This window comes from Hylobates moloch, unplaced genomic scaffold (genome assembly GCF_009828535.3).
Source record: "Hylobates moloch isolate HMO894 unplaced genomic scaffold, HMol_V3 SCAFFOLD_22, whole genome shotgun sequence".
Lineage (NCBI taxonomy): Eukaryota > Metazoa > Chordata > Mammalia > Primates > Hylobatidae > Hylobates > Hylobates moloch.
Genome location: NW_026652297.1, coordinates 12,164,495 through 12,235,212, shown reverse-complemented (window position 1 = coordinate 12,235,212; position 70,718 = coordinate 12,164,495). Strand labels below are relative to the sequence as shown.

At 48.3% G+C, this 70,718-nt stretch overlaps 1 protein-coding gene across 8 annotated transcripts; it reads left to right on the top strand.

Annotated features, from left to right (window-relative positions):
* Window positions 1-12,073: 12,073 nt before the first annotated feature.
* On the top strand, window positions 12,074-70,342 carry MRAS (muscle RAS oncogene homolog). 8 transcript variants are annotated; one of them, XM_032143528.2, is made up of 7 exons: window positions 13,233-13,459; window positions 13,634-13,801; window positions 37,239-37,449; window positions 62,146-62,299; window positions 63,272-63,371; window positions 65,342-65,421; window positions 66,977-70,342. In XM_032143528.2, exons 3-7 carry the CDS (start codon window positions 37,257-37,259, stop codon window positions 67,074-67,076), a joined length of 627 nt encoding a protein of 208 aa, XP_031999419.1. In that variant the 5' UTR covers window positions 13,233-13,459; window positions 13,634-13,801; window positions 37,239-37,256; the 3' UTR covers window positions 67,077-70,342. The 8 variants fall into 8 exon arrangements, with proteins under 8 accessions (XP_031999423.1, XP_031999425.1, XP_031999418.1 ...); XM_032143532.2 differs by lacking the exons at window positions 13,233-13,459; window positions 13,634-13,801 and adding an exon at window positions 12,074-12,752; XM_032143534.2 differs by lacking the exons at window positions 13,233-13,459; window positions 13,634-13,801 and adding an exon at window positions 12,886-13,194 and having other exon boundaries at window positions 63,272-63,375; window positions 66,977-67,939.
* The last annotated feature ends 376 nt before the right edge of the window (window positions 70,343-70,718 follow it).

Here is a 70,718-nt window from a genome sequence, read left to right as displayed (position 1 = left end):
GAGCAAGCAAGCCCTGCATTTCAAACTCAGCATCCAGGCAATTTTTTTCTTTGACTTGGTATTACAATATCTCAAGTACTAAAACTCATGAAAACATGTGACCACAAATGAAGATCATTTTTCCATTGTTTTACAAACTGGGGCTCGGTTACTGAGAGGAGATGCTCAAGAAGCTGGCCCCAGGCTATGGGTGGCAGAATGTCATTGTGAGTATCTCCTGTTGAGAGGCCACATTGTTCATGTGGCAGGGAATGGCTCTTACCTAAGCTGCTGCTGCTTTTTTTTTTTTTTTTTTTTTGAGGTCTCACTCTGTCACCCAGGCTGGAGTGCGGTGGCCCAATCATCATTGCTCACTGAGCCTCAAACTCCAGGACCCAAGCAATCCTTTCACCACCTCAGCCTCCCAAGTAGCTGAGACTACAGGCAAATGACACCATTCCCAGCTAATTTTAAAATTTTTTGTAGAGACAGGGTCTCGCTGTGTTGTCCAGGCTAGTCTCAAACTCCTAGGCTCAAGCAGTCCTCCCACCTTGGCCTCCCAAAGTGCTGGTGAAACAGCTCCGTTGTCTGGGTATTTACCTGTGGTGCTTTGTCTCACGCCAAGAAAGAATTCAGGACACCGATACTCACGAGATGTAGGTTTAGGAGTGGAAAGTTTAATAGACAAAGAAGAGGAGAAAGAACTTCCTCATACGGAGAAAGCGGGTCACCCAAGAGGGGGTCTTTGGTTTGGGGCAGAATGCGATCAATTTTGTAAAGAGGCTTGAGGAGGCAGTGATTGATTTACATAGGGCCTAGGGGATTGGTTTGACCAGGTGTGCCATTTTACAGAGCCCACGAAAAGACTGGCACTTCCGCCATAGTCTTTTATTATGCAAATGCAGCTTCTACCTGGCGGTCACCATGACACCAGCACACTTGTTTTTACCTGGATGGTGCCGTGACACCTGCACATGTGGTGACAAGGAAAAGGGAGTGGGAACCACAATATTGGGTGGACCTGGCTCTTAGCCACCTGCGTTTACATATGCATATCTATGCTTGCAGCCTGACCTTCCAGGCTGTTTTTTGTTAGACATGGTTTGGGGGCTGCTTTTCATTAGAGGAAAATTCCACCAAGCCTTTCTAGCTGCCTAAAAATAATTTCTTAATAACTCCTATATTACTGGGATTATAGGTGTGAGCCACGATGCCTAGCCCAAGGTCAGCTTTTTATCAGCTTCCAGGAAATGTTATTAAAGGCTTTTCTTTTTCAGTGAAGAAAGATGTCTGATGCTTTAAAAATGATTTTTTACCCTCCACACTGTCATTTTTATCAAACGTAAGTTTCCAAAAAATGTGAGGTTTTTTTTGTTTTGTTTTGTTTTGTTTTTTGAGACAGAGTCTTGCTCTGTGGCCCAGGCTGGAGTGCAGTGGTGTGATCTTGGCTCACTGCCACCTCCAGTCCTGGGAGATTCTCCTGCCTCACCTTCCCAAGTAGCTGGGACTACAGGTGTATGCCACCACACCCAGCTAATTTTTGTATTTTTTTTAGTACAGATGGGGTTTCACTATGTTGGCCAGGCTGTCTTGAACTCTTGACCTCAAGTGATCCATCCACCTCGGCCTCCCAGAGTGCTGGGATTACAGGCGTGAGCCACCACGCCCAGCCTGAAAATGTAAGATTTTGAGTAAATGTAAGTTACTCAAAAGACCCAGCTCCCCAAAAATTGGAGAATTGACCGGAATAAATAGTTTCGTTATTTTAGTTCAGATGACCATAGATTTGCCATCCAAAAAGCTAGCTGCCTCCCACCCCCAGCCAGGTACAGTACTAGTTGTGTGGGCCAGAGACAACAGCAGTAACTCATTCTCCAGCAGTCACCCACCCTATACATGTCTTTTTGCTTCAGCATGCCCACAGAAGCAATACCAGCAAGTGCTCAGAAGTCTTAGTCCATTTTGTATTGCTTATACCTGAGGCCGAGTCATTGATAAAGAAAGGTGGTTTATTTGGCTCACAATTCTGTAGACTCTACAAGGAGAATGGTGCCAGCACCTGCTTCTAATGGGGGCCTGAGGCTGCTTCCACTCATGTCAGAAGGCAAAATGAAGCTGGTATGTGCAGATCACATGGTGAGAGGGAAAGCAAGAGAGAGCACAGAGGAGGTACTGGGCTCTTTCCAACAACCAATTCTCATGGGAACTAAGAGTGAAAATTCACTCATTCCCTTGAGGATGGCATTAGGCCATCCACAGGAATCTGCCCCTGTGATCCAAACACCTCTCACCTGGCCTCACCTTCAACATTGGGGATCAAATTTCAACATGAGACTTGGTGGAGCCAAACAAACCACATCCAAACCATAGCATCAGGACACTCCAAATTACCAAGTCTTTACGTCACTCACTGAATGTTAACTCTGGGATTTCATGAAAAAAACATGGGAATGATTGAGAGAAAAACAGGAGGTGCTTGATTTGGTTTGTATCTGCATGTAACAAAACCACTGACAAGAATAAAATTTCAAAACTTTTAATTCATTGAGTAAAAACAACACTGCAGGAAAATGAGCCAAGTAATAAATACCTGTGATTGGCCCCAAAGTCTCACACATGTGCCATACCTGGATGTGACAAGCTCAGGCTCTGGGAGGTCTGCCCTGGTCTGGACATGTGCAGTGTGCTTAAGACCATGGAGGAGGCGTGGGGGCTCTTTGCTCCACTGCAGCTCCTGCCTCTCCAGATTAGAAAAAATGACCAGTTTATTAGTACTCCAAACATAGTAGCCATAATTAGAATATGCGTCCACTTTAGTGGCTGGGCCTGGGTCCTCTTCCCTTTTCAGCTTTATTTCCCAGCATGAAGGGAGAAGTTGTACAATCCTAGAGAAGACTTGCTCCTGAGAACAAACTTGGGGGGAAAAACTGAGCCCAGTCATGAGTAGGATCTGGACAAAGATGTCTAAGAATTAGGACCTCAGCCCACATGCAGGTTTACCTGCGGCTTCAGGGGAATGAACATACTGTACTGGAAGTCTGCCCTGATCACTCCGTGTCCTTGGGCAGAGTTATGCATGGAGTCTATGCAAAGGCATTGTAGCAGACCCAATTTATTGGGCCCACCTGCTCCCCAGGGCTTGAGCCACTTATGCAATTGAGCCACAGCTGCTACTACCAACACCTCATCTCCTAACACCACCAGCTGTCCCAGCCTTCACTAGGATGAGATCCCAGCCCTGGCAGGGCCTCCATTGTTCTTGCTGAAGCAGGAGTCGCAGCAGGTCTGGCCACAAGCCTTGGCTGATCAGACCCATGAACCTCTGGGCATGCCCACCACCCCCTAAGGTGGGCGAAGCACCACCACATAGGATCTGGGTCCCTCTGTGGCTGCCTGGAGAAGCTGATGATACAACCTGGAAGTGGAATGAGTGCATCCTGGGAAGGACTTTGAGCCATGAGAGACAAGACAGGAAAGAGATAAACTCCTCTCCCTAATGAAACTACTACAGTGCTCAGTGGTTCCAGATGTCTTGCATTTTTTAATGAGGTTATGGTCAGCCTAGTTAGTGCACCATCTTTCATTTGCTTCCCCACCTTTCCTGCCTCACCTCCTTTTTCCTCTCACTTTTGCTGCTCTGGGATTGTACCTTCTTCCAATAAAGTGTTAGTAAATGCACTTTACACAGTCCGTTTTCTAAGGAACTCAGGCTAAGACAATCCCCTTTCCTACTCTTATTCTGCACTAATCCCCCACAGGAAAACCTTCTAATGTTTCTAATAAGTATTTCCTTGTTTGTATATATATTTGCAGAACATTTTTTGTTGTATGTGCATATATTTTTAATTTACATAGGGATTATTATGTTATACACTTTATTTCTCATTCTCTTTCTTTTTCAACCATCCCAGTGTTTTTAAGATCCATACATGTTGCTATGTGTGAACATTTGGTCCAGGTGCTGCCTGGTACTTCATGGCAAGCACTCACCACATCTTCCCTATCCACTCCCCAGTGATAAGCATCAGGATTGTTTCTTTTGTTTTTTTGTTTTTTTTTTTGAGATGGAGTCTCGCTCCGTCGCCCAGGCTGGAGTGCAGTGGCACGATCTTGGCTCACGGCAAGCTCCGCCTGCCGGGTTCACGCCATTCTCCTGCCTCAGCCTCACGATTAGCTGGAACTACAGGCGCCCGCCACCACACCCGGCTAATTTTCTTTGTATTTTTAGTAGAGATGGGGTTTCACTGTGTTAGCCGGGATGGTCTTGATCTCCTGACCTCGCGATCCGCCCACCTCGGCCTCCCAAAGTGCTGGGATTACAGGCACGAGCCACTACGCCCGGCCAGCATCAAGATTGTTTCTAAATCCACCACCTCAAACAATGCTACTCACTTGAACATTATTTGAAACTCTCAGCCATGCGCTGTGGCTCACACCCATAATCCCAGCACTTTGGGAGGCCGAGGCGGGTGGATAGCTTGAGGCTAGGAGTTCAAGACCAGCCTGGCTAACATGGTGAAAACCTGTCTCTACTAAAAATACAAAAATTAGCTAGGCGTTGTGGCATGTGCCTACTTGGGAGGCTGAGGCAGGAGAATCTCTTGAACCCGGGAGATGGAGGCTGCAGTGAGCTGAGATCACGCCACTGCACTCCAGCCTGGGTGACAGAAAAAAAAAAAAAAAAAAAAAAAAAAGCTCTCATTCCACCTGCTTTCCCAAATTAAGCTGTGGCCAGTTCCATTTCCTATCAGTAAATTCAGAAATTTCTCAGTTAATTACTGTTTCTCACCACCCATCCCCAACACACCCTTTCATTGGAGTTACCGTGCAGTTATAAGGGACTTACCTAATGCCAGTGCACAGTGGGTGGATTACCTGTCTACTCTGGCATCTGCAGGATGTACACGTATGGTGGTATCAGGCTGATATTACCTGCAGATAGTCTACATTTTTTCCAGGCTAACTGCAAGGTCCATAGGATCTTCTGGCTTTTTTTTTTTCTTTTCTTTTCTTTTGAGACGGAGTTTCACTTTGTCGCCCAGGCTGGAGTACAGTGGCGTGATCTCAGCTCACTGCAACCTCTGCCTCCCGGATTCAAGTGATTCTCCTGCCTCAGCCTCCCGAGTAGCTAGGATTACAGGTATGCGCCACCACACCCAGCTAATTTTTTTTTGTATTTTTAGTAGAGACGCTGTTTCACCATGTTGGCCAGGCTAGTCTCGAACTCCTGACCTTAGGTGATCCACTCTCTTTGGCCTCCCAAAGGGCTGGGATTACAGGCATGAACCACCATGCCCAGCCTTTTTTTTTTTTTTTTTTTTTTAATTTTTAAGAGCAGTTTTAAGTTCAGAGCAAAATTGAGAGGAAGGTGCAGAGATTTTCTATATACCTCCTACCCACATACATGCATAGCCTCCTGGATTATCAACATCTTCCTTCAGAGTGTTATATTTGAGTTTACACTGACACATCATTATCACCCAAAGTCAATAATTTATATTAAGGTTCACTCTTGGTATTGTACAGTTCTATGGGTTTTGACAAATGTATAATGACATGTACCTACCATTGTAGATTCACACAGAATGGCATCTGCATAGAACTGCAATGAACTTCTCCATCATCCATTACCATCTTCAGCAAGGTATGGATCTTAGCCTGGTGGTAGAATGTGAAGTTTCTTCCTTCCTTGGGTGCTCTGCCTCAGCCCTAGAGGCTGCCCCTTATATCTGCTATAATTGTATTCTTTAGAGTTTTCTTTTCCCTTTACTAGGTAATCCCCTCTTACACACAGTATTTTTTTATATTAAAATTTCCTTGTCCAAATTATTGTGTGGTTTCTGTATCCTGAGTAAACTCTGACCAATAATACATGGCTATACCAATTTATACTTCTACTTGCAATGTGTGAGAGTTCCAGTTCCTCCACAGTCAATTATTTTAAAGCCTTTGTCTACCAATCACAATATCTGGATGATCTGTGTGTCTTCTATTGTCTGTTTTTTTCTCTTGCTTATCAGTGATATTTTCATGCCTCTTCACAAGTCTACTTATTTTTTACTATATGTAGACATCATATGTAAGAGGCATAGAGACTCCAGATGACATAATTTGCCACACAGTGTTCCCTCTTTCTTCTGTTAAGCAGATGGGGGTAAGGAATGATCACATCAGTCCAGCGAAGGATTGAAGTGGGTTGGGACTGGGTTTTGGTTTTTGGAATCTATCTATCTCAAGTCTATCTCTGGTTCACCCCTATGCCTGACATGTGGATTTTGGGCGAGTGCCTTGCCAGGTTTCTGGATCCTCAGCCATGAAAGACTACGGAGATTCAGCTCTGCTTTTCAGAGGTTCCCAGTCCAGCTTCTAGACTCTGTCTCCATGGAGCTTCAAGATCTGGCCAATGTCTTGAGGTGGGAGTTGGCTCTGTGTTTGGGGAAGCCCCTTGCTTCTTGGGAAACTTTCGTTTTCTAAGCACTGTGGGACTGTAGAATATTTCAACCTTTCTTTTTTTTGAGACGGAGTCTCGCTCTGTCGCCCAGGCTGGAGTGCAGTGGCGCAATCTCGGCTCACTGCAAGCTCCGCCTCCCGGGTTCACGCCATTCTCCTGTCTCAGCCTCTCCGAGTAGCTGGGACTACAGGCGCCCGCCACCGCGCCTGGCTAATTTTTTTGTATTTTTAGTAGAGACAGGGTTTCACGGTGGTCTCGATCTCCTGACCTCGTGATCCGCCCGCCTCGGCCTCCCAAAGTGCTGGGATTACAAGCGTGAGCCACTGTGCCCGGCCAATCTTTTTTTTTTTTTTGAAACAGGGTCTTGCTCTGTCACCCAGGCTGGAGTGCAGTTGGTGCAATCAGAGCTCACTGCAGCCTTGACATCCCCAGCCCAAGTGATTCTTTCATGTCAGCCTCCCTAGTAGCTAGGACCACAGGTGCATACCAACACATCTGGCTAAGTTTTATTTTTTCTTTGTAGAGATGGAGTATCCCTGTGTTGCCCAGGTTTGTCTTAAACTCCTGGGCACAAGTGATCCTCCCACCTCAGCCTCCCAAAGTGCTGGGATTACAGGCATGGTCCACTGCATCCAGCCCTATTCTGCTTTTAGATGCATTCCTAGGTGCAGAACTCAGCAAATGTCAGGTGCAGAAAATTGGTTTTGTGTTTAAAGCTCCCATCTTCTAATTTGTCATTCTAGCATTTGTGGTCACTAAAAGCTTTGCTGGTTTCCCTTTCCTCCATTACAGGTCCTCCTGCTAGGCAAACTTGATCATCAGCAAGTGCCCCAAACTCACAAATGTCCTGGGGATGAGGGAACAGCTGGGGAGCCTCATCTCATTTTGTTGCAGTAGGAGTGTTAGCCTGCTAAATCCTACCTAGAAGAGGAAATCGCCTAGGCTTTTGAAACTGAAAACTTTTCTTTTTAAACTGTTTTCTCTAGCATGTGTTTCAATATTTCAGAGTTGACTTTTTTTTTCTTGACAAATTTCTGCTGCACTATCACTACCCTGAGGCTCTGGGTGTCAAAAAATGGAACAATGTTTTTCAAACTGTAGGTTACAATCCATTAATGGGGCACAAAATTGATTTAGTAGGTCATGCTAGCATTAAATTTTGTTTCATGTGTGTGTGTGTTTGTGTGTGTGTGTGTTCTGGTTTGCAGTGTAAAACCTATTTCTTCTTATGGATTGCAGCCCACAATGTTTAAAAGCTGCTGGATTTTAGTTTAACGGAGTAAGAGTTAAGGGGAGAAAAACAAACATTATCAGAAACCAACACATTAGCTGAGTATGGACAACTTTTGGAGAAGTTTAGCCGTTAATGGGAAGGAGATTGATTGGAAGCTTCTCTTCTAGCCCCAGATAGCAAGAGCGAGCCCGTGTGAGGAATGAACTATAAGTATCAGAGAAGAAAACCTTATGAGGCCTAGCTCCTAATGAAGCTGGAGGAGGTGGTAGGTGTGGAGGGCTGTGTTTTAGTCCATACCCCTCTGCTGTTATAACACAATAACATAGACAGAGTAATTTGCAAAGAAAAGAGATTTATTTGGCTCACAGTTCTGGAGGCTGGGGAGTTGAAGAGCATGGCACCGGCATCTGGTGAGGGCCCTCCCATGGCAGAAGGCAGGCAGAAGCTAGCATGAGACAGAGAGAAAATTGGACCAAACTTATCTTTTCTATTAGGAACCCACTCCCTGTGATACTAACCCATTCCCACAGCAATGGCATTAATCACCTCTGAAAGGCCCCACCTCTAGCAATTAATTTCAACATGAGTTTTGGAGGAGACATTCAAACCACAGCAGGGTAGCAGGGAGGGGTAAAGATGAGAGGCGATTGGGCCTGGATTGGTAAAGTCCATGAAAACTCTGAAAGCAGAGTGTAAGTTTTTGGCATTACATCCTGGGCAGCCCAGGGGAAGAAAGGCCTTGTACTTGGCACAGAAGAAGGGTCAGCTGAGGGATGAATAAGCATGGGTCGTGGGGGCAAGTTTCTTTTGCTAACTCATGGTTGGTGCTTCAGGGTCACCAAAAGATCTAATTCCAGCCACAGGCCCAGTGACTAGAATGAGCACTCATCTCCTATTCACCTCATCCCTGCTCTGCCAACACCAAACACACACTTGTCCATCAAGGCCACCTGGCATGGGAGAAGAGTATAGGCTTTGTGGTCAGAAGAGCCTGACTCTTAGTCTACCAGCTGTGTGGGATTGGGCTCACAGTTTCCTTATATCTAACACAGGGCTCAGATGACCTACGGCACAGGGTCAGACCCATCACTATGTCTGGTGTTAGGCACACTGTGAGTGCTCAGACACTCACAGCTTCTTTTACTCTTGGGGAATACGCTGAAGCTGGGAGGTCTTTTGTTTGTTTGTTTTTTTGTTTGTTTGTTTTTGAGACAGAGTTTCACCCTTGTTGCCCAGGCTGGAGTGCAATGGTGCGATCTCGGCCCACTGCAACCTCTGCCTCCTGGGTTCAAGCGATTCTCTTGCCTCAGCCTCCCGAGTAGATGGGATTACAGGCATGCGCCACCACGCTTGGCTAATTTTGTAATTTTAGTAGAGGTGGGGTTTCACCATGTTGGTCAGGCTGGTCTCAAACTCCTGACCTGAGGTGATCCACCTGCCTCGGCCTCCCAAAGTGCTGGGATTACAGGTGTGAGCCACCACATCTGGCCTGAAGCTGGGAGTTCTAGAGGAAGGCTGGGCCACAATGACCTGGTTGACTTCCAGCCCCAAGGTCCCAGGCCCCCATGTTTGCTGCTGAGCTAGGTACCAGTTTGGATTGGCTCCGAGGCATGGCACTCAGCAAGCCTCAGGGCAGAGAGGCAAGTGTAGGACATGTTGCAGTGGATGAAGTATGTTTGCTTTGTCCTGCTCTGGGTCAGCTCAGTGGCTCTGACTTTAGCCAGAAATTGGTTCCTGGCGCTGTGTCTGACCTTGGACCTCTGTGTATTAAATTTGCACCTGAGCCTTGCCTGGGTTTTTGGCTAGGAGTCTGGCCTTCTGCCATGCCTCAAACACACCTGATCAGCCAGGCACATCTTCCAGAGACTTTGGAAAGACTTCTGCTCAATCATGCTTCGGCATACAAGGTTTTCTCCTTCCCTTCTCAGCCTAGCTAATTTTTGTTTTTTTGAGATGGTGTTTCACTCTGTCCCCCAGGCTGGAGTGCAGTGGCACAATCTCAGCTCACTGCAATTTTCACCTCCTGGGTTCAAGCAATTCTGCCTCAGCCTGTCTAGTAGCTGGGACTACAGGCACCCGCCACCACACCTGGCTAATTTTTGGTTTTTTAGTACAGATGGGGTTTCACCATATTGGCCAGGTTGGTCTTGAACTCCTGACCTTGTGATCTGCCCACCTCAGCCTCCCAAAGTGTTGGGATTACAGGCGTGAGCCACCACGCCCGGTCCTAGCTAATTGTTATTTGTCCTTCCAGATGTGGCTCAGTCATCAGCTCTCACAGAAGTCCTTCCCTTGGCACTTGCCTCCTCTCCATATTGGATTAGGTGCCCTTCCTCTGGTCTCCCATAGGCCGTGTGCTTCTCTCTTCCACACCACTTGCTCCTCAGTTGGCACTCAGCTTGCTTGAAGGCAGGTCTCTGCCCCAGTGCCTGGTACTCAGTAGATGCTCTGGCAGTGTTTACTGGATGAATGAAGCTTTTCTGCTCAGTGGCTCCGTTCTCTAAGCCCCCATTTGCCAGCAACTGAGCCACAACTGTATTTCAAGTTTCAAAGAGCAGAGGAGGCAGCTCAAGTGGAACAGCCCATCCCCAATCACAATCTGCAAAATTTAATCTCACCATTAGGCAATCCTAGGTAGGCCAAGCACAGTGTCTCACACTTGTAATCCCAGCACTTTGGGAGCCCCAGGTAGGTGGATTGCCTGACTCCCAGGAGTTCGAGATCAGCCTCGGCAACATCTCTACAAAAAGTACAAAAAGTAGCCAGGCATGGTGGTGCACACCTATAGTCCCAGCTACTCAGGAGGCTGAGGTAAGAAGATGACTTGAGTCCAGGAGGTCGAGGCTGCAGTGAGCTATGATGCTATGATCATGCGACTGCATTACAGCCTGGGTGACAGAGTGAGACTCTGTCTCAAAAAAAAAAAAAAAAAAAAAAAAGGAGAATCCCAGGTACCTGGGTATGACTATTAGCTGTTTAAGTTCCATTTCTGAGAAGAGGTATTATTACAGATAAGTGTATAAAAGCAGTATAAAGACATCTCTTTGACTCTTGCGTAGATGTTGGCTCAGCTCAAGCTGAGGGCATGGTCAGGGTCTTGTGCCAGTCAGGGCCCAAGAGAGGACATCTCTTACATGGGGAGCCCACGAGGGGCTGACAGACCACCAGGATGTACAGATCCCTGCCCGCCTTCCCAAGTTCTGTGGTAAATAGAGGGGATCGAGGGAGTCAGGTTCCAGGGCAAACCCAGCCAGTCGAGGTAAACTACTGTCCCTCAAGCCTTCTCCCCAACCAGGTCTTTTACTCCCTGCTGCCAAGGAGAGATACTCTTGATGGCACCCAACCTGCTGTCCCCTTCCCGGGGGACACTTGGGGTCTACAAGGTCTTTTGGAGCAGCAAGTGGGAGTGGAGGCACAGGGGGTGCACAGCAGCTCCCGCCAAATGGCTGCATGGGTGGCTGGGATGCCAAAGGAAGCCTGTGTGGGATTGAGAGCCTCAGCATGGCAGGCAGAGCCAGCAGCACTGTGAGGCTCCCTTAGACCTGGGGCAAACCTGAGAAGGGAGTGGGTTCCCTGGACATGTAAAGCTGGTTCTAAGTTGTTGAGGTCCACACACAAAAAGAATGTCCTCAGAAATGATGCTGACAATCAAAACCACAATGAGATGCCATTTCGCCCCCAATAGGATGGCTAGAATAAAAAAAGACACACAATTACAAGTGTTTGCAAGGATGTGGAGATATTGGAACCCTCATATGTTGTTGGTGGGAATGTAAAATGGTGCAGCTGCTTTGGAAAACAGTTTGGCAGTTCCCCCAAAAGTTAAACATGGAATTAACATATGATCCAGGAATTCCACTCTTAGGTATATACCCAAGAGAAAGAAAAACATATGTTCATACAAAGACTTGTACATGAATATTCGTAGCAGCTTTATTCACAGTAGCCCCAAAGTAGAAACCTAAATATCCAGCAAGTGATGCAGGGATAAACAAAGGTATAGACATACAGTGAAATATTACTCAGTCATGAAAAGGAATGAAGTACTGCTACATGTTACAACATGAATAGATCATTAAACATTGTTTACTGAAAGAAGCTAGTCATAGTCACAAAAGGCCACATGTTGTATGATTCCATTTATAGAAAATGTCCTGAATAGGGAAATCCATAGAGATTGAAGGTAGATTAGTGGTTCCCAGAGGCGGGGGAAAGGGGTGAATGAGGAGTGACTGCTAATGGGTAGTTCTTTTTGTGGGGGGTGAGGGAGGGAAGTGGGAAGTGGTGAAAATGTTCTGGAATTAGCTCATGGTGATGGTTGCAAAACTTTGTGAATATGCTAAACACCACTGAATTGTACACTTTTTCTTTTTGAGACAGCGTCTCACTCTGTTGCATAGGCTAGAGTGCAGTAGCGCAGTCTCGGCTCACTACAACCTCTGCCTCCTGGGTTCACGTGATTTTCCTGCCTCAGCCTCCCGAGTAGCTGAAATTACAGGCACGTGCCGCCGTGCCGGGTTGATTTTTGTATTTTTAGTAGAGACAGGGTTTCACCATGTTGCCCAGGCTGGTCTTGAACTCTTGACCTCAGGCGATTCACCCGCCTCGGCCTCCCAAAGTGTTAGGATTACAGGCTTGAGCCACTGCTCCCGGCTTGAACTGTACACTTCAAAAGGTGGAATTTTATGGTGTTGAATTAGATCTTTATTTTTTTAACGGGGTGAAAATGACGCCGCTGGAGAGGAGTTAGCGGAACTGAAACAATGAAATGGTGCGCGAGTGTCGCCTGTCCCCGTCGCATCCATCCCAATGAAGTTTGGGCCCTGGAACGGTGCATCAAGAAGGCCTGGGGGAAGAGACGCTGGGGCAGGATCAGGAAGAAAGACGTCTCAGGATTCGAAGGGAATGCAGCTAAGGTGGCGGCGGAGGTTCGCCTAGGACTGGGGAGGCGTCCGTAGGCTCAGAAGTTGGCCCGGCCGGAGCGGAGATTTAAAGGTTGGAGCGCAGAGGCTCTTAAAGAGGCCGGGTCGAATTCCCACTCGGCGTCCACCTTAAAGCCAGCTCCCCGGCGTCACGGATCTGACCCGGGTAAGTGCTGGGCCGCGGGAGAGGCAGCGGCGCCGACCCCAGCCCCTGGCGCTGTAGCGCGCCCTGCCGGGCCCAGGGGACTCGGCGCGGGTGGGCTGGACTTCGCAGGCGCGCGTCCTGGGGGCCGGGGTGCACGCGGGGGCGACAGGGTCGAGGCACCCAGCCCGGGCTCCCCACTGGCGCGCCCGCCGCGGCGCTCTATTTTTAGCAGGCGCTGTGGCAATATAAGGAATGTGCGGCTCGCTAGGCGCTCGGGGCGCACGCTGGCGGCGCGGTCGCTTTAAGGAGGCGCCGGGGCGGGGACGGACCGGAGTGGCCGGCTGGCGGGGAGCCGTCAGTCCGGCGGCCGCGGGGCCCGGCGGGCGCGACGCTGCCTCCTCACCGGCGCAGGCTAGGAGGGGGCGGCTTGAGTGCCGGAGCCGAGCCGGGGCTGGAGCGCGCGGTGAGTGGTCGGGCGGCCTTGGAGGGGAGGGGGCCCGGCTGCGCCGCCTTTCGCCCCGGCCGTCGCTTTGTTCCGGGGCGGGAGGTGTGGCCGCCGTCCGGGCTCGGCCGCGCTCTCCGCTTGCGGGGTGCGCCCTGGGACCGGCTGTGCGTGGCTTTTTGCCCCCATCGCGTGCTCCCGCGTAACGGTGTGCGTTCGTGAAATCGGCCACGACCAAGACCCCAGTGGGGAGGGCCTGCGCGCCGCTCAGAGAGACCCTTTCATGGTAATTACAGTTCCTTGGCTGCCTGGGCGAGAACCCAGTGGGTAGATGGGCGGCAGGACGGGGCGGGGGGGAGGGGTGGGAGGGGGACTCTTTACCCCCCCGCCTTAAGATGGCGTTAACGAGGGGAGGGATCCGCCAGGGAGTTGACAAATTCATCTGAATAATAAAACACAGCCTGCTTCATAAACAACCCGTCACTGCCCCCGGAGGTTTGGGGAGCTGGAGCTGTGGTCACAACTAGGGCCTGGGCTCATACATTGAACTGACCTGGCTGGGGCGTCAGACACGGTGCCAGTCCTGCCCTGCGGGGAACACAAGAGCACAAAGTGACAAGCCAATGTGGTAAGTGCTGAGATCCGGTAAGCCCAGGGGTTGTGGAAGCCCCTAGGGGTCCCTACTCCAGAGTGGGAGGTGAGAGAAGGCCCCCTAGAGGAGATGATGTCTGGCTGGCCCCAGCGTATACACTGGACACCCAGTTAGACTCTGGCTGGAGCTGAGGTCTGTTCTGGCCTGGGGCAAAGCGGAGTCTGGAGAGGTGGACAAAGTCCATCAAGGCCACTGGGGCCTTGATCATAGAGCTCTGCCGTTGCCCCTACTCCCCAATGGCCCCTGATGGTGTGGAACCTCCCTGGCCTTGCTCCTCTAGGACTCACTCTGTCCTGGACCTGACCAGAGAGGGTGGCTGACAAGGCTCGGAATCGTGGCCTCCAGAGGTTTGTCTGGCAGCAGAAGTAAGATGGAGATATGACTTTAAGAGCTCTGAAACTCCACTGTAATAACAGCAACCAACAGGGCTTACAAAGACCAGGCACTTGAAGTGGATTTGCTCATCATTTGACAAGACACCTCTTGACAAGACACCTCCAGAAGGATTTTGTTTATTATAAAGGATAGAGGAACTGGGGTGAAAAAGAGCCAACAGCTTGCCCAAGATCATATCTGAAGTCCATGCTTTTGGCCACGTGGCTGTCCTGGGCTTGGGAAGGCCCTGGTGCAGCCTGTGTTAGAGTTTTGTAATATATTGTTTTATAATTATTCACTATAGACATTCACTGGTGGGTTGAAGTGTGAGGCAGTGAGCTGTGGGTGTTAATAACTGACTCGTGTCAGAAGCTTAGCAGTGAACAAAGCACTTTCTCAGATACAGTTCTTAGAGCTTCTCTTGCTTCTTTTCCCGGGGAAGAAACTTGAGCTGCTAACATTTTATAAACCTCCTAATTTCCTGTAAATCACATGTCCCTGCTGACTGGGGCTGAAAATGTTTCGGGCAATGGTTTTCACCCTTAGGTCTGTTCACCCTGCCCAGCAGCCAGTTAGCTTTTCTCTGTAGTTTATGGTGTAGTTTGTCCTTTTTCTGCCCGGGTGGGAGGCATGGGGCTTTCATGCTCTGGGGTTTTTGAGGTCTGCCAGCCTCTGGGGAGGGAGGTGTAGGGCAAGCCTCGTGTTCTGGTGGAAACTGACCCCCCAGATGTGACCTTGGCATTTCCTAAAGCTGGGGGCGGGACTGGGGGTAGGCGGTAGTCAAGGCCCTTTGGTGAAGCAAGCGATTGTCTCCAGTGTTGTCAGCTTCGCTCCTCCATAAGACAGTTGCTAATTTCCACCTCTGTTTTCACCTACATAAGACACTTTGTGACAGGTTTAACTTTTATGTTATTATTAGCTCTAGCCACTGGTATTTCACACTCAGTTCGTCTGAGCTACTTATAAAGTGACAAGTCCAGCCAGGGCAACACGGTGAAACTCCGTCTCTGCAAAAATTAGCTGGGCCTGGTGGCACGTGCCTGTAGTCTTAGCTACTTGGGAGGCTGAGACGGGAGGATTGCTTAAGCCCAGAAGGCAGAGGTTGCAGTAAGCCATGATCACGCCACTGCACTCCAGCCTGGGTGACAGAGCAAGACCTTGTCTCAAAAAAAAAAAAAAAAGTGACAAGTCAGTTACCTTGGGGTTGGTTTGGTTCCTGAGCTCTAGTGATCACCTGGAACCAAGAATGACTATTGCCCTCTGATAAATTAGGCTCCTGGGATGACTGGTCCTAACCTCAGTCAGAATCACATGTTGACCAGCCTCCTGGATCCAGTGAGTTCTCAGGGAATTGTGGCTTCCATAATATATTTCACATCTGATTTAACCATCGTAATCTGTTCTGCCAATGAAATGCCCCCAAACAGAGTGTGTCTCCCTGAAAGCAATTGAAAAACATACCTGCTCTTGAGCATTGTGTAGTTTGTACAAGCATACTCATGTGAACTGAATGGGAATGCATTCTTGTGCAATGCTGGAATGTTCTCAAGTGTCCAGAGGATGTACACTGAGTTCCAGAGGCTCTGTACCGGCCAGGCCCTGGGCAGGCATAGAAGGTACAGTCACCTTTATCTGGAGACAGGAAAAAGAAAGGAGCTGGAGGAGTTCCCTGAGACCTGGGACACCTGGCAGGTACCCATTGTCTAGGGACTGAGCAGAGAATTCAAGCTTTAAGAGGAATTTTCTTGCTGGACTCTGAGTCCCTGCCAGCCCTCATAAGTCTTAGATCATGCCTCTGAGCCCTGTAGTACTGAATCAATGGGGATGCTTTTGGCTGCAAGTAACAAAACCCAAATAACAGTAAGTAAGATTAAGCAGAGCTCAGATCTCCCAAAGATGCTCTCTGCTCTTGGAAGGTCTCTGTACACGGGAATGGGATAACAGTGCCACTTCCAGCAAGTTCCTGCATGGGACTGGTAGCCACAAAGGCTGAGTGTCTGGAGTTCGGAGTAATAGGTTTTGTCTTCTTGAGTCACAGCCTCTTCAATATGCTGATGAGAAGCCCAGGGAAGCCTAGATCTCTGATCTAAAGGCACGTGACTTCTCTAAAGTTCATGGCAGACCTATTCCGTAAGCCCATTGTGCAGCCAAGTCAGCATGCCATTCCAGTGCAGTGTGAGAGGGCAGAGATGGGGGCCAAGAGTACAAATAGAGTGGGACAGTTGTCATTGCCCAGCCTGTGAGTTGAAGTCTGTGCAGTCAGCCAGTGGGTCTGACAAAGAGGGCAGTGCTGGCGCTGCCTCATGCTTCAGCAGAGGTGATGAGGTTCAGGCTGAGGTGGAGACCACGTTGCACTTGCCACACATTCAATGGTGCCCCATCTCTTGTTCTCTAGGTAGCATTCCCGCTACCTGTGTGATGCAGTTGGTTCCACCTATTCCCAGAGACTCCACCCTGGCCCTCCTTGTCCTGGCCCCCACCACTGAGCCCCTAGGGCCGTTTAGCTGGCCAGCATGATGTAAGACAGCTTTCTGCAGGCATTCCTCTTGTAGGAGTCATGAAGCAGCAATGTGTATTTTGCTTCTTTTTGTTGCTGTTATATTAAAAAGTATTTTTTATATTCTAGTCCAATCCATATTATTTGATTTTTTTGGTTATATATTATATATAAAAATGTATTTTTTGTATTTTGCTTCTTAATGTCCCTATCATTGTCTTTAATATTCTTGGTAGCTTCACGAGGTGGGGACTGCTACATGACAATGTGGGTCATCACCGGTTGCTGAGGTGACTTTCTGAGTCTCAGAGGGGTATAGTCCTGGCATCAGGCTACCTTGACGGATAAAACAATATGATTTACATATGGGTTGTAGTGCTAGTAAGATTTTGGAGAGCACCAATAATGAATTCGGCTGTGCAGCTTGTAGTGGCCAAACAAAGGAGGGTGGGTGGAGAGTTGGGAGCTCTGGTTCTGGCCTCTGTGACCATCTATAGGGCCTTGTCTGGATCCTGTGCTGCCTGGGCCCAGGCTCCATCTGTGACTTCTCTGCCCAGCCGTCAGTGTCGTCATGGGGATTAGATAAAATATACACATGAAAATACGCTTGGGAGGCCAGAAAGGGCCGGAAGAATGAAGAGCATTACCAGTATTCAAGCAACCTTTGGAGGACAGAATCCTAGACCCAGAAGGAGCCCCCTGACTGTATTAATTCGAGTCACACCCCGTAGAGCACATTTCTCGTAGTGGTGAGGAAGATGATTTTAGGTGGGACCCAGCATCTTTCATTTTAATAGTTATATACTGGTTTATTTAAATGTATTATAAAAATACAGGCATCACAACAAACAGAGTTTTTTAATGGATATTTTGCTCAGATTAAGGCTAAAGAAGTATTTTAAGTAAAAAAAAGATAAAATTTTTTAAAGTATGGTAGTTTTCAGATTAAGCTAGTTATAGTACAATAGTAGACAAATATGGCCCAAATGGGAAAGTGAGCCCTTGAGGAAAGGCTGGGAAACTTTCCACAAGGGGAGTCCTTCCTTCCCTGACAGCCCATTAGGGGTGTGCCTTTGACTTCACCTGGACCCTTCTAGAGACACAGTGTCTCTGCCCTTTGAGTCAGTCCACTGCATTTGCGGATCCTCTCGTTGTTGGGAAGTTCTCTCCCTTCTTTCCTTAACCTGTCCCACATGAACCTTTGACAGTCCTGCTTTTCTCCAGCGTGAGCGGCTTTAGTTTCTTCAACTGCTCTTCAAATGTCGTGGTTTAAAAACAGCCCCTCTGTATGTCCATCCTTTCTTCCATCCATCCTTCCAGCCACCCACCTACCCGTCCATTCATTGATCCATCTCTCCATCCATCTTTCCTTCAGCAAAGACTTGTGGGCTGGACCCTGTACTGTATACTTTATATTCGCTATCTCTAAGCCTCACAAAAATTTTGTTAGATGCAGTTAACCTTTTATAGATATGGAAACCGAGGCTCAAGGAAGTTAAATAGGTCACCTGCAGTCATAACCTGAGAGAAGCAGAGTCAGGAAGGAATCTGGCCATGGTCTGTCTCTTCCTGAAGTGCGTGCTCCTTCCGTTAGACCGTGCTGTTCCCAGCACTGGATGACCAAAAATGTCATGATCCCTTCTCTCCTGGTGCTTAGGGGACCTATCCCGTGGAGGTGTGGCTCTACATAATCAGTGCAGTGGGCAAAGGCCTCATGAGGAGCAGGGATGGAGCAGCCTGTGCACAAAGATGTGATGAGGCAGCAGAGGTGTAGAAGACGCTGACTGGCAAAGAGAGGCAGCAAGTGCCTCGCTGGCAGGAGTCTTCCCTGACTGTCATTAATCTTACAGTCACAAATGAACCCCTAAATCATTTGCACATTTTATTTTTTTTTAATTTTGAAAAAGAAAAGTGTAAAGGATAGTATAACAAATACCATGTACCTATTACCCAAGATGAACGATGTGACCATTTTGTCTGCACTTGATCCTTTTCACAGTAGGGCTGGACTTAAAACCAGACCACTCATCCTTTGCCCTGGCCAGTTTGGGCCCATCCTCAGCCTGCAATGGGCTTTTGGGAGCCTTGCTCCTGAGTTTTCATGTATTGGCTCTCTCTTGGGGCTTCATGTCCTCAGTTAATGCCGATGGGCCTCCCTGGAAGTTGTTGACTAAAGAGCCTTTTGCTGCTTCTGACCACATTGGGGAGAAGCCACTCTGGGGAGAGTGTGTGTTTTTGGCTATGACCTTTTTCAGAGAAGTCCATCTACCCTCACAAACACCTGCCTTGACCGTTGTGGGTTTAGCCAGACTGCAGAGCATGGTTTAGTCATAGCTGCCTAAACTGAACCATAATATTGATGATAGGTTTGTATATTTGGAAGATAGAGAAAACATAATTCTCTTTTTATAATTATATGACAATGATAACAAAATGCTTTTTGTTGTTGTTAGCAGTGAGGTCTCACTCTGTTGCTTAGGTTGGAGTGCGGTGGAGCAATCATAGCTTATCACAGCCTCGAACTCCTGGGCCCAAGCCATCCTCCTGCCTCAGCCTCCTGAGTAGCTGAGACTATAGGCATGTGCCACCATGCCCATCTAATTAAAAAAAATTTTTTTTGTAGAGATGGGTTCTCCCTTTGTTGTTCAGGCTCATCTGGAACTCCTGGCGTCAAGTGATCCTCCCACCTCGACCTCCTAAAGTGCTGGGATTATAGGCATGAGCCCCCACACCTGGACACAAAATACATTATATACTCTAAAGTATAGGGTGACTTTAAGAGAAGGAAACTAAAAGTATGATGGCTTACTTTCTAATCCATAACTTCACAGTTTTGCCTTCCTGCAGCTTTCACAGAAAAAACCAGGTGCCTGGTACTGGGTCCTTCTCTCTGCCAAGCAAGAGTAAGGCGGCAGAGCCAGCCCTGCAGCTGCAGATAGAAGCTCTCCATAACGACAGGACGCAGCTTCTCACCCAACTGTTTGCAGCCTTCTCCTTTCCACCTGCTGATTGACTCCTGAGCTGAAGCCTGATGTTATCCTGTTGGTGTGTAGTTTGCCATGAGTTAGAACAGTGAGTAAAGCTCTGCTTTTTAAAGCTGTGCAGAAGGATTCAAAAACTTCTGGAAAGGCTTCCTTATCCAGGGCAGATTCTTGTCAGTCCTTATTGGGGACCAAGATTTCATCTGGTTTCGTAACAGATAGTGGGGACCTGTGGGGGACCCCAAGTCCTCTTCATTAAGTGCTGAGAATGTCTTGAAACATTTTCCTTCCCTGAGTTGCCCTTAAAGAATAACACCACCAGGCTGGATGCAGTGGCTCACACCTGTAATTCCAACACTTTGGGAGATTGAGGCAGGAGGATCACTTGTGGTCAGGAGTTCGAGACCAACCTGGCCAACATGGTGAAACCCTGTCTCAACTAAAAATATAAAACTTAGCTGGGCATAGTGGCGCGCGCCTGTAATCTGAGCTACCCCAGAGGCCAAGGCAGGAGAATCGCTTGAACCCGGGAGGCAGAGGTTTCAGAGAGCTGAGATCGCGCCACTGTGCTTCAGCCTGGCGACAGAGAGACTCTGTCTCAAAAGATAAAAATAAAAAATAGCACCACCAGATCCTTTTTCCTCATTCTGATGGAGATGCTGCAAAAGCCAGCAAAGGCTGGGTGCTGAGAGAGCTCAGAAGGCCCCGCTTTATTGGGGCTTATCTTGCATGAGAAGCCATACCAGTGAAGGCAGTTGAACATATTATACAACCAGTGCCTATGTGATTATGTGGAAATCCACATATGTGTTATACTTACAGGCATACCTTTTTAAAGACAAGTTTGTGTTTAAAAAGAAACTACTTGGCATACTGTATATTAGGCTGGCCCTGGTATACCAAGTACATAGATTAAATGTAAAAGTATTTGTGGGCATGTGGATCTGTGGGGAGACTGCTGGAGTGTAGTGGATTCAGGAGACTCCCCCACCCCTTTAGGAGCTGACCATTTATTGGGGGTATTGGCGGCAGATTCTTGCCTCTCAAAAGCATTATGTATTCATTTCAAAAGCAAAATTAATTTTAGTTCAGTTTAGCTTTTTTTCCTAATCCTTTAGAATTTCAACATGCCTTCTTGAAAATTCTCCCTTTTTAGATAACCCACAAATTCATTTCTTTATATTTTCACTCCACTGGAAATGGAGGCTCGAGGAGGAGACAGGCAAAGCCGTCTTTCTTGGCCAACACTGCTCTCACCAGTCTATCATGGTCTTCTTTCAGTGTCTGCGTTATTATAACCAGAGATGATAGAAGGAGGGTGGGATCACTGTCCTAAAGCCTTGGGGGCGTATATTTTTAAAAACTTCTATGAGCTATGCCTCCTTAGCCTTCCCTCTCCACCCACATTCCTCAGGTTGACGTTCCTGGGGCAGAGCTGGAAGGCCTAATCTGTCTCACGCTCCCGCTGAGGAAGTCCAGCCCGGGAGAGGCCAGGTGCCCTGGCACTCCCAAGCAATTAAGGCCAGCTGGCATCACAGCCTTCCCATCCACCCTCACTCACTGACCCCATCCCACCACCCCCACCCACCGCAGTGGACAGCTGCCTGAGTCCACTAATCTGGGGCTGGGTGGGTGTTTCCTGCATGTTTGAGATTTTAGAAGGAAATCAAAATAAAGAAACAAAGCCTTTGTTTTATTTATGGACTCCCAACTGGGGATGGCTGGAAGGATGGAAAGCTGGGAACAGGAGGAGCAGGTCACTTGGCACTTCAACAAAATAACCATTCTAATAGAGCATTTAACAGGGACTTTTTCTATTTAGGATTGGGGTGGGTAAATAGGAAAGACGGCAGGGCTGGGAGAGCCCCTTTGTGTGGAAGGAGAAGGTGGGGCCGCCTTTGCCCCAAGCAGGGCCTCTGGCAGTGCCTGGTGTTCAGGCAGGGAGGGGTCTGAGGCCACCCAGCTGGGCTGCAGAATTGGCAGCCTGGGGACTCGGACTTTCAGTCCTCCCTTCCTGAAGGAACCCTCTGCTCCAATTTCTGTCCCACTACTTGTCTGTGTGAATCTCCACCTCTATAGCCTCCTCTTCCATATCTGTAATGGGAGTGTCCCAGCCACACACTGGCCTTTCTTCTCTAGTCCAGTTACACTGGGTCAGGCTCTCACCTGACATGTGGAAATGAAGAGGTACATCCCCCAGTATTTCTTAATTCTTCCAAAGGATTTTCTCCTTGTAGAAATTCTCTGAGGGCATCATTTATTTTCTTTAAAAATTGCCCAAGTATTGATGACAACCCTCCCCATCTGCACTATTTCTGAAGATCTCAGGGTATGGGCCATGCCCACTGGCCGCCTGGCCTCCGCTCCACTTTGCCCCATGTGCACACGGTAAGGTTGGCTTCTTCATCCGCTAAGCCACTATTATTGTACATAACAGGCATCCACCAAGGGCTTTTAAGAAAGGGGGTTGTCTGCAGCCCAGATCAGGGCAGAAGTTAAAAATGAATGTCAGACACCCTCCCTTTGCTTGGTCACACCCTTGGAGAATGTCTCTGTGGCTGTCTCCTCAAACCTAGTTTACTGCTATTTTCCAGGGACCAATTTTCCTGGATACTTTCCCCCAGACCTTCTGAAAACTCCAAATTTTCATTACTTTTGATTGCAGAACAGGGATAACAATCTGTCTTAGACTAGGCTGTGGGCTGCCCTTGTCAGATGTAAAGGGGCCTGGGCATGGTGGCTCACACCTGTAATCCCAGCACTTTGGGAGGCTGAGGTGGGTGGATCACTTGAGGTCAGGAGTTCGAGACCAGCCTGGCCAACATGGTGAAACCCCATCTCTACTAAAAGAATACAAAAATTAGCGAGGCCTGGTGATGTGCGCCTGTAGTACCAGCTACTTGGAAGGCTGAGGCAGGAGAGTCGCTTGAATCCAGGAGGCAGAGGCTGCACTGAGCCAAGATTGCACCATTGCACTCCAGCCTTGGCAACAGAACAAGACTCTCTCTCAAAAAAAAAAAAAAAAACAAGATATAAAGGGGCCATTAAATAACTCGTCTAAAAAAGAATTAGGCACTCTAGACCTATACGTTTACCTACAGTAAGAACTAGCAGAAGCGCTGGGATTATTAAGCTATCGTTATTACCAGCCAGGTCAAGTCAGTCCTCTCCTAATGACCAGGGCAAAGCCAGGTGTTAATTTTTTCCCTTTCCTGTTAGAACATTTTGTAACATAAGGATTAGAGATGATGTAGATGGACAGTATTTATTGAGTACCTTCTCTGTGCCAGATATGTGCTGGGCACTGGAGAGACAGTGGAGAATAGAACAGAGGGTGGGCCCTGCCCACATGGAGGCCACGGTCTAGTGGGGAAGATGCATTACATGTTTACATCTTGTAAACAACTAACTAAGCAGTTAAGTGCCAGCGTACAATATGCTGTCAAGGCAGACAGCTGGGTGCTTTGGGAGACCCTGACAGTAATCTCATATAGTCTGGGGTGCAGTGGGGGTCAGGGAAGTATGTTTAAGGTGCTTAGCATGTGGTCAGGGCTTAATAAACGGTCATTATAATGACCATCCCTGGCCACAGGGCCCAACCTGGTTCCACCTCCAGCTGGTGGCTGCTACCACCCACCAACAATAGTTTTGCACAGAGAGGTTTTTCATTAGGCCAAAGTTATACAGCTAGCAGAGGGGCTTTGATTCATGACTTTTTATAAAAGTGCTGTATCTAGAAAGCAGAGGGGTGGGAAGCTTCCCTTGACCCCCCAGCCAATACTGACCTTTGGACAGGCCTTGCCTCGCAGGAATGGAGCAGCAGGCTGGTTACTGAGGAGAAAAAATGCAGCAGTCATTTAGGGCTTGGGGAGGGAGACGTGAAAAGTAGCCTTCTGCTGAGTGGGCTTAAAACCCTGGGATTGGAAGGGTCCCTGAGAAGCCATCACACCTACCTCCAGCCCGGTTCACCACTCCAAAGCTTGGTGGCCAGTCCTCCTTCCTCCGCATCTGCTTCACAGACCTTTGCAGAGGAAAATCCCACACTCATTGCCATGCCTGCCTCGTTTTCAGGAAGTTTCCCTTTTATTTGGCTTCAGTCCATCTCTCTGCAGTCTGGTTACTCTTTAAAAATGAAGATTGAATTGCCTGTCCCCACCTCAAAGAAGAACCTAGACCCTATGTCTTTCTCATTTTTGGTCAAGCATAAACATTTTCACATTCTTCATTAATGGTGTCTAACATCTTAAATATAAATAGTGAAAACACAGCAAAGCAGCAGCCTTTTTTGAATGTGCCTTTTTGGCCTCCACCTCCCTGGGTTCTGACATACTCCTGGGGTGGGCTGTGTGCCTGTCCCTGAAGAATGCCAGGCTGGCCCATGTCCTGCAGGCCAAGTAACCCCTGCTATTGCTCTCTTCAGTGAGATCATTTCCTTTGATCTCACACCTTGCACCAAAGCCAGGCCAAGCCAAGGCAGTGCGAAGAGTTGTCTGCCTTAGAACGGCCGTGACACTCAGATGTGTGTGTGCTCAAGAAGGATGGGTACAGAGTGTTGATTTATTTGGGTTATACAATGTGTAAAACTTTTTCATTGGTGGCCAGTATTTAAAATAATAAAATAGCCAGAAATCTGAGTTTTTGCATAGACTTAGATTGCTGGCTATTCTTTAAAAATTTAGACTATCTGGCAAGCTCATTGCAGATATTATGTTGCAGCAGTCAGCTGGTGCGGGGTGTCAGTAATCTCCTGTTCGCGCAGGCCCCACTGCTCCCTGTTGCCTGTACCTACCCCCTTCTATCACTTATTGACACAGCCTCTGCCGGCACGTGCACGTGATTTTGGGATGTCCGTTTGGTTCTTGATTCCCTCTTGCTGCTACTGCAGGGCAAAGCAGTTGAGATGGGGGATCAGTCAGAAAGCATCCGTCTCTCAGGCAGGGGCCTGTGAGATGCAGAGGGATGCCTGGCCCTGGGATCCGGGCCTTCCCTTCCCTCTCTGTTGCCACCCTGCCCTTCTCCTGGGCTTACCAGATTGAACTGGCGGAACACCGTGATTCCATGAGATGAGCAGCTCTAGGCTGGGACAGCTAAGGAGTTAAGGGACAACCTTAGCTGTGCTCTGGGGGCCGGATGTGGCATCCTCAGCTCAGAACGCAGGGCCAGTCGGGGGGCCATGCCCTGAGTGCTGGTGGGGGCTCAGTGCTTTGGGAATTTGGACAGCAAGGAAGGACCCCTCATCACCACTCCTCCTGCTGGGCTGGTGCCCATGGGTGTCTAGTGGGACTCCTCACATGGTATGTCCTTCACGAGGCCTGCCACCACAGTCCTCCAGGTCCTGTGTGGCCCATGGCATAGTGCCCACATCACCTCTGCCCTACTGTTTACCCAAGCCAGTCTCCCAGCCAGCTGCCAGTATCACTCCTGCATTTGGAAATGCAGATAGCAGACACGTTGGAGCGTCTCTGAACAGAAAGCTGTGCCAGGGCTCTGGGGTGCCCAGAGAAAAAGAAGACAAGGCCTGGCCCTTTGTCCACTGTCCCACTCTAGCAGAGGAATGTGACTGAAGTAACACCCAGCTCCTAGATTTGAGGGCAGATGAGGAGGGGCATGCCGAGCTCTCTGGTCAGAGAGATGGCCTTGGACAAACTACAGAGCCTCTCTGACCTTCACAGTTCCTGAAGGGGCTAAACAGTGCCTCTTGGTGAAGCGTCTTGAGTCATCACATGGAATAATGGCTGGGGAGCACTTGCACTGCCACCTGCCACCTGGCTGGCGTTCCATAGATGGAGGCAAGGTGGCTCAGTGGAAGGAGACCTTGGGGGATAGAAGAGGGCCCTAGAGGAAGGAATCGTTTCTGGGGGATGGGACCTGACACTTGGGTACCATCCCTGTCCTTGACACCAGACCAGGAATCAGCAGAGCAGAGGCCATGCGAGGGGAAGGGGGCACTCGGGCAGCTCAAGGAAGGCCTAGAATGTTGTGGTCAGAGGGGAGAGCTTCAGGCACCCATGGAGGGCATTCCAGGAGACTCTGTGCTTGGGTTAGTTGGGGAGTGATCACGCTGGAGTGTGGGTGGGACAACGCTAGTGGTGGGGGCTCAGGCCGGGGGCAGACATGGGCCACAGTGGTGGACAGCCTTGCTAGGCCTTGGCCTGGGATGTGGGTAAAGGGCTGTTTGCACTGCCAAGGGAGAAAGAGGAAGAGAATTTGGGGCAGAGAGGTGGCCAAAGGGGCCCACCCTTGGGCAGGTGAGGGAGGTGCTGGCTGAATCCAGTTTGTGCAGGGTTGAGCCTGAGCAGCGGAGCAGAACAGTGAGGAGGTGCAGGGCTCTGTGAGCAGAGGGCAAAGCGGAGTCAGAGCAGGGGCTGGGAGGACAGCAGCCTGCCAGGCTCTGGGGAGGCCAAGGGCGCTCAGTCTGGGGAACCCCAGAGTGTGCAGAGGCTGGCCTTCCTTGGTCGAGTGATCACCAGCGTGATGTTCCCAATTGCGCGCAGATTCCTATGGAAGGCCGCAGGAGTCCTCTTTCACTGCGGGTGAGACTGCCCCAGCGCTAGGAAAACATTAATAGACCCCCAGGGACTGAGAACAAGGATTGAAAAATAAAACCACTTCCTACTCTCTTCCCTCAGCTGCCACTCCAAGAAGTTGTGAGCCTGACGCAGCTCTGCCTTAACAGAGCCCACGCCCTGCCCCTCATCCCTGGACTGAGTTCTTTCCCACCCTCCCGGTTGTTGGTTGCTGGGCAGGGGGCACTGGGGGGGGCTGGGGTAGGACCTCAGAGGCCAGGTGGCCAAGTAGCAGGCATTCCTGTGAGCCAGGGAAGCCAGCAGGGAATGTCGTTCTGAAGGTTCTGTGGCCTCTTAGACACTGAGGCCATTACCAACTCCTCGGTTCTGAGAGCCGCTTAGACCCACCAGGCTCAGTGGACAAGCTTCGGGGTGAGTGGGGCAGTGTTTTCATTTTGCAGCTTGCCAGGGCCAGCTGCCAAATCCCAGCTTCTCTTTTCACTAGCCTGTGCTCTTGGTAGAATGCCTCTCTCCCCTTGGTAAAATGGGGTTAATAACCCTCCCCCACAGCTTTCTGTCTCAGGCCTTTGTGGCTGAACCTGGGTTACCTGTTCCTCCATGACCCTATTCCCGTCCCCTTTCCCATCCCCTTCCCCTCCTCTGAGATTCTGGAGCACTTCGAGTTTGTCCTTTGTAATTCATCCACTCTCTCCTGGGCTTTTTCTGCTGGTTAACCTCAGTGTGGTCATCAAAAAGAGTTGCAGGGGCCCTGTTTGGTTAGGCAGCCATCTACCAAGCCTACATTGTACTCCCGTGTGGACTTGGGGCTAGGGTAGGGTCCGGGGGCCTCCAGCACATGTGAGGCCCATCACACGCAACGCCCTCCGCTGCCCAGCCCTGCAGCCTTGGGCACTTGTTTCTTCATCATGCAGTGCTTATTAAGCAGCCACTGTGTGGCAGGCACTGTGTGTGGTATAGGGATGCAAAGATGAAGATCCCTTGTTTCCAGGGAGCCAACAGTAACCCCTTCCCCTGCCACTCTTATCCCCTACACCCATCACCCCTGCCGTGCACACGTACACACTCCACATTCCAGTCACATCATGTTGCTTGCAGTACCGAGTGCCTCCTTGGCTTTTCATGCCTCCATGCGTTATACTTTTGTCGCTTCTGTTCTTGACCTGGGACATGCTTGTCTTTACTGTTTGGTTTTTTTTTTTTTTTTTTTGAGACGAGTCTTGCTCTGTTGCCCAGGCTAGAGTGCAGTGGCGTGATCTTGGTCTACTGCAACCTCTGCCTCCCCGGTTCAAGCCATTCTCCCACCTCCCCGGTTCAAGCGATTCTTCTGCCTCAGCCTCTTGAGTAGCTGGGATTACAGGTGCCCGCCACCACGCCTGGCTAACTTTTGTATTTTTATTAGAGACGGTTTCATCATCTTGGCCAGGCTGGTCTTGAACACCTGACCTCGTGATTCACCCAGCTCGGCCTTCCAAAGTGCTGGGATTACAGGCATGAGCCACCATGCATGGCCATCCTTACTGTTTACCTGGCTAATATCTACTTGGCCTTTAAGGCCCCGTTCTGTGTCACTTCTACCAGGAAGCCTTCCGCAGCACCCCCAGGCTGGGTGAGATGCCTCCCACTCCTATGCTCCTGCATGACTTGCCCAGTGTACCATAACCCTCTGCCTGCCTCCCCCACAAAATGCACACTGCGAGCCGCACAGGCTGGGGCTGCGCTCAGGCTCATTTATTTTGGTATCTCTAGTTCCCAGGACCAAGCACACAGGAGGTGCTCTGGGAGCGTTGACTGGATGTGTGTGATCCCATGGAGCCTGAGCATGTGTGTGTCTTGAGAGGAGGGTGGCCAACACTGGCTCCTCACCCAGTTTACTCCTCCTCATTTTTCTCTGGGCTCAGGTAAAACCGGGGCCGTTCTCATGTCATATGACCTGTTAGAGGATATGCCCCCCGCAAACCACAGGGTACCCAGAGGGTGGCTAGGTTTTGTGATGGAGAGCTCTTCTGGATTTAGAAACCAGAGGGAGAAACTTTGTTTCATGCTGAACTTGCTGGCAGTTTGATATCTTCCACATTCTCTTTGGTGAACAAGCAACTCCTCAATACTGGAGAAATGCAAAAGAAGGCATCTGAGGAGCCATCTTGAGGAGCTTACCTTTCATCCACCGTTCATTCAGCAAGCCTTTGAGGGCTTGCTTCCCTGGGACATTGCTGTATTGATTCAGTGGCCGGCTGAGACATGCCTGCTGCCCTCCAAGGCAAAGTCGGGGAGCTGAGCCCCCCACACAGATCGGCCTGCTAGCCTTCCGAGGAGGGAGCGGTAGGAGGCTGAGCTGTGTTGAACTGTCACCTGTGGAACCTGCCAGTTTGCAGGGTGCTCAAGGCACTCAAGAAAGGCTTTGGAGAAGCAGGAGGAGGGACTTGGGATGGACTTCAAAGAAGGATGCTTATGATGGTAACAACTTGATTTTTGTTGACCAGTCACTATGTGCCAGATACTGGGCCAAGCAAATAAATGCAGCTTTTCACAGCCACCATGAGGCAGATGCTGCCACTGTCCCTACTTTTACAGAAAAGAAAACCAAGGTGCAGAAAGTAACTTGCCTAGGGTTGCAGGCTGTCTGCACAGCTCGAGCTCCTTGGCAAGGAGTTCCAGTTGAGGGGCCAGTCCTGAGCTGGGCAGGGAACAGCTCGAGCGTAGGACCACAGGGAGATGGGCTGAGGCTGGGGCACGGACCCATATGGGGGATAGGGTCCCAAACAGAGGTGCTAGAAAATAAGGGTTTTACAGCAGCTTGGTGCCCCCAGCTTCCTCGCTGGTCCTCAGGGTGGAGGGCTACCTGCTGGTACCAGATCTATGCCCCGGTCAGCAAGCTGTCCCAGCCTGGATCTGGGGTGCTGGGGTGGGAAGCGTCTATTTTTGATAACTACTATTTGCCCTGGTTGCCCCTCAAGCTCTGACCTGCCCAGCTGTTTCACCCACATGGGCAGCGGTCTGACCTTGGGGGTGTCTCCTACTCTGACACCACCTCCCAGCTCACTCCTGACCTCTTTCCAGCATTCCTGGATCAGCTGCCTCTGCCCTGGCCTGACTGCACACACACACTCACTAGCCAGCAGAGGATGCCTAGCACCACAGGTTGGCAGTGGCTCTGGAACCACACTGTGTAATTTCAGATCCCGACACTGCCTGCCTCTTTCTAGTTTGGTGACCTTCAAAAAGTTATTTTACTACTCTGTGTCTCAGTTTCTTCAGCTGTAAAATGGGGATAATCGGAATCTGTACCTCCTAGGATTGTTGTGAGAATTAAAATCTTCCAACAGCATCTGACACATTATTTACCTTAAACATTCCTATTGCTTTTAATATGATCACTATTGTAATTATAATTGTCATGGCAGGTGGTTTCTGCACACCTACTCTGAGACTCTGGCTCCGCCCTAAGTCCTGTTTGGGAGGTGCCTGAATACTGGTGGGAAAGACCCAGGTATTGACAGTTGCCAGGTGAGGAAGCATGTGGTACTTAGGGGTCATGAGTAAGCCCAACGACAGTGTCCCTCCCTGACTGACTTCAACCTTGGCCTTTGCTTGGATCTCTGGACTTCCGTCTGATCATTTCTGCTCTGCTGACAGCAGTCCAGGTGTGATCCTGGCACAGGAGTTGAGATTAGAAGAAAAGCAGGGATTGGTAGATTAACAGAAGACTTGGGTAATAGAGATCTCCAGACATCACCAGGCTGGCTACCCTTAAAGGTCCTGAGCCCTTCCTATGGAAAAGGATGGCCACTAAGTGGGATATTTTGGAGGGAACCAGAAGGGTAGTAGGTTAGATCTGGGGCAGCAAACAGATTTTCTCTCTGGAGCAGTCACTGTGTTCTGCTGCCAAGAGTACGGTGTTGACAAGGAAGGGGACCATGATCCATCAGTGTTGTCTGCCGTGGCTCTGGGAATGGGGAGGAGCAGCACCCATGCCACCTACTTGCCATCGAGACTTGATGTTTACGGCATGAAATCACATACATGGTTGGGTGGGTGGTTAGGGCTTAATAATGGAGTGAGCTGAAAAGCACTGATGGCTTTCTAGAGGAGTTGAGAGGCCCAATGACAGTGCCACACTTGGCTTAGCAAAGATATGAAACAAGGGGCTGGAGCAAAGTCTCGGGGAACGGAGAGTGAAGGCTTCAGGGATGCCAAGTGGCCCAGACCCCTCTGGGGTCACATGCCATTAACACACAGCCTGCAGGTCAGCGCTCTGGTGAAGCTGCCCATTTCTGGGAATTGTGCAGAAGGGAAGGGCAGCTCCTGGAATGCAGAGCCGTTTCCTCCACATGGGTTGGGTCACTCTCCCTAGCGTGTCCTCATCCCCCTGGGTTGGGCACACCCAGACATCATAGAGATGAGATTAGCTTCCCAGGTCTAATTCAGCTCAATGTGAATGAAAGTCCATTCACTTTCCTAAGAGCTCCATTAATTATGAATGTGTCCTCCCCTCTAGCCTGATTTACCTAAAATACTTGCAATTCAATTGATGGGGTTAGGGGGACTCTTTAAAATAATTAGTATAGAAATACAGAAGCAAAAAGCAGTAAATACCAAACCTTCAATAAAGTTGGCAGCATCTTTGGGGGAGCCTCTGGATTGGCCCTGGGCCAGCCTCTGAGAATCTGTGGTCCTAAGGTCAGGGCCAAGGGAAGCAGCAACAATGATGAAGTATGCCCTATAGGATAGTGAATCATGAAGACACTACCCTAAGAAAAGCCATGTGGTGCAGCAAAATGATTTGGCAAAAGAATTGGAGGCAGTGTGGCATGACAGTTCTAACATGACCCTCGGCATCTAACCAGTCCACAGCAGTTGTCCACTAAGGGTGGGCATTGTTGCTGCTATGCAGCTCCTTCTGGGCACCATTTTTCCTGGCCAGTCCATAGGACACTGCTTTGGAAGTGATGCTGGGTGGGGTGGGGTGCATGGAGAGGCTAGGGGGCCTATGGACCCCTTGGCAACATCTGTAGCTGAAGCCATTCATTTACCATGTGCTGCTCACTTAGAGCAATGGGTGCAGTGATTTTAGGCTATTGTTTTGGGAAACAAGCTCTGTAGAAGCCCTAGAACCTGGAAGCCTGAGGAGAAGAGGCAAATTTCGTGAGGGGTAAGAACCACCGAGCCCTGCCATTTTGCCATTTTGTGGGGGCTGTTGGGGCCTGCTGCTGTCCTCCCGGAACCCTATGCAGTGTGGATGCCCTTCCCTAGGGCTGTGGATTGGGCAAGGAAATGGTTTAAATCACTGAAGCCTACCAGGTTGAAGGGAAAGCAGGGACCCAACTACTTTGTCGATGCAAATATGCCCTTGCTGAGGGACCCTCCAAGTTTTTCTCACTGGGGCCTTACACCTTCCTTGGCGCCTTGTTCTCCTGTTTTATAGATGGGGAAACTGGGCACCAGGAAGTTAAGAAACTTGCCCCAGGTCACACAGGGAGTCTGTATTGGAGGCCGCAGTGGAACTCCGGCTGCCTGGCTGTGGAGTTGAGGCTGTCCCTGACCTCCCAAGCTGTCCCACTGAGAACCGTTGGGCTTTTACAAAAGACTATTCCCGGGAGGTCTTAGACACACCCATGCTAACTTTGAAGATTGCTGAGCGAAAAGGTTATACTGGGGTGATCGGTCCACCCAGCCACCCACTTCCTAGGGGTATGAGCCAGCCCCTTTCAGAAGGATGGGTGTGACCCCCTGCTTCTTAGCACAAGGGAGGCCTGTGTGGGTAGAAGGCCGCATTGGGGAAGTGATGAGGGCAGTGTGAGTAGAGACTGAGCTTCCCATGTGTTGGGCTCTGCCTGGCCCTGTGAGAGGCAAAGGAATGAGAGGATGTGGCTCTTGTCCTCGTGGAGCTTACAGTCTGTTTGACAAGGTTAATCTGGCGTTCAGGGAAACAACTTCAAACCATGCAAGAAGGTTCTACCTATGGGGAAAGAAAGGGAGCAAGAGACAGACAACAGCCAACAGAGCTAATTTTTCCATTTACAGATGCCTGAGGTTTTCGTACACATGTTATTAAAATTATTGAGGAAGTGATATTGCCTTTTAGGCAGAAGTTTCCAGTATGAACAACGGTTTGGGTTGCCATGCAGCCTGTGGCCTGGGCGGGGCCCTGGGAGCAGTGGTTGCCATGGGAACCAGTTCAGCCGCCCCCACGGCCAAGTGGCTGCTGTTCCCAAAGTTGGTTTCTGCGTGGATGGGGCTGCCTGGAACCTCAGAGCCATTTCCCATGGAAACAATGCTCTAAATGATGGGTGATGTTCCCACACAGGCCTATTTTGTCTAGCTGTTAACAGCAGAGATGGTGGTGAGGCTTCTCATGCTGAGAGGAGGCTGGGAATGAGAGAGAGAGAGAGAGAGAGAGAGTGTGTGTGTGTGTGTGTGTGTGTGTATGTATATGTGTGTGTGTGCTCCCTCTTCTTGGGAGCAAAGTAAACAAGGTGAGAAAGCGAGCATTTGGGCATCTTCTCTGAGCTCAGCTTATCTCACACATTTTATTTCATGCTTAGAGCAATCCTGCAAAGTATGAGTCTCCAACTAACCCACTTTACTAATAAGATACTGAGGCCATGGAAGGTAATTTGCCCAAGGTCACTCAACTGGTCGGTAGGAGAGTATTCAGCACAGAAAATAGTGGGGAAACTTTAAGGAGAACCCCAAGTCTACCTTATACCACCTTCCAATCTCAAAGGGTCACATCCATCATCCTCAAAAGTGAAGACCTAACATCCTAGAATGATCTCCGAGGTGCTTTTTAGTTGAGAAGGGTGGAAAGGAGAGGGGTGTTGTGAATGTAAGCAGTTTGCTCCTTACCCACCAACCAACCAACTTTTCATTCTGTGGTGACTTTCGTCGTAGCCTGTGAGTGGTTTTAAAAAAATCTTTCTCTGTACCGCATGAGACCAGCTTATTTTGTAGGAGTGTAGTTCATGCCTCTTGGCATCTTGAACTCCCCATCTGCAAAGACATCATTTGATCAGGGTTTTTGCAGGGGGGCTGGAGAAACATGCCTATCAAGAGGAGATAGCACCTTTAGGAATTGGGGGGTTCTCTGGACTCATTCTCCAGCCTTGGAAACCCCTTCTTTGTTTATAGCTCACACTTGATTCCAAAGGGTCCTGTCTGTGCCATTAGTCTGATCTCTTAGTAGGAGAGAGACAGTCCCAAGCCCTGGCTGAGAGAGTTGTCCCTTAGCTCTCTCCATGGAGAAGCCAGCTCTGTGGTGTGTAGGTTGTCTGACCATTGTTCAGAAATGCGTGTTGAACCTCTAGTTCATTCAGTAAGTGTCTGCCCTGTGCCAATGCTGTGCCAGGCTCTGGGAGTACAGAAAAGAACAAGATGCTGTTCCTGCCCTTTTGCGCACAGTAAACACAGAAAATTCTAGGCATCATTGTGGCGTCTGTGGCAGGAACTTCAGGGCTCAAAGCACAGGTGGTGGCAGTGCCTGGTGCTGACCCACAAAGAGGTATGTGCTCTCCTGGGGGTCTTAGGTGTGTGCACAGGCTGCAGCGTGACCACAGGACACATTGGGAGACCACAAACCTGGTTAAGGGTGAGAGTAGAGTATGAGGGGCTGCAGCACAGGTGTGGCTGGAGAGCTCAGCAGTGGCAGCCAGTGACAGGCATTGAATGTCCTGTGAGGGGGCCTGGACTTTCCTCCTCAGCATTGAGGGGCACTGAAAGGGTTTTCACAAGGGACGCAGTCTGATGTTTGTGTGAAATGAGTAGTCTAGCCCTGTTCCATTGCGTCCAAATTAGAAGGAAACCCCAAGTGGGAAGGGAACCCCAGCTTGGCTCCCTGTGGTCTCTGAGGGTTCAACCTCTGAGAGCAAGGTGCTGTCAAAAGGAGGGGGCCCCCACTGGCCATTTCCTGCCAGCTGCCTTGGCAAGCGGAGGGCGTTTTTTAAGGAGTCCCCAGGTGATTTGGCTGTGGGTGGTCTGAGTGCCGACTCAAAGGTTCATTCATGTACTCCAGCATATTTACTAGTGTATTTCTTATCTTGTTTTCTTTTGAGAAGAAAATAAAGACAAACAGTTTTCCTTTTCAATACCTTCCCACCCACTTAGTATTTTTTAGTTATGTCGCTGCCAGCAGAGAATGGAAGCTTTAAAAACAGCCAAACACCGACTGGGCATGGTGGCTCACGCCTGTAATCCCAGCACTTTGGGAGGCCAAGGCAGGCAGATCACAAGGTCAGGAGAGCAAAACCATCCTGATCAACATGGTGAAACCTGTCTCTACTGAAAATACAAAAAAATTAGCTGGGCATGGTGGTGGGCACCTGTAATCCCAGCTACTCGGGAGGCTGAGGCAGGAGAATCTCTTGAACTCCGGAGGCAGAGGCTGCAGTGAGCTGAGATCGCGCTACTGCACTCCAGCCTGGGCGACAGTGAGACTCTGTCTCAAAAAAACAAAAACAAAAACCAAAAACAGCCAAACACCTTTCACCCAGCCCAGCATCATTGCCCAGGACAGGGCAGCAGTTGCTGAGGGGCAGTGAGGAGTGAACCCCACGCTCTGCTGCTCTGAGAGGCAAAGGAGAGAGGCCACTGGGCCACCCCTCCCTCCCCGTTTCTGTCACCCTGCAACTCCCCTCCGCCCTCTCTCCTTGGCCTGCCTTCACCATCGTGGATTTGGCCATGGAAGAGCTCAGTTACGTGAAGCCTCAGCCCGTCCCGTATTGTAGGGAGATGCTGGAACCAGATCCCGGGGCCACAGTCGGAACCTGGTCCTATACTGCCCCAAAGGAGCTGAAATCCCCGCTCGAATGAGAGGAAATCAAACATTTTCAGGTGGCTTGAACATTTTATTTTCCTGGGAGCATTTTAATAGTGTTAAACTTTTCCAGTACACAAATATAACGCATGCTTGTTGTAGAAAATTGAAACATTAAGAAAATGAAAATGCCCTGAAATCTGCCTCAGACACAACCAACTGCTAAAGCTCTTAATGCCTGGATCCACACCTGGCTGTGTAGATTCATAGGTGGGCCTCTTCATGGAAGGTGGATCAGGTGTACTTACTAGCTGTTTTGCAGCCTGTTTTTTTTTCATACATAACAACACACTTTTTCTAGGTTAGTGAATATCTTCCTTTTAAATGACTGCATAGTACTCCACTACATGGATAAACTTTAACTTTTCCCCCCAACATGAAGTTATTTCTATTTTCCCCCATTCTTAACATCTTTCTTCACTTCTCTGATTATCTCCTTAGAATAAACTCTCACATGGGGTAGAGCTGCAGGAGAGGGTATGAATATATTTATGCAAGTGTATTTTCAGTACAGCCTAGGCAGATTTGCACTTTCTCTGCAGTGTCGCAAAGCTTTGACTTCTCCGACACTTTGGGGAAGTCCTAAATGTCAACATCAGGCTTCACTAACTACAAAGGGTTCTGCAATTACTCTAGCCTGTAGCCCCATGCAAATCAGTGTGGCCACATAACCCACATTTGTGTCCAGCCCCCTTTCTGTCAAAATCTAGAACTGAAGACTATTTTAGAGCTGAAACTAATCATAAAAGTAATCTAATCCAGCCCTTTAAACTCATAGATAAGGAAACTATGGCTCAGAGAGGTCAGTGGCCTTCCCAAGTAGCGGCGGAGCACACAGGGCACCCAGTTCTTTGTCCTCCCGGCCACGCTGCCACCCTCCTCTCTGTGAGACCATTGGTTTCCCGGTCACACGTACGCCATGCCATTTCCCCTCCCAACTTGCACAGGGATTCTTTTTTTTCTTCTACACAGCAGTAGAATTAAGCTTTCCCTCCCTCGATTCAAGGTCAATTTTTGTGCTACCCAGGAATGCCCTACCAGGAGGTGGTATTGCTTCTTCCTGGCAGGGTCCACAGTTAGTTAGCAGTTGAGGTTCCTGGCTGTAACCCCCAAATTGTTCTTTAGGGGATCCACCTAGCTGCACCCGTGTTTAACATTTGGTGCTGTCAGCCTCCTTCTGGAAACTCTTGGCTTCTATCATGACCACAGATCCTGGTTTCCCTCCTTTTCTTCTGAGTGCCTCCCGGAGGCTCCCTCCTGCCTCTCCTTGTCACTTTGCAACACTGTTTACAAAGGTCACTCTTCACTTCTGTTAAGGCCCGATTATTCTTTAGAATCCTGGTCCCACCTCCAGCTGCCTCCTGGTCACCTTAGCTGAGGGTTTCTCAACCTCAGCACTATTGACATTTTAGGATGGATAATTCTTCATTGGGGGAGAACTGCCCTGTGCGTCATACAATCCCTGGCCTCTGCTGAACAGATGCCAGTGGTACCCACTCCATTTTGACAACAACAACAAAAATATCTCTAGACATTGCAAATATCCCTGGGGAGCAAAATTCCCCTGACTGAGGACCACTGCCTTAGCTGGCCTCAGCAGCATCAAAACAAAACTTCGACCTGCTCCTACCCCCTCCTCCCCAAATAAAATGATTCCAGCGTGACTTTGTGTATAATACAGGGCAAGAAGCAGAGAGAAGGGAGCCACAATCATAGAATTCTGAAACTTGGAAGGGGCCTCAGAGTCCCAGAGCTCAGGTGTGCTAAGCTATCATGGCCCCCTTTCTAAGCTTAGACACAGCTTCAAATCCTTCTCAGCATAGCAGCCCAGTTAATAAGAGGGGATGTGAAAGATGAACCTCCAGGCCAGCCCTGCTCAGACCACTGCCCTCGTGTTAACCTGTACAAGCAGAGTTTAGTGGCCGAAAAGCTTTGACATGGCTTTTGGCTGTACTTGCTAAACAAGACCAGTGGTACTGTGTCCTCAACACCAGGCCTGGCACATAATTGGTGTTGAATGAATGATGGTTGAATAAATCACTTTAACAGTGACTGTCTCTGGGTAGTGAGACCAGGGGTAATGCTTTTATTTTCTTTTGCATTTCTTCATTTTCAAACCTCTTTATAATTGAGAGTATTACTTTATAAAGGAGGAAAACATATGAATATTTTCCCCTAAGTTAAAAAAGCCCTCTGTGTCATTCCACATGTCTTGCTTCCGCAGGTCTGACCTACGAGAAACATGGCAACCAGCGCCGTCCCCAGTGACAACCTCCCCACATACAAGCTGGTGGTGGTGGGGGATGGGGGTGTGGGCAAAAGTGCCCTCACCATCCAGTTTTTCCAGAAGATCTTTGTGCCTGACTATGACCCCACCATTGAAGACTCCTACCTGAAACATACGGAGATTGACAATCAATGGGCCATCTTGGACGGTGAGACCTGGGTGGCAGCTGTGCATTGGGTGGGATAGTAGATGTGGAGGATCAGGGAAATCTGACAGGTTTCAGTGGGATAAGATGGTTTCCTTAATGTTGCTGTTATGGGATGGTTGGTGTAAAGCTGTGTGTCGTTTTCAGGGTGAATTCTGAACAGGGAAGGCCTTCGTAGAGGGCTTACAAGATTTCGTGGAAACCAAAATGTACATTCAACAAAGAGGGGAGGCTAGAATCATGCCAACTCAGTGATGTCATGTGTGTTTTTTCTTGCTGATCAGAATCTCTGATTAACAGTTATGGTTGTCTTTAGCTAATAAAAAAGGGAAAAGCAAGTTGTTTCTTGATGAACATAGTTTACTTGGTACTTGTCCTGTGAGGGGAATCTCTTGCATCTGACATTGTGTTTCTAGCTGAGTGTGAATTAGTCTGGATTACTATTTCTAAGTGTGGCAGCCAGGCCAGCAGTAGCCGCAGCATCAGGAAACTAATTAGAAATGCACATTCTCAGGCCCATACTGATTTGGAAATTCTGAGGGTGGGCCCAACAACCTGTGTTTTAACACACCCTCTAGGAGATGCTTGAAATCAGGGAGTATTAAATCTTCAAATTTGTTATTTTTCAAAGTTGTTTTGACTAGTCTAGGTCCTAAGGTATTTCTATGTGAGTTTTAGAATCAGTTAAATTCTAAAATTCTAGATTTTGATTGGGATTGTGTTGAATCTGTAGATCTGTTTGAGGAGAATTGATGTTTTAACAATGTTGAGGCTTCCAGCCCATGAACACAGTATCTCTTTCCATTTATTTATTTCTTTATTTAGGTCTTCTTTAATTTCTCTTTTCAATTTTATTTGTAGGTTTTTTTGTTTGTTTGTTTGTTTGTTTTTTTGGGGACAGAGTCTCGCTCTGTCACCAGGTTGGTGGAGTGCAGTGGTGCGATCTCAGCTCACTGCAACCTCCGCCTATCGGGTTCAAGCAATTCTCCTGCCTCAGCCTCCCAAGTAGCTGGGATTACAGGTGCACCTGCCACCACACCCAGCTAAATTTTTTTTGTATTTTTAGTAGAGACGGGGTTTCACCGCGTTGGCCAGGATGGTCTCGATCTCCTGACCTCGTGATCTGCCGGCCTCGTCCTCTCAAAGTGCTGGGATTACAGGCGTGAGCCACCACGCCTGGCTTATTTGTAGTTTTGAGTGCATAGGTCTTTTACATGTTTTGTCAGATTTATACCTGCATCTGTATTGATGCTATTGTAAATTATTATTTTTGGTTTTTTATTTCAATTTTCAATTGTTTGTTGCTAGTATATATAAAAACAATAGGTTTCTGTATATTAATCTTGTAACCTACAACTTTGCTAAACTCACTTACTAGTTCTAGTGTCTTTTTTGTAGATTCTACTGGATTTTTCTGAATAGACCATAGTGACTGCAAGTAAAGACAGTTTTACTTCTTCTTTTCCAATCTGGATGGCTCTTATTTCTTTTACTTGCCTTATCTCATTGATTAAAATCTCTGGCATCCTGTTGAAAAGAAGTAACGAGAACAGACATCCTTGTCTTGTTCTTGATCTTAAGGGGTAAGTGTTTGGTCTTTAGCATTAAGTATGATGTTAGTTGCAGGCCTTTTATGGATGGCCTTTATCAGGTCATGGAAGTTCCTTTCTATTCCTAGTTTGCTGAGAGTTTTTATCAGGAATGGATGTTGGATTTTGTCCAGTGCTTTTTCTGTGTCTAGTGAGATAACCATATGGTTTTCCTTTTTTAGTTTGTTAATATGGTAAATTACATTGTTTTGTTTTGTTTTTGTGACAGAGTCTTGCACTGTCACCCAGGCTGGAGCGCAGTGGCATGATCTTAGCTCACTGCAACCACAAACTCCTGGGCTCAAGAGATCTTCTTACCTCAGCTTCCCCAGTAGCTAGGACTATAGGCACACACCACTGTGCCCAGCTAATTTATTTTTTTTGTGAAGTTTGGGGGGAATCTCCCATCATCGCCCAGGCTGGTCTTGAACTCTTGGCTTCAAGCAATCCTTCCATTTCAGCCTCCCAAGTGCTGGGATTACAGGTGTGAGCCACCATCTCTGGTCCTTGATTTTTTTAATATTAAACCAACATTGCATCCTTGGAAAAACCCCACTTGGTTATGATGTATTATCCTTTAATATTGTTGGCTTTGATTTGCTATTTAATAATTTGTTTACAATTCTTATATCTGTGTTGTTGTGAAATATTGGTCTATAGTTTTCTTGTAATGTCTGTGTCTAATTTTGGTATCAGAGTAATGTTGACCTTATAGAACGAGTTTTATTCAATTTTCTGGAAGAGTTTGAGTTAAATTGGTATTTCTTCCCTAACTGTTTAGTAGAATTCACAAACAAGGCCATCTGACCCTGGAGTTTTCTTTGTGGGAAGATGTTTTTGTTTTTGTTTTGAGACAGGGTCTCGCTCTGTTACCCAGGCTGGAGTGCAGTGGCGTGATCAAGGCTCACCACAGCCTAGACCTTCTGGGCTAAAGCAGTCCTCCCACATATTTTGTCTGTCTTTTGGTTGTTTCAGCTGAGAAGGTAAATGTGGTCCCTGTCACTCCATCGTGGCCAGAAGCAGAACCAAATCATGACTTCAAAAAAATACAATTTTGTGGCCGGGCACTGTGGCTCACGAGGCCTGTAAATCCCAACACTTTGGGAGGCTGAGCTGGGCAGATTGCTTGAGCTCAGGAGTTTGAGACTTGCCTGGGCAACATGGTGAAACCCCATCTCAACTAAAAATATAAAAATTAGCTTCAGGTGGCTGAGGTGGGCGAATCACTTGAGCTCAGGAGGCAAAGGTTGCAGTGAGCCGAGACTGCACCACCTCACTCCAGCCTGGGCAACAGAGTGAGACTCCCTCTCAAAACAAAACAAAACAAAAAACTTTGTAAATATATTTTAAAAGCACTGAATTATATACTTTTAAAGTATTAATATTATGGCATGTAGATTGTATCTCAATTTTAAAAAACACTATCCTCCAAGGGTTTGTCTGCAGCCCTGGGACTTTGAACGATTTGACCAGGTACCAAGCACCTTCCCATCTTGGGACTTTGCATTTTGTCTTCTCTCTGCCTAGAACATTCTTCCTGCAGAAACACTGATTTCATTTAGGTCTCAGCTCAAATGTCACTTTATCTAAGAGGTCTTCCCTGACCAAACCATTGACACTAGTATCCACCCCACCCCAGCCATTTCTATGCCCAATTCTGTTCTTCTTTATTCTGCCTTTTATGGTTGAACATATTTTATCTTTGTTTGTTTGTATTTTTGTCTCTGCTGACTAAAATATAAATGTCTGAGAGCAGGGACTTTATTTACTGACTGCATTATTCCTACCATTTAGAATACTGCTTGGCTCATAGTAGGTCCCCAGTAAACATTTGTGGAATGACCAAATGAAAGAATAAACCTTGAACAATATATGTGTAGTGACAGGTTTGATGTGCTAGCTATATTATTTTTTTCTAACTCACATTACAATAATATGTATATATAACTATTAAAATTGAAACTTACATCTGTGCAGTTTCTAAAATCATTTCATGCATGACCTATTGGAATATATGGCACACTTTGGGATATACTGAGTTAAATAAATGTAAACAAGTTTCTTCACTGCAGGACTTATAAGAACCTTTAACATGCAAACACATATTAGAGGTGTAGTAATAGGATACATTGTCCTTAGGGCTTCCCACAGGGGTCATTTTTTGCACTATGACCCCTGTGGATCTGAACTATGTTCCATAGAGAACATTCTGAAACACATTGCATAATGCATGTAAGAAAGTAACACCATGCCTGGTACATCGTTGGAACTCAATCAGTATTTCTCTCTACAGCCATATAAACTTCTCTAACTTTTTTCTGAGTACCTTTGTTTTGCTTTTTTGAGACAGGGTTTCATTCTGTTGCCCAGGCTGGAGTGCAGTGGCGTGATCTCGGCTCACTGCATCCTCCACCTCCCGAGTTTAAGCAGTTCTCTGCCTCAGCCTCCTGAGTAGCTGGGATTACAGGGGCCCACCACCACGCCCGGCTAATTTTTTTGTATTTTTAGTAGAGACGGGGTTTCACCATCTTGGCCAGGCTGATCTTGAATTCCTGACCTAGTGATCCACCTGCCTCAGCCTCCCAAAGTGCTGCGATTACAGGCGTGAGCCACCGCGCCCGGCCTTTTCTGAGTACCTTTGGATGCTAAATTGGTTTCTGAGGAAAAATGTTTTCCTTAAGATTGATGTTTAGGAAGATTTTGTGATAACATTTATAGCAGGAGAGGGGAAACATGGCCGCAGCATTATATTAGAAGTGTGCATTTGCAAAGCCTGTGTTCTGAAGCGCCTGGGCTCTCCATGGCATTACTTTAGAAGACTAAGTTTGTTAAGCCTCTAATTCTGCCACCAGAGTCAGGCCCGATTTAGGGCATTGCCCACCCAGGCCTTCCTCGGGAATAGACACCAGATTCCCAGATTAGATGCTTCTCCACTCCATTAGATCTGCTATTAAGAAAAGGAAGACTTGGCCGGGTGCAGTGGCTCACGCCTGTAATCCCAGCACTTTGCGAGGCCGAGGTGGGTGGATCACGAGGTCAGGAGTTTGAGACCAGCCTGACCAACATAGTGAAACCCCTCTTCTACTACAAATACAAAAAAATTAGTCAGGTATGGTGGCGCCTGTCATCTCAGCTACTCGGGAGGCTGAGGCAGAAGAATTGCTTGAACCCGGGCGGCGGAGGTTGCAGTGAGTAACTCTGAACCTTTCTGGGGCTGAACTTTTCCGGAGTGGTCTGCACCCCTCGGATAGCCAGGACTTCCCTGGGCATCTGGATCCCAGAGGTCCTGCTCCCCTGAGGCCATGCCATCTTCGGGGAGGTGCTAAGCCTGGAGGTGCCCTCGGTTGCCCTGTACCCCACTGAACTCCAGGGGCTCTCAACTCTGCAGTTTCTCTTCTTCCAAACTCAGAAAGAGTAAAAACGTGGCAGCACGATGATGAGGAGAAGGAAGCGAATGATAATTTTGATGACAGTGGTATTGAATGGGCAGAAACTGTGTGGAAGGCCCGTGCTAATAAGCACATTTTATTTGCTGTCTTTGAATCCTTACAGATGCTACCGTGATAGTTGCTGTTGTTATTTCTGTTTCATAGATGAAGAAAATACAGCAAAGTGTCACACAGCCAGCAACGGTTTGAGCTACCTGTTGACTCCTATCCACTGTCAGTCTGGTTGTGTAGGAAAATCCTCCCTGACAGCACAGTGGATCCTTGTGCCTCTGGGAAGAGGAGCTGAAATCCCAGGAAGAAGAGGGTGTGGCTGAACTAGCACACCTCTCCTGCCCTTCTTACTCCTCACCCAGGGTCCTTCAGAGAGCCAGGTGCTCTGGTTGTGATCTTAATCTCACGTCAGAGATTTGCAAGCTGCTTAAGGAAGCCTTCTCTGTGACTTCCACACTGATTATTCTCACAGGCTGCCTGCTTTCTTGCAAACCTGTTTCTTGTTTTCTTCCAGGAAGTCACATTGCCTGTGTCCTCCCAGAACCTAAGAGACAAGAGCTGGCTGGCCTCAGGGGCCAGCAGCCGGGGTCTCCTGTGGCTGCGGGACCCCCAGGCTTTGGAGCACGCCTGCTCTGAGTTCTTTCCTGCAAGGGTTCGGGATCCTCATCTCACTTTACATTGTCAAGAGCCCAACCCTTGGAGCCTCTCTTCCTCCCCGTCTGGTACCCGCTTCTCCACTGTGGGGTTCGCTTCGACTGTCCCATCTCCATGCTCTCAGCCCTCTCCTCCCGTCTCCGACTTTGGAACACCACCTCACCTTGGCTTTCAGCTGTGTGACTCCCCTCACCCCAATTCTCTCTTGTCACGAATCAGGAAGCCCCAAACCTTAGGCAGAGCCATGGAGTTTTGTGTTTGTTTGTTTTATTGTGATAAAGTGTACGTAACATAAAAGTTACCATCTTAACCATCTCTAAGTGCATAGTGCATTCACTTTGTTCTACAACCATCCCTCCCATTCATCTCCAGAACTTTTTCACCTTCCCCAACTGAAACTCTATACCTATTAAACACTGACTCCCCATTCTCCCCTCTCCTCAGTCCCTGGCAACCACTATTCTGCTTGCTTCCTTTTCTTTTATTGATATCATATTTATACATATTTTGAGGGCACAGTAATGATCAAATCCAGGTAATTAGCATATCCATCACCTCAAACATTCTTTCTTTGTATTGAGAACATTGCAATTCTTCTCTTCTAGCTATTTTGAAATTTGCAATGAATTATTATTAACTATAATTTCCCTACTGTGCTATCAAATACTAGAACTTATTCCTTCTATCTCTTTGTATTTGTGTACCCATTAACCAACTTCTCTTCATCCCCCCACCCACACACCCTTCCCAGCTTTTGGTGTCAATCATTCCACTCTCTACCTCCATGAAATCCACTGTTTTAGCTCCCACATATGAGTGAGAGCATGCGATATTTGTCTTTCTGTGCCTGGCTTATTTCACTTAACATAATGACCTCCATTTCCACCCATGTCACTGCAAATGAATGTCCTTTTTTTTTTTTTTTTTTGAGACGGAGTCTCACACTTGTTGGGCAGCCTAGAGTTCAGTGGCACGATCACTGCAACCTCCCCCTCCCGGGTTGAAGCAATTCTCCTGCCTAAGCCTCCCAAGTAGCTGAAATTACAGGAACCTGCCAACACGCCCGGCTAATTTTTGTATTTTTAGTAGAGATGGGGTTTCACCATCTTGGCTAGGTTGGTCTCGAACTCCTGACCTCAGGTGATCTGCCCACCTCGGCCTCCCAAAGTGCTGGCATTACAGGCATGAGCCACTACGCCCAGCCTCATTCTTTTTTATGGATGAGTAATATTCCATTGTGTATATATGCTACATTTTCTTTATCATTCATCCACTGAAAGGCACTTAGGTTGCTTCCTTACTCTTGGCTATTGTGACTAGTGCTGCAATAAACATGGGAGTGCAGGTATCACTTCAATATACTGATTTCCTTTCCTTTGAGTATATACTCAGCAGTAGGATTGCTGGACCATGTGGTAGCTCTATTTTTAGTTTTTTGAGGAATCTCCATATTGTTTTCCATAGTGGCTATACTAGTTTATATTCCCACCAGCAGTATCCAAACATTCTCTTTTCTCCACATCTTCCCTAGCCTTTGTTATTTTTTGTCTTTTTGATAATAGCCATTGTAACTGGGGTGAGATATTATCTCATTGTAGTTTTGATTTGCATTTCTCTGATGATTAGCGATGTTGATAATTTTTTCATATACCTGCTATCCATTTGTTTGTCTTCGTTTGAGAAATGCCTATTCAGGTCTTTTGCCCTTTAAATCAGAATTTTATTTTATTTTATTTTATTTTGCTAGTGAGTTGTTTGAGTTTCTTATATGTTCATGTTATTAATCCCTTGCCCCTTAAATACTAAGTCCCCATTTTCTCCTCTCCTCAGTCCTTAGCAACCACCATTCTTTCTTTCTTTCTTTCTTTCTTTCTTTCTTTCTTTCTTTCTTTCTTTCGTTCTTTCTTTTCTTTCTTTTTCTGAAATGAAGTCTCACTCTGTCACCCAGGCTGGAATGCAGTGGTGCAATCTCGGTTCACTGCAGCCTCTGCTTTCTGAGTTCAATTGATTATCCTGCCTCAGCCTCCTGAGTAGCTGGGATTACAGGCGCGCACCACCACACCTGGCTAATTTTTGTATTTTTAGTAAGGATGGGGTTTCACCGTGTTGGCCAGGCTGGTCTCGAACTCCTGGCCTCAGGTGATCCACCCACCTCGGCCTCCCAAAATGCTGGGATTACAGGCATAAGCCACCAGGCCCGGCTTCTACTTTCTGTCTCTATGAATTTGACTAATCTAGATACCTCATTTAAGTACTGTGATAAGTGGAATAATATTTGTCCTTTTGTGTGGCTGGCTTATTTTAATTAGCACAATCTATTCAAGGTTCATCCATGTTGCTGCATGTTCTGAATTTCTTTCCTTTTTTTTTTTTTTTTTTTTTTGAGACGGAGTCTTGCTCTGTCACCAGGCTGGAGTGCAGTGGTGCGATCTCGGCTCACTGCAGCCTCCGCCTCCCGGGTTCAAGCGATTCTCCTGCCTCAGCCTCCCGAGTAGCTGGGACTATAGGTGCACACCACCATGCCCGGCTAATTTTTGTATTTTTAGTAGAGACGGGTAGCATTTTCACCATGCTGCCCAGCATGGTCTCAATCTCTTGACCTCGTGATCTGCCCGCCTCGGCCTCCCAAAGTGTTGGGATTACAGGCATGAGCCACCGCGCCTGGCCTTCTCTCCGTTTTAAAGCCGAATGATATTCCACTGTATGGATGTACCATGTTTTCATTATCTATTCATCTGTGGATGGACACTTGGGTGGTTTCCACCTTTTTGCTATTATGAATAATGCTGCTATGAGCATGGTATATAAATATCTGTTTGAGTCCCCGCTTTCCTTCTTTTGTCTTAGAGTTCTTGTGTGCCTATTTTTTCTGTTGGTTAGGGATGGAAGGCTGCTAAGACCCTCACTTTACAATTGTGGAAACTGAGGTACAGATGGAAAGGTCACTAGCCTAGGGTGAGACCTAGCTAGCTGGAGAGCCGGGTCTTGGGCTTCTTGACTCTGCCAAGCGTGTCCTCACCCTGTCCTACTACCTCCTGCTTTGGCCCAGGCCTTGGGCCTCTGAGGTGGAATGCTGACCAAATCCTCTGCCCACTTAAAACAGGGCAGGTGTCTCTGGGCCTCCCCACCCTCTGGCTCCCAGCCCCGCCCTCTGCCCAGCCAGCCTCTGGAACTTTGCATCTTTCTTCCATCAGTGGAGAACAGCAGTGGGCCCTGAGTCTCCAGACACCGCTTCCCACCTTGGGGTTCTTGGGCCCAGCTCCACAACCTCTGTCTCCTTCTCCCCAGCAAGGGCCCAGTGTTTTCAAAGAGCAAAAGCCTGGCTCTTCTCCTGCACCCTCAGAAGCTGGGACATTTCCACCCTGGCTTCTGCCCAAACCTCAGACACAAGAGCTGTTGTCTTCTCAGAGGGGCCTGAACCTGGCTTTTCCCCCGCACACTTGAATCCACATTCTTTCTGGGGATGGGGGGGAGAGGAGGACATTGGAAGGGCAGGGAGAGGAAAAGGAACGTTTATTGAGAGTTTTTTTTTTCCTGAACCAGGGGCTTTACCAGGGGGCTTTATGCTCAGCAGGCCTTAGGGCAGCTTCAGAGTGGGCACTCTCCATAGGCCCCAACTAAGAATGGGGTGCAGGCAGAGCTGGCCTGTCACCCACCAAGGGGAAGCTGCCCTTCCCCTGCCAGCAGTGATGTGGGAAGAATTTCCCTCTTTCCCTTCATGGGGAAGCATGGCTGCTGGCCTGAGATTATACAATCCAGCCCTGCAGGCCTGGGCCTGACCCTTTGTCCCTGGTGCATCAGCCACACTGCTGAAATGCCTCACTGATCTCCATGGTGCCCAGGGCAGTGCTCGCTGGTAGAAAGCCCTTCCTCACATTGCTGACAGATCTCTTCCCAAATCCTCTCTTGCTGTCTGTCGTCAGAGTGGTGATAGCAGTTACTACCAACCAGACTTTTCTCGAAGGCCTCATACTAAGGGCTTTTACAAGGATGCCTTATTTCATCCTTGTGATAATTCCGTGAAATTGAGATTAGTCAAGTGAGAGTAAATCACTTTCCAGGTGAGCACAGCTGCTCTGCAGCCAGTGTACCTCAGTACTGTTGTACTAGTTGGTAAAATAGTGAAGTACTCTCTATCACTGGAAAATTGCTGCTGCTGCTGCTGCTGCTGCTGCCCTGCACCTGAGAGGCCCTTCCCAGACCCACTAGCCAGGCTGGGAGCTGAAGGACCCCCCTCCAGCCACTGACCTAGTGTCAGCTCAGTGAGGCTTGGACTCAGTGATGAAGATGTGAGTGGAATATGCAACTCCCTACACCCAACTCTTAGCACAGCCTGGGCTCGTTCCAAATTTGTCAGCATCCCAAAATCCAAGTGTTTTTCCACTTCCCTTGCTGACAATCAGGTCATATATGCCAGTTAATGTGGGGTTTTGCCTGAGTTTCAGAACTTCATGTTGGTCACTGTTAGAAGTTATGTGACCATTTTGGGCCAAGCACACCAGCCTGACCAATAGATCTGAGACCTCCCCTGTCTGCCACTGTGTTGGGTGATGCCACCTTCCCTGGGCCTCAGTGTTGCCTCTGTCAGCCTGTGGTCCCCACACCCTGGCTCTGGTGACGGGGGCTCCTCCTCCCTTTGGGCTGCCTCTGGACAAAGACCTTGCACCCTTATCAGTGGGATCTGCATCCAAATGAGATACACCTCATAGTTGTTGCAAAGGATAAATGAAAAAAATACAAATTGTGACTTCCTTGAGGAAAAGGACTGTGCCCACCATTGTATCTCTGATGTCAGCCCAGACTTGGCATCTATTAGGTGTTTAATTGTTGTTTATTGAGTGAGGGGGGAAACAAGTCACCTTGCACGGGGCTTGGCACGTAGCAGACCTCAGTAGATGCTATTGTTGCAGTGATTGCTTTAATGTGATATATATTATTGTTGTTTTTGTTGTTATTTTTAGAGACAGGGTCTCACCGTGCCACCCAGGCTGGAGTGCAGTGGCATGATCATAGCTTACTGCAGCCCTGAACTCCTGGGTTTAAGTGATCCTCCCACCTTGGCCTCCTAAAGCACTAGGATTACAGATGTGAGCCACTGTGTCTGGTTTATATTATTTATGAGGTGGCTTGATGGTTTCAAGAATAGGTCCCATCACCTGTATGGATGAGGGGCCACTGACACATGTCCCTGTGTCTAGGGAGGTTCAGAAGTGAGGCTTGAGCCCCTGACTTAGGGATATACCTCTCCACCCAGAGTTGTGTGAATTGAACCCTGAGTCCTGTGTACCTGGATATGTTCACTAATTCATTCTGCAAATAATTGCTAATGTACCCATCTCTCTTTTGGGCTCTGAGGACGCAGCAATTGGCAAATCAAAGCTCCTCCTCTCATGAAGCTTATGTTTTAGTGGGGTGAGGGGACAGAGCATAAACAAATATGTATGGTGTCAGGTGGTGATAAGTGCTGTGATGAAGAGTCAGACAACGTAAGGGAGTCACAGTGAGGAAGGGGTTGCTGTCTTGTGTTGGCTGGTCAAGGAGGGCCTTCCTGATAAGGGAATGTTGGAGCAGAGACCTAAAGAGAAAGCTGCACCTGTATCTGGAAGAGAATCTCAGTCAGTGGGAGTATCAGGTGCAAGGGCCCCGAGGCAGGGGTGTGCCTGGCCTGTGTGGGAATAGCTGGGAAGCCAGCGTGTGGAGCAAGTGAGAGCACAGCTAGTAGGAGAGAGGTCAGGCAGGTAGCTGGAAGGGATTGATCTCACGGGGTTTTGTAGGTAAATGAGAAGCCGTTGGAGGATTTTGAGCAGAGGAAGGACATGATCTAACATGTTTAAAATGTGGGTACTTCTCAGTTCCTTATCCTGCTGCGCTCCTGGCCTGGTGAGTGAGAAGAGCTCACTCTGGCTCTGGTGTGAACGGAACACAGAGGAACCACGGCAGAATCGGAAAGACCAGTTAAGAAGCTCCTGATGGTGGGCTTGGGCATTGGTGGAGGAGGTGGTGAGAAGGGTAGATTCTGGTTGTGTTTTGAAGGAGGAAACGACAGGATTTGTCGGTGGAGTATATGAGGTTATTAGAGAGGGAAGAGTCTTTGGCCTGAAGAACCAGTAGAATAGAGTTACATTTATCAAGATTAGGAAGAACAGTGAAAAACAAGTTTTGGGGAGAAATCAAGAGTCTAATTTTGGACATGTTAAATCCAGGATGCCTTTCACACATGCAAGTAGAAGTCAGGGTGGCAGCTGGATATCTAAGCCTGTAGGAGGGGAGACATGTGGGCTGGATAGAAATCTGGGCGGTGACCTGTAAAGCTGCAGGATGAGAGATCACCAAGAACGTGACTGCGATTAGAGAAGGACCCACCAATGTTTAGAGGCTGGGGAGAAGAGGAGACAGGGCAGGACCAGTCACTGCAGTAGGATAAAGACCAAGGGAGAGTGGCATCCTGCAGCCAAGTGAAGAAGGCGCTTCACAAAGGCAGGGACCATCAACTGCATGAGAGACCAGCCAGGAGCCCAGCAGGATGAGGAACTGAGAAGCACCCATTGGATTTAGTGACATGGAGGTCATTGGCGACTTGACAAGATCGGTTTTGATGGAGTGGTTGGAAATGAAAGTCTAATTAGAGTGGGTTCAAGAAAGTGGTGGAGAGGAGGAGCAGGCAGCGAGGATAGGCAGAAGCGTTTCTGTAAGGAGGAAGAGAGAAATGAACAGTAGTAGGAGGGAGAGGTGAGGCCAAGGGGCAGGGTTTTGATTTGTAATTTTTTGTTCGTTTGTTTTAAGACAGGGTCTTGCTCTGTCACCCAGGCTGGAGTTCAGTGGCATGATCACGACTCACTGCAGCCTTGACCTCCCACAATCCTCCCACCTCAGTCTCCTCAGTAGCTGGGACCACACGCCTGGCCAATTTTTGTATTTTTTGTAGAGACGGGGTTCTCACTTTGTTGCCCAGGCTGGTCTCAAACTCCAGGGCTCAAGTGATCCTCCCAGCTCAGCTTCCCAAACTGTTGGGATTACAGGAATGAACCACTGTACCCAGCTTTATTTGTAAATTTTTTTGTTTCATTTTATTGTATTTTTGAGTTTTAAAATATATATATATATTTATTTATTTATTATTTTTTGAGACAGAGTCTCACTCTGTCACCCAGGCTAGAGTGCAGTGGCACACCCTTAGTTCACTGCAACCTCTGCTTCCCAGGTTCAAGCGATTCTCCTGCCTCAGCCTCCTGAGCAGCTGGGACTACAGGTGCCCGGCACCATACACAGCTAATTTTTGTATTTTTAGTAGAGATGGGGTTTCACCATGTTGGCCAGGCTAGTCTCGAACTCCTGACTTCAGGTAATCCACCTGCCTTGGCCTCCCAAAGTGCTGGGGTTACAGGTGTGAGCCACTGTTCCCGGCCAATGTATTTTTGTTTTAAGATGAGAGAAATTGTAGCACATTTACCTGCTGGTGGAAATAAACCAATAGAGAATAGGATGATGAAGGAACAACAGTTGCAGCAGTGTCCTCGCACAGGTGGCAGGGACCTGGAGCCAGTGCTTAGCTGGAGAGGATGGTCTTAGGAGCAGAGCTGGGTCATCCACCCTAGCGAGAGGGCAGGTGGAACATGTGTTTTACAGGAAGGGAGGTGGGTTGATTTTTTCCTCATATAACTTTTTTTATTGAGATAAAATTCACATGCCAAATTCACGTGTACAGTTCAGTGGTTTTTAGTGTCTTCACAGAGTTGTACAACCACATATTGCTGATTGATTAACAAATCAGTAATTACTGTAATCACTGCCAACTCATTCCTGAACATATTCATCCCCAACCCTGCTCAAAACCCCCCTTACCCATGAGCACTCACTCTCCATTCTCCCCACTCCTCAGTCCCTGAAACCATTAATCCACTTCCTGCCTTTATGGATTTGCCTACTCCAGACGTTTCATGGAAGCAGAATGGGACAGCACATGATCTCTTGTGCCTGGCTTCTTTCACTTAGCACAGTGTTTTCCAGGTTCATCCTGCTGCAGTGTGTATCAGAATTCCGTTCTTTTTTATGATATTCTAGTGTACGGATATACCACATTTTGTTTTTTGTTTTTGAGATGGAGTCTCACTCTTGTTGCCCTGACTGGAGTGCAATGGCACGACCTTGGCTCACTGCAACCTCTGCCTCCTGCCTCAGCCTCCCGAGTATCTGGGATTACAGGTGTGCGGCCACCACACCCAGCTAATTTTTGTATTTTTAGTAGCGAGGGGGTTTCACCATGTTGGCCAGGCTGGTCTCAAACTCCTGACTTCAGGTGATCTGCCCGCCTTGGCCTCCCAAAGTGCTGGGATTACAGGCGTGAGCCACCGCGTTTGGCCATATGCTACATTTTGTTTATTCTTTCATCAGTCAGTGGACATTTGGGTTGTTTCTACTTTTGGCCATTGTGAGCAATATTGCTGTGAATGTTCATGTGCAAATTTTCATGTGAAAACTTGCTTTCAGTTCTCTTGGGTTTACACCTAGAAGTAGAATTGCTGAGTCATTTGGTAACTCCATGTTTAACATTTTGAGGAATTACCAAACTGTACCAGCAGTGTGTGAGGGGTCCCATGCCTCTCAGGTGCGTTGATGTGGGGTGCAAGCATGTGGAGTTTATCTCCTGATAGATCCCTGTTTCAATTCCTGAGCTGAGAGTGCAAGCTTGGCAGAAGAGGACAGGTGGGTGGTGGTCACCCAGGGAGTGGGAGAATGATGGAGAAGGATGGCAGGCACTCTAAAGGCCCTGGAAGGTGATGCTCAGGCCTTTAAAGAGGGAGAAGCCAGTGCACTCATGAGTTTTCTCTTCCCTGCCACCCATGGCTGCCCAGGCGCAGGTGCGGAGTAGGTGGAGAGTTTGGTGTAAGCAAGTGGGGTGAATGCAGGAAGCAGCCTCCGGGCTTCTGTCTTCCATCTCTGTCCTCACCCCTCCTTTTAGACCTGCTCTTCTTCACAGGCTGTGGGGATGCCACTGCTGACTCCAGCTCAAAGACAGGCTGGTGTGAGGAGCAGGGCAAGGCTTGGAATCAGACGGGCATGGGTTCAAATTCTGCCTCTACTGCTCATTAGCCATATGAACCTAAGCAGATCACTAGCCTTGCCCTGCCTCTGTCTCTTCACCTGTCAAATGCTGGCCTCCCAGAGGGGTTGCAAGGTGGAAGTGGGATTATAGGCCAGTGCTCCCAGTTGTCTCCCTGCGTCTCTGCACTGCCAGGCCCCCGTCTGTTCGTGTGATATCCCTGGGCTCTAGTTACACAGCTGAGATCCCTGCTGTCATTTCCCCTTTCTTCTCTTCCTTCCCTAAGAGCAGCATTGAGGGTTCTAGGTTCCTCTAAGAATCCCACAGAACCATAGACCATCTCCCCAGAATGTGCACCCGCATATGCAGTTTGTATACCAGTTCTGGGGATCATGGGCCTTGTGAAAACTTATCCCAAGACCCCCTCACTCCATTCCCCACAGCTGCAGGGTGTGGCCTCCAGCATGAGCGACCCCCAAAGCTGGTGGCTGGCACTTCTCCCCTGATGTTATCCTTAAGCCAGGGTGTTGAGGAGGTTGGGGCCACTGGCAAAGGGACTCTTCCCTGTCACCAGGGAGCCAGTTGGTGCCCACTACAGGCCTTTAGCCCCCTTCCCCTTGGGGAGTCCCAGGTGTCCTGGCTGTCTGCACCCTGCCAGCATTTTGGAGAAGTTCAAGAAAGTGGCCTTTTTTCTAGGAACAGTGCATGGTGAATGCATCAGCCCTTTTGCCCAGCACCCAGCCCCACTCCATACACACCCATTACCCAGAAAGGGGAGCACAAATTAAAATAGTAAACATCACTCATCACTATGTATGTTCAACTAAGTGACATTATTTTTTTGAATCTGTTCTTAAGCCTCCTTACCTTATTCTTCTGTAAAATGGGCATAATCATTCCTGCCTCCCATGATGGGTTTGTGAATTAGAGATACATGGAAAACTCTAGGCATGGGGCTGGGCATAGTGGCTCATGCCTGTAATCCTAGCACTTCGGGAGGCCAAGGTGGGCAGATAACTTGAGGCCAGGAGTTCGAGACCAGCCTGGCTAACATGGCAAAACCCCGTCTTTACTGAAAATACAAAAATTAGCCAGGAGTAGGGATGTGCACCTATAATTCCAGCTACTTGGGAGGCTGAGGCATGAGAATCACTTGAACCCAGCAGGCAGAGGTTGCAGTGAGCTGAAATTGCACTATTGCACTCAGGCCTGGGTGATGGAGTGAGACTCTGTCTCAAAAAAAAAAAAAAAGAAAGAAAGAAAAGAAAAGAAAAGAAAAAAGAAAACTTTAGGTATGGCCCTTGGAGGCATATTATCTCTAGAAATTGTTTTCTCTATTGCTTGATATTCCGCGACCCTTATTTCACCCTGTAGGGGTGTCATAAAAGTTTTTGTTTTTGTTTTTTTGAGACAGAGTTTCACTCTTGTTGCCCAGGCTGGAGTGCAGTGGCGCAATCTTGGCTCACTGCAACCTCTGCCTCCCAGGTTCAAGCGATTCTCCTGCCTCAGCCTCCGGAGGTGCTGGGATTACAAGTGCCCACCACCATGCCCGGCTCATTTTTGTATTTTTAGTAGAGACGGGGTTTCACCGTGTTGTCCAGGCTAGTCTCAAACTCCTGACCTCGTGATCCGCCCTCCTCGGCCTGCCAAAGTGCTGGGATTACAGGTGTGAGCCACCGTGCCCCACCGTGTGTCATAAGAGTTTAAAAGTCAGTTTTTAGTGATTTCCCCTAAAGCTGGAGTGGGCTGTTTTAACCCAGTGATGGCATTTCATGTAGAGTGCAGATGATTCATCTAGTCATTCTGCGAGTATTTTTTGAGCCTTCCTTGGGTGCTGAAGATTTTGTGGGCCCAGGGAAATGAAAGCCAGGCTCCCACATTCTGGGACTGTACCCCATGGTGAGGAGCTGAGCCAGGCCCAGAGGCCCAAACTTGGAGGAACAGATGACACACGCAACAGGAAGGGCTCAAAGATGGAGGTCAGAGGCTGGGCGCTCTTGTGAGGAGGAGGGGAGATGGACTGCATCCCAGCTGGAAGGCGGCTGGGACAGCCAGTGGAGAGGAGGGGGAAAGGGCATTCTAGATGGAGGTCATGGCTTGGGCAAAGACTTGGAATGGAGATACAGCCCTGCCGGTTCTAGGATGGCCGGACAGTGGTGGTTCTGGTTGAAGAAAAATGACTGGACAGGCTGGGACGCTTGGGCCTTAGGGAAATAGGAACACCCTTCTTCCTAGTGCGTGGCCTTTAGTGGGTCCCTTTAACTCCTGGACCTCTATGTCCCCATCTATATTAGCAGGATGGTAATATCTTCCTTCCAAGGCTGTGAAGAGGACTGAGAGAGCGGGTGTGTATAAAGCCTTTGGCATAGTGCTGGCTGCCAGCAGGAACACGGTGGGTGGGATCACTTTTAGCCAAAGATCTTGACTGCACCCTGGGCTATGGGCCACTGTCAGAGCCCCTGGAGCTCATGCTGTGACTTTTCTCACTCTGGAAGCCTGGGTGGAGGAGGGGGAGGTGGCTCACGCCTGTAATCCCAGGCGTGGGCACTTTCCCTAGTATTTCCCAGGAGGGAGCAGGAAGGGGAGAAGGGAGGAGGAGAAGCAGAGAAAAGGGGGAGAAGTGAGGGGGAGAAGGAGAAGCACAGAAAAGGGGCAGAGGCGAGGGGGAGGAGGAGAAGGTCTTGACCATTACATCAGAGCCCCAGGCTGGTGCCCCTCCATGCTGGCTGCCCTCCTGCCTGGGACTACATGCCTTGCCAGCATGTGGGGCTTGCCTTGGCATCTGAAATCCACAAGCTCCCAGCAATTCCAGGGTCTCCAGTTAAATCCTCCTTTGCAAAGCTGCTGGACCCCTTGATCCCTTGATCCTCAAGTGGGAGGATTGGAGCATCGCAGACAGATGTGCACAACACTGACCCTGTCTCTCCATTTATCTTTCTCCTTCCTCCTCCCCCAGTCTGGCTGCCTCTCTGTCTCTATCTGTCTGTCTGTCTCTCACAAACGCACACGCACACGCACATTGGCAGCATACCTCTTCTCCCACAGTGACTAATACTTTCTGTCTCTGGAGTCCTCCTACCTTCATGACATCAGGCATGGGGAATGCAGGCAGGATCATAATTTCTTAATAGTGTAGCTGCCCATTATCTTCACCCTCCCCCAGGAAGCCTTGGAGTCAGAACTGCTGACAAGGGGCCTGTGGCCAGGCATTTCCAGGTGTATGTGTGTGGAGGGGTGGGCTACACAAGGGGTGGGCTAGTCCCACTTGGGACCAGGCCCAGCTCAGCCACACACCCCTCCTCCCTGCTAGCCCTCCCAGACCAATGGATGGCTTCATACCATTCCCGGGGTAGATTTTGTCCCTTCCGTTTCATCTGCCATCATTAGTGTATTTAGGGTTTATATGTTTTCTGGAGCCAATTTTGATCATTTATATTTCTTGAACCATCCATTTCATTGAGAATTGAAAATTTATTATCAAACTGTGTATGGTTTTCTCCATAATTAAATGTATAGCTGTATCCATAGTCAGAGGCCTTTTCCAAAGGCTTGTCTTTTTTTCTCTGATAAGAATTGCTGAAAGCTGGGTTTTTTTAAATTGGTCCTTTGAAAGAATCTGCTTTTGATTTTTAGATATCAGCTACTTTCCCCACCTCCTACTCTGGCAATTTCTACTTTTACTGATACCTTTTTCTTTCTCTATTATTTTATTTTATTTTTCCTTTTCTAGCCTCTTGATTTAAGTGTTTAGTTAATTTTCAGTTTTAGTTTCTGAAATGCATTTAAAGCTATAATTTTCCTCTAAGTACCACTTTGGCCTTAAATGAGAGGTTTTATTACTGTTGATTGTCCTTCAATTCTCAACTGTGATTTCTGCTTTTTAATTAGAGAGTTATAGGGGAGCAAGGCTTTTAACATTTTCAGGTGGCTAGATTCTCTTATACTCTTGTTTCTGTTCATTTCTGATCCTGTTACAGTACAGGTTGAGCCTCTGCAGTCCAAAAATCTGAAATCTGAAATGATTCAAAATCTGAAACTTTTTGAGCACTTATGTGACGCCACAGTGAATAGTCCACATATAAGTACTTAACATGAACTTTGTTTTATGCACAAAATTCTCGGAAATATTGTATAAAATTATTTTCAGTCTATGTGTATAAATATAAATGAATCTTGTATTTAGACTTGGGTCCCATCCCCAAGAGATCTCATTATGTATAAGCAAATACTCCAGAATCTTTTAAAAATAAAAATTCCAAAACACCTCTGGTCCCAAGCATTTCAGATAAAGGACAAAACTTAGCCTATAGGATTTCTGCCTTTTGGAATTTGTTGAAATTTTTATTTATGGCCTCTAATATATGGCCAAATTTCGTGTATGTTTAAAAATGCTTGTTCACGGCCAGGCGCGGTGGCTTACGCCTGTAATCCCAGCACTTTGGGAGGCCAAGGCAGGTAGATCACGAGGTCAGGAGATTGAGACCATCCTGGCCAACATGGTGAAACTCTGTCTCTACTAAAAATACAAAAATTAGCTGGGCATGGTAGTGCGTGCCTATAGTCCTAGCTACTCGGGAGGCTGAGGCAGGAGAATCGCTGGAACCAGCAGGCAGAGGTTGTAGTGAGCCAAGATTGCGCCACTGCACTCCAGCCAGGAGACAGAGACAGAGTGAGACTCCATCTCAAAAAAATAAAAAAATAAAAAAATGCTTGTTCACTATTGGAGTGTAAAGTTTGTTCCATCTCTCAGAATAAGCTTAAATTTTGTTTTTAGAGACAGGTTCTCATTCTGCCCCAGAGGCTGGAGTGCAGTGGCAAGATTGTAGCTCAATGGAACCTCAAACTCTTGGGCTCAAGCGATCCTCCAATCCTCCGCTTTATCCTCCCAAAGTACTGGGATTACAGGGATGAGCCACCTTGCCCAGCCAAGTATTTAAATTTTGTTATTTAATGATAGGACATTGCTTTTGGAGATCATTTGTTCTATATTTAAGAGAGGCCTCTTCAAGTCTCTCATAATGATTATGGAATTTGTCAATTCCTGTTGTTTTTAAAAATCCGTTTTTTTTTTGTCCACATACATATTTAAGCAACATGCCTAGATGCCTATGATTGATGACTGCGGCACTTCTTGATGCTTGTACTTTTCCAATTATAAATACTCTGTCTTTGTCCGTTTCATGATTTGGCCTTGAATTGTTTTGTAGATGCACTTCTTTTCTTTTGATTACCATGTGGCTGGCATGTTCTTTTTATCCTTCCATTTTTCATCCTTTCTGTCATATTGCTTTATATGTGTCTTTGAAAGAAAACAGGCAAATGGATTTTGTATTTAGTATCTGCTTTTAATAGATGAATTTAATCCATTTGCATTTATTGTGATGAATCATAGATTTATTTCAGCCATCTTATTTCATGCCTACTTTTTATTATATTTGCTTATTTTTGTTAAGTTTATTTTTGCCTTTTGTTGGATTGGTTTCACTTACTTTGTCCTGTTTTTCCTCCGTTGCTTAGGAAGTTTGAGGTTTTACTTCCGTTCTTCTATTGGTTATGCTATATATGTATGTGTAGGTATACTCATATTTTTCTATCAGCATCTAGATGTAATCAGGATCATTAGCCTCTTGATAAATGAGGCAAGAACTTTAGTACTTACTTTTTCCCGGCTCCTACCCTCACACATTGGATCATCATAGATTTTAGTTCTACATTATCATCTATTCTCTTCAAATTATGCAACAACATTTAGTTGAATTTACCTATTCTTTTAAAAATTTGTAGAGATGGGGTCTCACTGTGTTACCCAGGCTGGTCTCGAACTCCCGGCCTCAAACTATCCTCCTACCTCAGCCTCTCAAAGTGCTGGGATTATAGGCTTGAACTTACTGTACTGGCCTTAAACTTAACTCTTATGTTTTGCTGTTTTCTTCACTTACCACTGTTTGTGGTATCACTCATCTTTCTCTTTGATGGATTTATTTTTTTACTTTGTAAGAATTCTTTCAGAAAGCCTGGGTGATATAATTTCTAAGACCTTCAATGTCTGAGATGACTGTTTTTCCTTTCCATAGGGCCCATTTTGATTTTCAACTCCCTATTAATTTTTTTTAATTTGAATGATCATATTTTAAAATATCCTAGATCTCTAGTTTTCATTTAGATAACATATACCTTCAAAATCTGTAAATATATGAATTACAATATTGCCTTAATGTCTTCTGCTTTTCTTTTCTTTTTTTTGAGACAGAGCTTCGCTCTTGTTGCCTAGGCTGGAGTGCGATGGTGCGATCTTGGCTCACTGCAACCTCTGCCTCCCGGGTTCAAGAGACTCTCCTGCCTCAGCCTCCTGAGTAGCTGGGATTACAGGCACCTGCCACCATGCCCAGCTAATTTTTTGTATTTTTAATAGAGATGGGGTTTCACCATGTTGGCCAGGCTGGTCTTCAACTCCTGACCTCAGGTGATTCACCTGCCTTGGCCTCCCAAAGTGCTGGGATTACAGGCATGAGCTGCCACGCCCGGGTGTCTTCTGCTTTTCAATTCAGGCCTTTGCATCCACACTTCAGCCAAATGCATGCTGTTTCCGTCTGTTTTATTAACTGCAGTTCTGAGTGGAATTTTTTTTTTTTTCTAAGAAAAAAAAGCTGCAGTCCCTCCAGTTGAAGGTGCAGTCTTCCTGCTCCCTCCTGGGAAATACTGGGGAAACTGCCCGGTCCTTGGCTGTAGGTCCTGCCTTCTGACCTCTTCATTTCACATCCAGATGAAATAGTTCTAGGATATCAGAGCTGTAAGGACCTGCTGGTCCTGGAGCCCCGCCCCTCATTTTCTACATGAGACTGAGGCCCAGGGAAGGAGCAGAAGTAGCCATGAGCTGCTTTTATGCCCTGGGCACCTCTTGGGTCCTTGTGTCCATCACTGGCCCCTCTGAAGTGCCAGATGGCTCCAGGGGATGTGCAGCAATGATGGGCTGTGGGGACAGGCCACTTTCTTGGGTACTGTGTAAAGGTGCCTGTCTAAGGAGATGTGGATTCCCAGGCGTCGCCGAATAGCTTGTCCTGTGGCATTCCTTGCCATCTATACACTGGCAACTCCCACATCTGTATCTCTTGCCCCCTCTTCTCTTCTCTATGTCTGACTTAAGTCCCCAGATACCTATTGGAAGTCAAACATGGTGTCTAATAGGTTCTGAAGCCTGTGTCAAAAACTGAGTCCCCCAAACCCTGTTTCTCACCCAGACTTCCCCACCTCAGCATCTGGCATCACTATTCCCCTAGATGCTCAGGCCAGAAACAGGTGTCATCCCCATCGCCTCTTTTTCTCACCTCTCTACCCCCACACTTTCCTCCAGAAAGCTCTGCTCCTGTTGACTCTGTCTTAGAAAGTGGCCTTGGTCTAGTCACTCCCCCAGCACCCACTCCCTGCCCTCAGCTCCACCAGCGTGTGTTGCCTGGATTCTTGTGCTAGCCTCCTCACTGGGTCCCTGCTTCCACTCTTGCTCTGTTTTCCCCAGCAGCCAGAATGAACTTTCCAAGATGTCCTCCAGAGCATGCCTTTCTTTTTCTTTCTTTTTTATTTATTTATTTTTTTTTTTTTGAGATGGAGTTTTGCTCTTATCGCCCAGGTTGGAGTGCAGTGGTGCTATCTCGGCTCACTGCAACCTCCGCCTCCTGGGTTCAAGTGATTCTCCTGCCTCAGCCTCATGAGTAGCTGGGATTACGGGCGCTCACCACCATGCCCGGTTAATTTTTGTATTTTTAGTAGAGACGAAGTTTCATCATTTGGCCAGGCTGGTCTCGAACTCCTGACCTCAGGTGATCCACTTGCCTCGGCCTCCCAAAGCACTGGGATTACACGCGTGAGCCACCGCACCTGGCCAGAGTATGCCATTCTTTTGCCCAGACTCTCCAGTGGCCCCTGTCTTGTTTAGAACCAAGCGAACCTTACACAGTGTGGCAGCCCTCACCTTCTGCCCCCACCTCCTCTCCATCCTTCACACACCCTTCACTCCGCTTTTTGCCCTTGCACACCTCCACCTTTGAGCCTTCGAATTTATTGTGTTCCCTCTGCCTGGAGTGCTCTTCCACTAAGCCATGTGGCTCCCTCCGGCCCCTCATTTAGTCACTGTTCAAATGTCACCTCCTGATAGTGGTCCTCCTTCCCTATCCAAAATGACACCAACTTCTGCCAGTGAACCTCCAGCCTACTATATCATTCTTCACACTGTGTATCTATCTCCACTAAAATAACAGCCATTCATTTGTTGATCTGTCTCGCTACTAGATGGTGAGTCCCATAAAAGCAAGGATTTGGTCTCATTTGCCTTCTGTCCATAGGGCCTAGAACACTTCCTGCCACCTAGCAGGCACTCAGACATTCCTTAAATGAATGACAAGATTGGACAGACTTCACATTTATTTTTTCATTCAAGTACTATTCGGGGCTACTTTTTGGCCAGGCCATGAGTAGACAGGTGACTGGCACAGACCTGCCGTTACCCCTGGGAGCTAACAGTCCTTCTGGGGACAACTACATGGGCGGCCAGAAGTGTTCCCGGAAGGGTTGGCACGGGGCTGGGGTTGGTCCTGGGGCTCCAGCAACAGCCAAGTCAGAGTCCGCTCATCAAGGCCAATGGAGAAGGGGAGGGAAGGGGGAGTTGGAGGAAAGCGTCCTGGACTGCGAGGGTAGCCAGAGCGGGAGAGAAGACCCCACTGAGGATGGCAAGCTCACAGCAGACCCTCCCGTAGGGCTCTTGTGCCAGGCACTGCACTGAGGGCATTACATATATTAACTGAAAACTACCTTGACCATCCCCATTTTAGGAAATGGTGGCAAAGGGAGGGTAGCTTGCCTGGGGTCACACCCAGGCATGAGGAGCCAGACTCCGCCCAGTGGGCTGGCTCCAAAATCTGTAACCATCCGCTCCCCTGCGTCGCAGGAGAGGGGAAGGTGGATCTGGTCAGACAGTAGGGGGACTGGGAAGATGCAGGGGAGGCTAAGCCATGAGCAGGTGCTTGGAGGATGCTGCAGGTTCAGACTTCATGCCCCCAGAGGGCAGGAGGGGGTCAGGCCTGCACTGCTAAAAGGAACCCCCCAACCTGCCTACCAAGCTGTGGCTGTGAGCAGAGGGATGAGACTTTCCCTCAGCAGGAAGGAGGCTGGAGGAAGGTGGGGATGAGGGGTGAGGGCACCTGGGCAGGAGTAGTTGGGGGGAAGGATGGGTTAGGAGGAAGAGCTTCCAGCCCCAGCCTAGGAGGAAGTGCCCTGGCTGTGAGGGGCCACTCCTCCCCCAGGGTCTCCTTGGTATCTGTCCCCTTGGGGGCTGAGAAGCCCTTCCTGCCCAGATGGCCTCTTCAGGGCTTCCCCCCAGGCATGTCCACAGATAAGCTCTCCTCCCCTAGGGGGTGCAAGGTAGAGGCACTGTTTTCATTGATAGAGGAGGAAAGGGGAGGCTCAGAGAGTCAGGCAACCTCCCAAAGAGTCACAGTTTGTAGGCCCTGCAGCAGGGATCCAAGCCCAGTTCTGGCCAGAGGGATTGTGTAGCAGAGTTTATCACTGACTTCATGAGAGGGATTGTGTAGCAGAGTTTATCACTGACTTCATGAGAGGGATTGTGTAGCAGAGTTTATCACTGACTTCATGAGAGGGATTGTGTAGCAGAGTTTATCACTGACTTCATGAGGCGCGTCTGTAGATCAGAGAATTTAGGCCTAGTAAGCACATGGGGTGAAACTGGAGGAGAAGGGTTTGATGGGTCCACAGTGAGTCAGAGCCTCACCCTGAAGCAGGCTTTAAGGTGGGGGAGCTTCAGCTGGGACCCTTGGAGCAGCCCCAGAGAAAGAGCTCATGCAGCCTCTCACGGGACAGCTCAGCCTGGGCCACAGTAGGGACAGCAGCAGCAGCGTGGGAGTCTTGCAGGCTGTGGGGGCTACAAGGTAGGTGAGGACAGCCCCTGAGTGGCCTCATCCCACCCCAGTTCTGGACACAGCCGGGCAGGAGGAGTTCAGCGCCATGCGGGAGCAGTACATGCGCACAGGGGATGGCTTCCTCATCGTCTACTCCGTCACCGACAAGGCCAGCTTTGAGCATGTGGACCGCTTCCACCAGCTCATCCTGCGCGTCAAAGACAGGTGAGCATCAAAGACAGGTGAGAGTACCGGGAAGAGGCCTGTGCCTGTCTCCTAGGGCGCGCTCTCTCTCTCTCTCGCCCCTAATTAAAGGCGTGGATTTTTTAAGCCTTATGTGGAGTAATTAAATAATTTGAAATCTGGTTTATACTCATTTGGCCTTGTTGAGTCTCAAAGAGGCTATGTAATGAAAATAAAAGCACAAACTAATAGGAAAAGAACAAGCTTTGAGCAAATTCCATTAAAGACAGAAAAAAATCTAGCTAACATATATTCCAAAGGCAAAGTGTTAATAAGTTTACCAGGTAAAGGGACACACATACATACACATAAAGCTCCCACAGATTAATGTGGGTTTTACTCTGAATACATGAATTGCAAAAGAGAAAACAAAAATGGCTCAGATGTGGGAAAATGTTCAACTTTCTTGCTAATCAAAGAAATGTAGGGAAAATAGTAAAGTACCATTTTTCACCTGTCAAATTATAATTTTTTAAAATGGAAATACTCAATGCTGCCAAATACTCAATGCTGCAGTGAGACTGTCGTTTCATTCAGTTTTGGACAAAATTTGGCCCATGTCAGTAAGAATCTTTATGGTGGCCATGCCTCTTGATGCCCTCTGCTGGGATCCATCCTAATTGTGCGGCCGGTTGTGTGGTTGATACATCTGAGTGACCCAAGAGATGGGAACCAGGTCTGGGGAGCCAGCCCCTGGCCAGCAGCCCCTCAAGGCCTCATCACTGGCCTTGCAATGGACCTGAGGCTTCAAGCCAAGACAGCCAGCAGCCCCTGGGCCCTTTCCCCCAAGCCCTAACCTCTCTCTGGAAAGGGGGAGGGAAGGGACTGCAGTCCAGGCTGACTGGGGAAGTGGTGTGGGCTGGCTGTGCTATGCCTGAGATGTGGCTGTGCCACCTTAACCAGGTGTGAGGGGTGCTGGAAACCTCACAGAGCTGCTGTTCCTTTATTTCCCAGGGAGTCATTCCCGATGATCCTCGTGGCCAACAAGGTCGATTTGATGCACTTAAGGAAAATCACCAGGGAGCAAGGAAAAGAAATGGCGACCAAACACAATGTAGGTGTGTGCGTGTGTGTAGAGGGGGTCAGGAGATGTGTGAAAGCTGTTGCCTGCTCACCCCGGCAGTCCTGGTCTTCAGAAATGAAACTACTGTTTATTGAAGGGCTCCCGTTAGTTTAAGTCTTGTTGCTACTGAAATCCTGCAATTCCAGGAATCCAGGTAATGCACATCAGTGTTTCGTCAATGGTAGAGACAGGTCCCCTAGAAAGAAAGTAGAAGGTGTCTGTCTGGGACCTGGGGGGATCATACAACTCAGGGGCTTCTGAGCGATGGGATGGGACCACAGTTGGCAGTGGTCTGAGGCCCTGGAGCCTGGGCCATTACTGAGCCGGCAGGAGTACAGGATGTGAAGGGGCTCCAGGTAGGTCCCAGCTTGGGCTTCGGTGCCTTCCCGCGTCCCCTCTGGGTGTGTGCAGGGAAGCACGTTGTCCTGACTCACAGGGGCCCCATAGGACTCTACTGGCCACTTATCAGGGGCATCTGCCATGGCCGGATTTGGTTTCCAACCTGGAAGAGGCTCCAAAGCAGACCTCAGCACCCCTTACCAGGGCCAGGAGAAAGTGGAAAGTGTGCCCAGTTCAAACCTGATTCTCTGCCAGCCGCTGTTGACCTTGAGCAAGTGCGTCATTCTGAGCTGAGTCTCCTGAGCTGCAGAATGGAGATACTTGCTTACCTCAGAGGGTTAATATGAGGACTAAAAGAGGTCGGGGATAGTGAGACCTGGAAAGCCAAACAGCCCACAATGAAGAGCAGTTTCCATTTAGTGTTATCAGAGGCTCAAATATTTGTCCAGTGAATATTTCAAAGGCTTAAGCTCTGCTTTTTGTGCTCTGCCCTTTGTGTGTCTGTTGGCTACAACAGAAGTGTGCACATCCAACCTCACGCGATGATGATGGATGGGAAGATACTGACTGGTTTGTGTTCTGGGCAATGATACAATCTACTCCTCTAAAACAACAACTTACTCTGTCGCCCTCCTCCGTGCATTTCAAGTGTTTATTATTTTTCTTTCCTTCACTGTGCTTTTCTTTTTCCAGCATATTATAATGAAAGGCATTAATTTTGTAATCAGAAAAAACTTATGAAAAATAACAAAGTTATTCAGTCTAATCACACTCAGCTTACTTCCATCTGTCTCATCAAGGGAGGCCTATGTGTTCCCCACCCTGCTCCCCACCTTTGGGGAATGAACACTTACTGCCTTGGTGGGGTCCCTGCTGTAGGAGAAGGTGAGCGCTCAGGAGTGAGTGTGTCCTGACCTCATAGAGCCTTTGTTCTCCTCCCTCTGCCAGCCTGAGGCTTGGTGCAGATCTGGCCCTGGAAACCTGCTCTGTGGGGCCACCACAGTCATATCTCCCGCTGTCTGCACCCTTTCGACCGGGTGATGATTTCTCAGCATCGAACGTGCAGACAAAAACCTTGTGTAAACATGGCTGAGCTCCCAGGCTCATAGATACAGATCAAACAAGAGCTGGGATGGGGTGGGGGCCAGCTCCGATGGGCCAGGGTCACCTGGGCCCAGAATCCTGGTCATGGCCCAGCCTCTCCTCAGCCTTTTCTACCAGTGTCCACTCTGGAGGGGCCCAGAAAGAGGGGCAGAAGTCATCCCAAGGTGGAGAAACAGACCTCAGAAAGAAAAATGGATAGAATCAGAATGTATTTTTGATAAGTGAAACAGTCTTTCATCTTCAAGTATATAAAAAGATCACTTTATTCTATTTTTAGGGAGCTATTAAATATCTCTGTGCCTAGAGAACAAGAGGGAATTGGAAAAGCCATTAGTAACACTTTCCAACCTGAAAGAGTGAAAAGCCCTAAATGATGGTTGAGGCTGTTGGGGGCCGGGGCTTCTGTGGGGGGTTTTGAAAGCACCTGGGTTCCTCAGAACCTCTGGACATTTTTAAGGGTGGAACAGGGCTTTGAGGATCTCTGTGCCACTTTGACCAAGTTGAGCTTTGCCTTTCAGATTCCGTACATAGAAACCAGTGCCAAGGACCCACCTCTCAATGTCGACAAAGCCTTCCATGACCTCGTTAGAGTAATTAGGTGAGCACTGCCCCCTCCCTAGAAGCGGGCCTCCACAGCATGGGTTGGCTCCTGGAGGCAGCTGGGAGCTTGAGGAAGCAGATCCTGTTCTGAGGCCATGAGGCTGTGGAATTCTGGGCCTATTTTTGGATTTCTTCTCCCTCCTTCCATTTCTTTCTTTTGCTTTTTCCACCCACCTCTGCCCTCCCCGCAGCTGCTGACGGGTTTGTGGGTGATGTCTGCTGCACATGATAAGTGGAAATGCCTTCCTGTCTGAGGCAGTGGCCCAGGCTCCCTGGAAGGCAGCTCCCTCCAGCCTGGCTTCAGTGTTCTCCTCACACCAAAGCTTTCAACACTGTACAAACCCGGTCTCTCTCCTCTTCCCTGCCCTGATATCAGAGCACCCTTTGATATTTCCCCTGAACAACCAATATTCTGATTCCAAGGTTCAAATTTCAGAAGCATTGCACACGTGTCTCCTTTCCCAACCCCACCAGCTGTCAATCTCCAAATATTGTCAGCAATCCTAATGAAAGTTTCTTGTCTATTCCTTTGCGTGGTCAGGGTCCAGGCCGTAATCACCTCATGCACTCATGACTAAAACAGCCTGCTGGCTGCATCTCCTGTCACCAATCTATCCCATTTCCCAAATCTTCAACATGTGCAGCAGCCTAACCAGTGGGTCTCAGACATTGTGCGTTGAGTTTGTGGCCTATATGCTGGCGCCTCCAAGGGCTGCTGGTGAGCTGTGAGATCAGCCCCGGGGCTCTAACCCCCACTGTACACACATCTCCCCACATGCTCAAAAAGCTCATCTTCTCGTTATTCCCCAGCATAATGAGGAAATACTACAGTCTTCACTTTATGTTTTTGCTGCCAGTTTTGCACTCTCAAAAGGACTTTCTCATCCAGGCGTAGTGGCTCATTCCTGCAATCCCAGCACTCAGGGGCAAAGGTGGAGGTGGAGGCAAGAGGATTGCTTGAGGCTAGGAGTTCAAGAACAGCCTGGGCAACATAGTGAAATGCCATCTTTACAAAAGAAAGAAAGAAACTATTTTCTCTTGGGCGTTTTGCCTCCAATTAGGACATGCTGCCATCAGGTAGCCTATGGTGATGCCTTGGTGGTGAACCTGTAGTGCCAAGGTCAGGTTTTAGACATAGGAAAAGTTAACAGAAAACATGAAATCGCTTTTACGCTCAGTTGACCCATCATTTTATTTAAACTATGAAACACAGAATAGAGGCCAGCACTCTATAAGACAAAACGTGATGTAGCTTATGATTTATATAAATGTAGCTACAACATAATGTCAGTCATTCCCATCAGTAGGGCGGTTTAGGTTATCCCCTCCCCCATCTCCCCCATTTCATTGCCTCAAGAGAAGCTATCCTGCCAGGCCCTCCTCCAGCGGCCAGGGCAGCCACTGCGTGAGGGATGGCATCCCCATCCCCCTCACCCACTAACCCTGCCAGAACAGGCCTCCTCTGACTCAGAACTGGGGCTAAGGAGGAGAGGGGCAGAGGAGAAGCAAAGCCCATTCTGACTTTGTCTTTCTGTCCTTCATTGTTTCAAAAGGCAACAGATTCCGGAAAAAAGCCAGAAGAAGAAGAAGAAAACCAAATGGCGGGGAGACCGGGCCACAGGCACCCACAAACTGCAATGTGTGATCTTGTGACAGGCCTGAGGCCCTGGGCACAGTGACTGTGGCCTGGCCAGCCCTCGGGACCCCTCCCCACCTAACTGCACTGAAACCATTTCTAACCACAACCCTTGGCCCAAGGACTTGGTACAGGAAGGGAGAAGGGCGGGTGGGCAGGGAGCAGACAGGGTCTGGCTTTGCCCAGAGGGCACGGGCTTTCCCACCTCTCACAAGAGACAAGGAAGCCACCTGTAAGCAGAAGCAGCATCCAAGTGCCCCTGGCGCCCCCATGTGTTGATTCAACCCAGTTCCTCCCCCTCTCTCGGTGGGTGTGTTGTTTATTGTAACTACATAGTGTTGGTTTGATGTGGAAGTGTTTATCCACATACAAAGTGCAAAACAAGCCATGAACAAGCTTCTTTCCCTTACCCCCCATCCAGAGTATCTGAGCTTGGATGTCTTTTATAGATTTTTAAATTATTTTAGTGATTATTATTTTATTAAAGGGGTCTGGGCTCACTGCCTGGTGAATTTTCAAGTGTTCAGCAGACCTCTCTGGTAACATATCTGGAATATTGTTGTTGTTTTTTAACCGAGTTTTCCCATCAGTGCCAAAACTCAACTCAATCTGAAAGTAGAGCGACTGAGAGGACAGAAAGTAATGGGAACTGTAGCTGGAGGCCTCAGGCCATGGGTCAAACCTGGGAGGGAAAGAGACCCTACACATGGCCTAGAAATGAGAGAAGAGAGAGGTATTTACCCAGAGGGTTTTCCTATGGTTGGGGATGCAAATATTAGAAAACAGATTGTATTTTGCTGAGGGGAGTGGCTGTCATGAGCATGTCAGTTCTAAAAGGGGTTTTCATTATCCTGGAAATACATAAACTAAAGTAAGCTGATTGGCTTTGCAAACGTGTTCATTTGTTTTTCAGACAGTATGGGTTAAGTTCTCTGCCCTCCCCAGAGGTCTGAGGAGGCTCTGGGTTTCTCAGATCTGTCTCTTGCTGCTTTTTCACATCAGCTGTGCTGCTTGGTGCCTCTCTGATATGAACACACTGACACGTCAAAGTAACCTAATGTGGACACCATCCAGAAAACTCCAGTTCATGCTGGATCTTAACCAAAAATGATTCAATACTGTTATCACTAAAACAGCACCAAGACCTGAAGCTATCTTCCCTTGGAGTCAACTGACTACCACCTCTATAAGCCTAGTCAATGAGCAGACCCCTTCCAGTATTTGTAAAAGTAGTACTAGGTTGCCTTTTTGGCAATTTTTATTGACCTGTTGAATCTTGACTATAATATGATCTGAGAAGTAAGGAAGGCTGGACTGATGCGTGGCTGTCACACACCTTCTGCAAGGGGGCAGTCTCCCCAGCTCCCTGATGATGCCCACCCCCGCCCCCCACCTCAGGTGCTGCTGGTGTGAGCCAAAGACTGGAGTTTTTCCAGCTGGGGTGGGAGTGGAGAGACAACAGGAACAACGGTGCACCAAAGAAAAGGTCAGAATAAAAGGCAGCACAGCTGGTGGCCTTATTTTCTAGATGTTACAAATCAGGTCACTATGCAAACTAGAATATCCTCAGCAGGTGGCCTGGCCACTCTGGAGAAAGAAACCCAAGGAAAGCGAGCACCCAACTGGATGCCAAGACACCTAGGTTCTGAAAATGCGCTGTGTTCCTACCTCGGCAAGATCACCAGCACTGAGGGGCCCAGCTGGAGAATGATTCTGCTACAAAAGGAGACAGTTGAGACTTTTGTTTGTTGGAAATCAAACTTCTTATTTGTCTAAATTGCCCCTTTTTCTGTTCCTAAAAGGAAGGATAAGAGAGAACATTCCAGATGAGGCACTTCAAAGTTTCCTTAGACCCTATAGTGTTGAGGTATTTTAAACACTAAAAGGACAAAGCTCTTCCCAATCCTTATGCTTCCCTAAGTGGCATCTGCAGCAGTTTGTTGTGTGCAGTTTGATGGCAGCTGCAAACTGGAGGTGAGGCGGAGGAAAGGCAGGTAGGAAGAAGTGAGGATGGAGATGTTCAGAATCGAGAGCATGGCGGAGTAGGGGAAGAAGCCCTGCACATAGGGCAGTGTCCACAGCCAGAAAACTCCTGCTGGGCACCAACCACTATGAACATACCCCATGCCCACCATGGAGCTGCAACTCCTCGACAGCACTGAGTGGGATAGTCTCACTGGAAGCAGATCAGCTGACGTAGAACAGAGACCTCAGCCATAAAGATGAGAAGACATAGGGATTTCACCCACACAGTTGGGACAGAAGGAACAGTGCATCTGTTCATCCATCCTGCACTTGGCCCACGTTGAACTCCATAGTGCCTGAGAGAGACTAGTTAAGGGTTGGTCTTCTGTATCCTCTGCTGTTGAGCCTCTGGTAAGCTTTCATCTCCCATGAACTCATTTCCCCATAAATGAAATGAGTAAATAATGCCCCATTTGTAGAAGTGGGCCCTCATGACTGAGGTAGCTTCCAGATAGGCCAGAGTAGAGTGTAGAGTGTGCCCCATGGCATCCCTCCATCTTCTCCTCCATCATCATCTAGCAGGGTCAGACTGGGAAACCTGGTTGGCCACGCCACACCATGACCGAGGAGCCAACTGGGACTTGTGGCTGTTTGACATCCTCACGTTCCCGTTGGTCTTCCGGAGAATAGTGCTACCCTCACATCCCCTGGAGCACCGCCTTCCTGAAATGCCCTCACCCCATGCCTTTGCCACTGTGTGCTCTCAGATTTCTTCCACTGTTTGACACCCTCCTTAGAGGGCTGCTTTTTTTTTTTCCGGAGATAATCCTAGCCATCCTCTCCACTCCCACGGCTGGGGACTATGGCCACTTACTTCCTGTGCACTTTGCCACTCAGGGGACACCTGGATGGTTTCTCTTAGGACTTTGCCCACCTCCTTCTCATGGCACTTGCTGTGGAAAATGCCTGGCTGGCCTCGTGGGGCCTGTCTCACTTTGCCAGGAGACATGACCCACTAACGTGGCAACTCTAACCCAAAGGCCCCTCAGACATGTCACAGCAAATCTGGAGCCACACAGGTTCCCTCCATTGGCAGCCCATCGTGTTTGAAATTCCATGTCGGGTTTACTTGGAATGAAAGATACTTGAATTATTGTGCGCCTGTGAGCACCCAGCTTCTGTTTCATAGTCTTAACAGGTGGCCATTGTCGTGAAACGAGAGTGATGCCTGAAGATCTCAATGATGTTTGAGCCTTTTATGTAACTTTTTATTAAGTCTTTCTATCTCTCGACTGATTAATAAAGAAGAGAAACACGTGTCTGTCTTAGTTCCTTTTACTCCAGTATTCCTGAAGTTTTGCTGAGAACATTGTGATTTGTTGGTGTTTTGCCCAGAACATCCACCTCTTACAGAGCATGACCTTGGTGCTAACCAGATCTAAAGTAAGGAGGAGCCCACTGGTGGCCGTGGGGTGTCTCCTTCCTGCATGGAGCCGGAGGATGAAGGCAGGCTAGCACAGCATTTAGAGGCAATACCTTTTATACTGGGCAGATCTGGATTTTAGCCCTGCTACCGACCTTTATGTGCCTTTAGGCAAATGACCTGCCTTAGTCTTGAGCTGCCTTGCCTGTGAATGGGACAATAATGTGCACTTTGAAGTAGCTGGAGGACTAAAGCTAATGTAGGAGTGTGG

What these genes read in the sequence shown, in the direction of transcription:
- MRAS (XM_032143532.2), top strand. Translation starts at nt 37,257, where the DNA reads ATGGCAACCAGCGCCGTCCCCAGTGACAACCTCCCCACATACAAGCTG. An exon ending in ATCCTGCGCGTCAAAGACAG is followed by an intron (nt 62,300 to 63,271) that starts GTGAGCATCAAA and finishes TTTATTTCCCAG; the next exon opens with GGAGTCATTCCCGATGATCC. An exon ending in AAATGGCGACCAAACACAAT is followed by an intron (nt 63,372 to 65,341) that starts GTAGGTGTGTGC and finishes TTTGCCTTTCAG; the next exon opens with ATTCCGTACATAGAAACCAG.